This window comes from Cavia porcellus, unplaced genomic scaffold, assembly GCF_034190915.1.
Source record: "Cavia porcellus strain 051 isolate PalLab524CR breed Dunkin Hartley unplaced genomic scaffold, mCavPor4.1 scaffold_4, whole genome shotgun sequence".
Lineage (NCBI taxonomy): Eukaryota > Metazoa > Chordata > Mammalia > Rodentia > Caviidae > Cavia > Cavia porcellus.
The window spans coordinates 100,869,580-100,941,428 of NW_026947487.1; the positions used below are offsets into that span (position 1 = coordinate 100,869,580).

Consider the following 71,849-nt stretch of genomic DNA (forward strand, 5'->3'; position numbering starts at 1 on the left):
CAAGATGCTTGTTTGGATGTTGTGTGGCATAGCAACTCTACTTGCCGAAAAGAGCAGGCAAACCAAACATCAGTGGTTTGCCTTGGGCTGCTGAGAGCCCTTTCTTTACAGGTGTTCTAAACAACCCAATCCTCATATATGAGGACTGGCTCCTCCAAGGTGCTATGAGACCAAAGAAAGAGCAAACAGATCTAAGATTGCACAGAGTGCAGCTTATGGGAAGATTGATGGACAGCAGCTTATCCTTGGCCACAGCAAGACCAGCTGGATCCTCACGTTTGGGTCACAGACAGGGGTTATGGTGGTTAAACTTTTGGCGTCAACCTGATTGGCTTGGAGCCTCTAGGGTAGTAAAACACAATTTTGAGCGTGTCTAGGTGAGTCTGGGTGGATCATGGAGGTGTGACCTTGGGGTCTGTACCTGGTCCCTTTCCCCTTCTCTGTAAGGTGTCTTCCTGCTCTGCTTCCTAGCCATCAGGAACTAAGCAGTTCTGCTCCACCCTTCTACAAAGGTGTTTCCACCCTGGAGTCAGCTGATGGTGGACTGAAACTGTGAGCCAAATTAAGCCTCTCCTTTAAGTTGGGAATGTCAGGCATTGTGTCCCAGCCTAATACAGGACTATATATATGGGTTGGGACAAAAGCAAGGATCGTTGCACTTTGGCTAAACTAGATTCTCTTTCCTTGACCCTTCACTTCCCCCCATTAGCAAGGGTGTCAGTCCAACAAGCTGCTTCATCCTCCACAGTTCCCATCCAGGGAAAACCCCCATCATCTTTTTTTTTTGAAGGTAGTAAAATACAACAGAACAAGATGGAACAAAGACAATCAAGACAATGCAGTGAAACTGGCACAGAACTTCACAACAGGATACCAGGATAACAGTAATAGGTGCCATAGTATATCTCATTATCTTCCATTCAGTAGTTGCCCATTCAATCAGATATAGCAAAATCAAATCCAAAACAGAAAAATGAATAGAGCCAAATAATTAATCAGAACAAAGAAAAACAGTGAAAACAATATTTGCCTTCAAAGAGAATATGAAAAGAAATCTCTCATATTTGCTGTATTGCATACAGTCTTGCTCCCAAGAGTTGCTCAGATCTCTGGCTCCCAGTTGCTAATGAGGTGGGGGGCAGGATGAATGTTTGATTCTCAGCCCACATACCAGTTAGACTCACGGGAGAAACTGACTGGTTCTCTTCCCGAATCCCCTACCGCTCTCTCAGGCCTCGGCTGCTTACCAGGAAGGCCGGCTTAGCACCCTAAGCCCCCACCCCCCACCCCCCATCATCTTTTGCCTGGACTTTTCAGCATCTACTTATCTTGTACTATCATTCTAGCTGGGATGTACCTGGTTTATCTTAGACTTCTATAGGGTCGGACATAATCCTGGAGTCAGGGTCCAGTTATAAAGCTTCCCATGATGTTCTAATGGTTTTTATCTATTTTTAGTTTGCTGGGAAACTGTAGGAAAACCTGACTGAAGTTACTCTGGGGCAATCATGGCAGTTACAACTCAAGATGGCTGAAGTCACGTCAAGCTGAATCCATATGTCAGGGCCAGGACTTTTTCTCCCCCTGAAAATGAAGTTCTCTGCTTCCCCGTAGGGCTGACTAGAGGTTGTCCCTTTAATCTTGTCTTCTGGGAGTGGGTGCACAAAGGTGAGGAGTGATGAGGATTCATTCTCTCTCTCCCCTCTCAGTTTCCATCCTTAATGAAGGGATGATGATCTCTGTCATCATGCTGATGGCTTTAATGTCCCCAGAGAGGATCCACAGACAGGGTAAGTATCAAGTAGAAGAAGGGACATTCAGAGTTTCCCTCAGGACCTTACAGAAGCAGGAGTAGTCAACAGGCCACAGAGACAAAAAGAGCTGAAGAGGCGAGTAGCTAAGTGTTTGCTAGATGGGTGGCTGGCATCAGACTGCCTGGGGTCAAATCCCCAGAGTGAGTTCTTACTAGCCAAGTGTTTTTGGCCGGGCCCTTACCTTTGGAATGCCTCTGTTTACCCTGTCAAGTGGAAATGCTAATAATACTTACCTCCTAGGGCTATCGTGAGATACGAGAAAGTTCCTCCGTGGGCATCACTTAGCACAGAGCTTCAAGTTGTCAGCACCCAGGCAATACTGGCTTATGTGGTCAATTTTAGGGAAGTCCTTTTCAGGGAAGTTCAGAGCCTCTGCTAGTTGCTGACCAAAGCTGGCATGGGGGAAGTGGCCTCCCTGAACTGGTACATCTTGGAGCTGTTTCCTACCTCCCCAAATCTGGGACCCTAAGAAGTCACATTCCAAGGGCTTCATGAAGACCAAACATGAGTCACCGAAGCTGACTGGGGGATCCTTCCCTTCGAAAACACTTCCAGAGAAGGCAGCTTCACACGTCTGCAGGACCTTCCCCATCTCGGTGTACCCCAGCCTCCACAGGTCTTCCTGGGGCTGTGCCCAGTTTTGATCTCACAGCTAAGCACTTTTGATCTTCAGAGTAAAAGGAAGTGAGACCAGCACTGGAGCCATTGCAGTGCCACCCTGAGCTTTTAGTTAGCCCGAATGGGGGCTTGGCCCTTTCAAAAAATCTGAGGATCACCCTGGATCCTCTTCCAAGGGGGAAAAATCTTTCCCAAATAAACGCAATCCTCCCAAGCCAAATTTTGCAAGATTTCTTAACTTTTAGGAAAGTTCTCTGTTACAACTGTGGTGGTAAAGCTGGCGGACTCTGGAATTCAATTTTCTGGGTCCCAATGTTGCTTTTATTGCCTAATGGCTGTGAGACCTTAAACAAAGAATGAAAATATTTAAATTCAGTTTTCATATCATTAAAATGGAAACAGAAATAGTCTCGCTTTCACAAGGTTTCAGGAGGGATCAATGTAGGGGAAATAACTTGTTCCTGTTTGGGACTTCCCCCTTTTTTGCACTGAAAGTCTTGTGTCTAAGGAAACCCTTCAATTCTACACAAGCTAGGGTGGCTGGTCTCCCTAATAAATGAGGCAGGGACCAGAAAGCATTTAGCACAGATGATTCATCCAAGTTCCATCACCATCAACTGACACTATGGGTCTTTTCCTTAATTCCATTTTGCAGGACAATGCCTGGACATCATACTCTGTCCCCATCTGCTTAAATGGCTTCCTGGGGAACCCTTCAGCCTCTCTAGGTCTCTGGTGTTCATTCATCAAACAAAAAAGGTGAACTTGAGAGATTCTGGAAATTCTTTCTACCAAAGCCTCTGAGATTTATTCGGGGGCCTCTTCCCAGTGCCTGGCAAGGCCATCTTGAAGATGACACCACATGTGCATTCTCCTGCTGGACGTTTTTCTAGCAACACAGCCTCCCCAGGAAGAATTGGAAACTTCATTTGTACCTTGCTGATATCTAACCTGATGCTGGAACTTCTCTGGCTTGTAGGAAATCTCAACCTGTATGCCTGTGTCTGCATGCACATGTGTGTGCATGCGTGAAAACCACGCAATAGCTGATGACCTTGCATCTTTGAGGGTAGGACACAGCCCTGGTATAAATGTGCCATGGAGAACTGGTCTATAAATCCTCAAGGATTTAATCTTGTCAACCACTTCCCCTTACCTGTGTGCCATAGTGTAGCAAAGCAAGCAAAATATGCCCAAGAATGGCTCTGCTTTGTCCTGTAATTCTCCGGCCTCTGTATACATCCTTTCCATTAACAAAGAAGACTGCCTAATTTCAGCTGTCATGAGAGAGGGGTGAGACTCAAGGGTAAAGCTTTCCAGTCTTTGGGTCATGTACCCTCTCAGTCTATTACCTCAGCTTGTTCTGATTGGGGTCAGTTGCTTCTGAATATTTCCTTTAAGTGTCCCAGAAGAAATTAACCCAGAAATGAGGCTAGCCTTTATACCAGGGCAGAGAGAGACTTTTTTCTCTCTGGAGATGCTTGAGATATCTCCAGATTCTGTGGTGTGGAAACAGAGTGATGAACTACCTCAGCTTTCGCACTGAACATCAGGCCTGCACAAGGCAGGGCAGCTGGTTGCCCTATGTGGAGATGTTGGCTGGTTCCAGCACGGAGACCAAAGTCCCCACAACTGAGGCAGGAAGAAAGTGGGGACTGCATAATGGACACCCCACCAGGAGACTGCTCTTGACTGGAAGGGGAATCACAGTGGAACTCACAGCAGTGTCCAAAAGCAAGCTTGTTCCAGGGTGATGACTTTTAGAAGGCCTGACATCTGCTAATGAGATCAGGACTGCTCTCTTGGGCACAAGAAGAGAGAATCCTTTCCAGAAGCCAAAAAGGGACTTTGAGGGTGCCCAGGACAGTTAGTAGTGCTTGGCTGAGTAGCCATTCAGAGTCACTAAAGCAGAGGCAGCCTCTTAACCAAAGAAGCTGGCAGATGTGTGTGGTGTCCAGATGAGGTCCCAACAAAGTCTCAGCTGTTGCTGGATAGTTTGCTCGGGCACGGCATCGTACCCAACCAGATGCCAGCAGGAGCTCTTGCCTCTGGAATTGAGCACAGAAATGAAAGCAGTTCTGGATATTAAACTAGCTTTCAAAAATCTGCAGCAGCAGATCTTCTTTTTAAGTGAAGAAAAAAATGTATTCCTCTTACTAAAAAGAATCCCCAGGAAGAAGAACATTTTGTCCAAGGTACCGATTTCTTCCCAAGGAAAACGTGGGAGGGACTCTTCCCTCTAAGCCTCAGTGTCTAAGGTGGAAACATGCACGTTTGGATTGATTTGTCACAGATCATCTGTTTATAAAAGAACAGTGTCTGGTACACTTCACAGCTCCAGAGGACGCCGAGGGCCTGCTAAGAGAGGCTGGCAATGACCATGGGATAGTAAGGGGCTGCTCCCACTGCTGATGACAGGGTTCTGTTGTTCTTGTTCTGGTTTTGTGGTGACCTGAATCCACCAGGTGTGCCTCTGCAGGGCAGGCACTAGTTGTACCTCGTCTACTTTGCCCCATTCCATTGCCAGGCATAAATAGGTGTCCTGCTAACACTCCCAGAATTTCACAAATTGTCCCTGCAACCCTGTGCAGCGAAATATTTACATGACAGATACCCACAGTCCTATTAATAAAATTTCTCCCTCCCCTTAGTGACATCAGAAGTGAGTCCTATAGGAGGGAGCCTGTTACTCTGGTTGCTGGTCCCTCTTGTCTAACCAGCTCCATTGATCCCTTGGTTCTCAGTCTGTTGACTCATGCAGGGGCCCACAGTCACCTGTGAGCAAGCTGGCTCTCCTGCTTCACCCCCTGTTATGGTTTAGATTTAAAATGTTCTCCCAAATTCTCATGTGTGGGAGGCAATTGTATCACAGGGGTGCTATACACATAAGTGGACACACCTATCAGCAAATTCAGTAGTGGAATGTGCTTCTTCCTTCTCTCATACTGGGGGCACCTGGGTGAGTAGCCATGTTCTAGGTGCAGAGGACACAGCCAGCACATGAGACAGGAAAAGACTGAAGTGTTGGGATTATAGAAATGCATCACCAGGCCCAACGAAAATTCTTTCTTGATCATCTGGAGATGCCATCGAGGGAAAGGCCTGCTGGATCTTCTGGACGGTCAGAACATGGACCTGGATTTGGAGCAGCTTTGAGCCCTTTGCTGCTTTGAGCTTGAGCAGGCTGAAGAGGAAGCCCATGGCCAGAGGCAGGAGGAAGGGAGAATTCCAGCACGGTGGAGACAGTGTCCTACCTAAACCTTGGCTGGACCCTCAGCTCGCTCTGGACTCTTCTATTGTATGACCCAACCCAAGTCTCTCTATTGTTTGTGCTACCTTCGGCTGGGTGTTCCCTGAGCTGCAGCAAGAGCACACTAGATGGTCTCACTACAGAAGAATTTTCTTTTGGGCTACCGGGTCAGGACTGAGGCGTCTTGAGTCCGGGGAAGGATGATCAGGTAGGCGTCCAGCTGCTGGCCCATCCAGATGCCATCAGCCTTTCACCCCCACAGCAAGGGCAATGGGAAGAGGATCTGAAATGAATGTTCTCAAGGTGGCCAGAGGTGCAGCAGATCTAGTGACGGGTGGGGTGGTGGCCGGGGCCCTTCCCCCAGCCTCAGCTGGAGGCCCCCTTCATTTAATTCCTCCTGCCTGTAAGCGAGAGTGCCCTCCACTTAATTCAGAGCAGCTGCCACTTTGAAGAGGAAAGATGTGTGTAGGTGGGTGGGGAGGAGGTGGGTAATTATGCAGGAAAATTCATTTTCTTGATATTCTCCTGGAAACGTGCGTGGAGCAGAGAACAGTGGGAGAGATGATAGCAAAGGAGAATACATTAGCAGAGGGTGCGTAACGCACCTCTCACCGGTGCATGGAAGCAGAGGGACGGTGCTCTGCACGCTTGTGTGACCACAGCATTCCTTTTTGGGAGCACCTGGGACTCCATGGGACACATCGGGAAGGACTCTGTAACATGGGATTTCATCCATGGGTTGGCCCAAAGGATTTGTTGGGAATGGCTGTGTGTCCCTCATGCACATGTATGTGTGTGTATGTGTGGTGTGTGTATGTGTGTGTGTGTGTGTACCACACACCGGCTCTTCCTTTCCCATGAACAGTGGGGTGGGTGCCACTGGCATTCCATGTCTGGAATTTTCATGCTGCAGGGAAGGGAAGAGAATTTCCATGGGGGGTGGGACAGAAAGAGAGAACACTGGGGGCTCTACATGCCATCTCTTTGCCCCTGAATGACAGAGGGGCACCCTAACTCTGAGAAGCAGTTCTGGGGTTGTGAACATTTGGTGCAGCTATTACCCAGCTGTGAGTAATCTGAACAATTTTTAGGGCTATTTCTGCATAATTATAAATATTTGAGGATATTAAGCTCCCAGGTTACACACTGAGGGTATTATGTGAGCAACGGTTGGCTGCAGAGCTGGGAACACAAACATCTTTTCATTCCTCCTTCCTGGTGCACTTTGAATACTTTATGGGATTCAAAAGAAAAAAAGTTTTCAGTGGAGAAAACAACAACAACTTGAAAGCAAAGCCAGTTGCTAAATAGCTTTAAATTTAGAGAGAGAGAGACCACTAAATGTGAGCACTTTAGTTAATTATGATAGGTTTGTGATACATTTTCTCTACAGGTTAGGAAAGCAATTACCACCAAACAATCTATTTGTGCCTCCACTGTGATAAAATGTTCCCTCTAACGGGGTCCACTGGCCATGCAGATAAAGAAGGTGGGAGGGGGTCTTTACAGCGCTCAGGGCTTCCAGAAGCATCGTTACATGTGAGGCTCCCTGGAGTGCAGTGAGAACCACACTCACTTTAAACCCTCTCTTGGTGCTGGGGATTAATAGGAGATGGGTCCTTCCAAGCAAGGCGAGTATCTAGGGTGCTGTGCTGGTTCTGCCTAATGGCCCACGTGCTATCTAGGGACCTGTCCAGCTCCCTAGCTTAGGTCCCCTCGTCCTGTCTTCTCATTCACTGCAGTCTCTTTGTGTCTCCTGCACTCCCCACCTGCCATCCCTGCACCTGGAAAACAGGAACCACTTGCCACAGACCCATCCTCAGCCTCTGCTTCCTTCGCCTGCTTGCAAGCTGTCCCCTGCCGGCTACAGCTTCCCAACACACCCCAGGGGCTGTTCCTCATTTGCCAGATCCCCACCCCATATTCCTGGATATCCTGGTCCTGTGCCTCTGAAAGACATCCCCTACACACTTTAGGGGGCTCCTGCACGCCACTCTTTCCTCCCCAGCTCTCACTGTAGGTCTCTGCTCATCGGCTCTCCTGTCAGAGACCCACCTCCATCTTGGGTAAGTTGGAAGGGGTGAGCACCGGCTATCTCACTGTCCAGGCTTCTTCATTCCCTGCCACCGCCAGGCTGCCATGTCTAGCCCTGGCCCTGTACAATGGTGGCCAGTAATAGGGTGATGCTACCGCCACACTGAGCACCCTCTGGTCCCCTCATCCTCTGTGCCGCACAGCGCTGAAGATTTTGTTGTTCTCTCATTTCAAGCTGGGCCCTGTGGCCAGCCCTTGGCGTCCCACTCAGGCGCCTGACGCCTCTGCTCACCTTTCGTCCACTAGGAGGCAGGCTAAGGTCTCTGCCCATCCAGTGGGAATCTTGGCCTGGTCGCGCTCTGACCTCGGTCCCCAGTTTCACCGATGAAGATGAGTTGATACACAGAACCCAGGACTTTGCTTCCTGTTCGGTCCCCCCATCCCCACAGAGGCGAGCAGCTGGCAGGGGGCGTCCTTGGGGACCCTGAGGAACAGCAGCCGGGCTTCCTTGGGTAGGTTGACGGAGGGCGCGGCAAGCAGTGACAAGGGTCCTCCCCTAGGTCCCAAACTGGGAGTGAGGGGAGAGAACAGAGGATCCCGAACCTAGGGACAAACTGCGCGGACCAGGCAGACCTGGGGTTCTCCAGCCTGGATGCCCGCGGTCCGGGTACCGCGGACCCAGGGCGCCCCCTGGAGGCTGTGCGAGCGGCAGGCTCCTGCGTAGACCGAGGAGGGCGCTGCATTGAGAACTCCTGCCTGTCATTTAGAAAAATATCCTTCATAAAAATGGGCAAGGACCGGAACAGAAACACGTAAAATGAAACGCAAATGCCAATAAAACATCAGGCTTGTGTGGAACAGGCAGAATCTGTCTCAATCCTTTACGTGCTCCTTTAAATGTCACAACAGGGAGGAGCCGATTGTTCCCAACCTAAATAGAGACGGAGAGGCGAAGTGACTTGCGTAAGGCCAGACGCTATGTGACGGAGCCAGCATCTAATCTGGAAGCTGGGCACCTTCTACGGCCTTACTCACTACTGGAGGCTAATTCTTAACAAAAGAACCAAAGGGGAAATTAAAGCAACTCACCCAACAGGGAATTTCAGAGGAGTGCATTCTGCACCTTCCGATGGACCAGACAGGATCCTGGGTGCCCTTGCATCTGCACTTTTCCCAGGTCCCCAGGATGCTGTGGGGTTTTTTTTGTTTTTGTTTTGTTTTGTTTGGTACTGGTACTGGTACTGGTACTGGGATCGACCTCATAACCTCCTCAGGCAGGCACTTATGCCACTGAGCCAAATCCCCCGCCCCTTTTGTTTTGTTTTATTGAGACATGGGCGCTATGACTCAGGCTGGCTTTGGGCTAACTGTGTATCCTAGGTTGGCTTCCAGTTCATGGTGATCCTCTTGCCTCAGCCTCCCAAGACTGGGAGTATGGGTGTGTGCCACCACACCCAGCTTACCTTGCTACCTCTTGAAGACACTTGGACCATGCAGTAAACTGCTGTCCTCTGATTCTCTGTGTGGTAGGTCCCTGTCTAGGGCAGGTGGGCAAAGCTGGGCTGTGATCTACATGGCATCTTTTCCTCCAGAGGCAGAAGCAAGGTGAGAGCAAGGTGGGGGGGAGCCTTGGAGGAGGTGAACCTGATTCTTCCCTGGTACCTGCCTCCCTCTTTCTTGCCATAGCCAAAAAGGCCATTCCCTTCCCCATTGCTTTGGTCACCTCCCATCCCTTTGAGGACAGATAAATCACTCTAAAAACGGTTTGTGTTTCAGCCCATGGTGAAACGCCTGTTGTTTAGCACTGTCGAGCTTCTGTTGATTCTGTGTCCAGCTGGCTCTTTTTGAATGGCCCTTCTTGGGTCACTTTAAGTAGGGGTCAGATTGTTTTGCAGGTGAGCCCAAACTGGACAGAAGATAGAGCAGGAGGTGGCCAAGAGCAAGGGCCATCTGGGGCCAGCAGGTCACCCCACTGATTTCCACAAGCTCTCTCCTGTGCTTGCTCTCTTGTCCCAACCCATAGCCCATTTGTCCCTGTCCGCCCTGGGGAGCCTTTCCCTGTCGCCCAGCTTGTTTCCCTGTGGCTCCTGCTTTCTCTTTGCTGAACACGCCGCTCATCTGAGTATCTCCTGCCTTTTCTCTCTCCTCCTTTCAACGCCCACACCAGCTGCTGTCTGCCTTGTCACTGGGGCTCTTCTTACGTGTTCCCAAGTCAGCTCGTCTCCATTTGGCCGGGATACGTTATCTATCTCTCCACTGGCTAAGCTTCCCCCGCCCCCGTGATTTAACTGGTGGGGACGAAAAGGGAGGGCATTGAGGTGGCTGTCACAAGGCTGTCCCTTCAGCTGGTGCCACGAATGATACCGGCACCACTCTTAGATCCATGACAGTCCCACGTTCTTTTTCTTTTCCTGTTGGCTCATGTTTTGTTTTTATTTGTTGACCTTTGTTATTGTTACCTAATGTTTTTTTGTGCTTCTTAAAATTTTCTCCGGGGTCCAGTGGCGGCTCCAACCCAGAAGCCTGGCAGGAGAGGGTCATCCACAGTCAAACAAACAATAAGTCATTTCCTCCTTTCTCTTCAGTCTCACCTTTCATTAGAGAAAAAAGGGGGAGCCATATTTAATAAACACCATCCATTAGATTAGATCAACAGTCTCTGAATATTGCATTTCTTCCAGAGACAGTATCTCTCCTGCCTTCACCAAAGAGCATGTGGTCAAGAGGAAATTGAATAAAGTCCTTTAATCAGCTACAGTAGTATTTGAATCATTTAATTCAGGATCTGACAACCACAAATTACTTTATTTTTCAGGCCAATTTTAGCCAACCAGGAGAGCCAGCCCAGTTTCAACTCATGCTTAATAAATGCCTGATTGTGGCAAGTTTAGGAGAAAGGTTTTTCTGAGGCTTTTCACATATAATCAAAACCAGTCTGCCGTGCCGTGTGCATCTGCTGCAAGCTCCTGGATGTGATTCTGTCCTGTCTGTCTGTAGTTCAGAGTGAACCCCAGGGATGGAGAGAGCCAGGGTACCAAACAGGGAGCTGTCACCTTTGCAACCCATGCTTTTTATTCCTGGCTCTGAGTTCTCATGGCCAGAAAAACAAGTCAAATCAAATTAGACGCCAGACATAGACTCTCTTATGGCAGCTCACCCTCTGCTGCCTTGGACTTTCCAGTGCCTGCTGGAAACTCCTTCCCTGGAAGCAGTGGAAGTGAAGGCTCTAATAAAAGGACACCCCTGATGTGGCTTCTGCCAGCATCACAGGAAAGGGCAAAATGCCAGAGCCTGCCTTTAGAACCAGAGCGCTAGCAGCTTCCTCTGAGCTCCTAACCGATGCCTCGCCTAACTGCCAGGCAGATGTGACTGAGCTGAGAGCAACCCTGAGACTTCTTTTGATCCCTCATATAAATGACAGTCACGTGGCAGCATTGAAGGCTGCTTGTAGCCCAGCCCGCCCATTTCTCTCCATCTACTCAGTGTCTCTTACCTCTTCAGTGTGTTTGTCCAGAGTCAAGGGGCTGCATCTGATTAGGCCTTTTTTTGGACACAGGGTTTCCCTTTGTAGTTCAGACTGGCTTTGGACTCCCCAGGCTGGCCTCAAACTCAAGGCGAGCTTCCTGGGACTGCCTCCAGAGTCATGCACCACCATGCCTAGCCTAGACCCTTCTTACTGGTGGGAACCCTGTAGTGACATCAAATGGCAGTGGGGCAAGGCACAGAAGGGTCAGAACCAAACTGACTTTTACAGCAGACTCACTCTTGAAATAATCTGTTAATCCTTTAACCACTAGTCTTGAATAGATAAACCATGTAATCATCTCCCAAAGACCCCATCTGTCCTGACCTCTTAATACCTCACGATGGAGATTATATTTCAACATGAGTTTCAAACCAAGAAGGAGGATGCCAAAGGGCAGGAAGGAGTCTACGGGCAAAAGCCAGGGCTTCTGAGCTTCTTAGGGACACACTATATTTTTGGAAATACAGTACCCATAGGTAAGTGGCATTAAGAAAAAAAGAATCTGGTGCATGCTGAGAACTGTAAATTTTTCATGAAATCCAGCCTTTTTAGGCTTTCTGGATGTGTTGATGTGACAATAGATTGTCAACAGCCTGGTTTACAAGTGGGAAGATGTCACTGTGAGAACCCAGAGGAATCGCTTGACAGGGGAGCCAGATATGACAGCCTGAATGGGCCTCCTGGGGACTGTCCAATCACAGGAAGTGTCCTCCTGGCACTGGGTCTGGGGATGTTCACGGATCTCCAGCCCTGGACATTTCTCTGTGGGTGGGCCCTGGTTCTTGCTTCTCCTTAAAATTTTACCTCACACAATTGAGGCTCTGGGTTCATTTCACATTAGTTATGATACTTGGCCCAGTAATTCAGAGTCACTATCAACCAAACAGACTCCCTTCCGCCCTCTGGCCCCTTCAGAAAGGACTCCTAGTACAGACAGCCCCATGTACCCTCACTGCAGTCCAGGTCTAGCTATGTGGTGACTGCCCTGTATTCTTCTGTCAGAAGACCCTACCCAGAACTCTGTCAGAGAGACTTACACAACTGCCCATCATAAGAACGAGGAGGGGGCGATGGAGAATTGGGAAAAGGCCACTGAAGCCCCTCAGCCTCTCACTGGCACCCTCACTGCCTGAGCCCCCACTGAGCCTAGGCCTGACTCCCAATAAACCCTGATTCTCTTTCCTGAACCTGTGTTCCCTTGGGCCCCTTCCTTAACTTCTGATCCCCTGATCTGGAACAGGGAGAACAAAAGCCCTCCCTTCCCAGGGATGGAGTAAGAGTTTGAGAGCATGGACTGCTTGGAAAATACTAAGAATAAGAGATCCCCTGACCTCAATGCAATTAGAGTTCATAGAGAATATGGATAAGGGTAGATTGGAGATATGATCTTTTTCAGAAAGATGACTATGTTTGGAATTGACACACAAAAATAAAATTCATTCATCAAAGAAAATAATTGCATGAGATCATGTATACGTAGCTCCATAAACATGACTCATAAAATATAACTATAAAACAACATTTTGTATTTTATTATTTATTTACTTATGTATGTAGCAGGAATCAAATTTATGCCCTCACACTTACCAGGCAGGCATAGTGCCACTGAATTCTATCTTTAGCCCTGTTTTACTTTATTTTTGTGGTACTAAGGATTGAACCTAGGGCTTTCACAGTAAGCCACTTCTTCAGACCTTTTCAGTTTTGAGATAGGGTCTTGCTAAATTGCTCAATGTAGGCTCAAACTTTTTATTTTTTACTTTTTTTATTTAAGGAGAAAAAGAAAAAAACAGAAAAAGGGTACAAGTAGTACAAAATTTAAAAAATAAACAGTAAGAAATCACTAGTGCATAGATTACATATTCTCATCTTAGAAATAGTTGTTCAAGTTACAAAATTGAAGCATGTAAAGTGGACTTTCAAACAGTGAGAGTGCAAACAGTTTTGTTCAATGATCCAAAAAAACTCAGTAATATGGTTATCTATCTTATACACTTAAACATATATGCAGTTATAACCTTTAGAGCACTTTCTTCTCTTTTCTTTTGTACAATGACAACTACACATTTTGGGTTTTATTATTCCCACAGTTCTTATTACTTTTTTTGAAGAGAGTAAAACCAAATGTGATGTATCAGAACAGAGTCAGTCAAATCAAAAGGATGGACATAATAGATAATACAAATAGATAATAGATAATAGATAAAAACAAAATACAAGGTGATCAACAATGGTTACCATATTGTCTCTTGCTATTTTAAGAAGAATTTCCAGTTATAATAAAATTGAACAAAACAGTAAGGAATAAAACCAAAGCATTGGAAACATTACAGGACTTTAAAAGAAGGTAATAGTCAACTGGGATAGGTGTCATAATGAATCTTATTTTCTTCACAGTTTTGCCTATACTTTCGAACTTGGTACTGTCAAGCAAAGCAGAATAGGGGAAAATCAGTCAAAACAAGATGGTGAGGGCAATACAGGATTTCAAGTCAAGTTAATAGGAAATCAAAGTAGGTGACTATAATGTATCCTGCTATTTTTAATGTATTTTTCCCTTAATTAAAAAGATAAAAATAAAAAAGTAAATAATTTTTAAAAAGGGGATTGAGATAAAAGAGGGCATAACAACAGAACAGCGCAGGTCAAAACATAACCATTTAAGCAAAATAGTGTTTCATCACAAGATATCCTGACATAAAAATAGTTACCATATTGTCTCTTTCCTTGAAATCTTTGAGTATAACTTTGTATACTGTAGCACCAAACATATCAAGACACTACAAAACCATTCAAGAGAATGGCATTATTACAGGGTATTTAGGACCAATTAACAGAAAATGAACAATGGTTTCTGTATAATCTCCTTGTCTATAAAAGTTTTTACTTATATTATCATATATAATAAAATCTAATAAGATACAACCTTTTAAGACCGATGGAGACAGAAGAATACAAGTTTGATGGGACTTCAAAACAAGATGATATTGAATCAGCACTAGCTATTATGATGTCTTTGTTTTCTCCATAATAGCTATTCCTACCATCCGATCTTCTCTGCCTCGTTTCTGTTGAGCTCTTTTTCTGTCGTTTGTTGTCAGTTTGTCTTCTTCATTTCGCTTTCTGCTCCATTCATTGTGGCCTTTCTACCACTATTTCTGGAATCTTGGTATTTTCCTTTTTTACAATATCCTGCAGTATTCTCTGTAGAGTTGAATTGGTGGTTGCAAATTCCCCGAGTTCCTCTTTATCCTGGAAGTGCCTTGTTTTTCCATCAATTTCTAGGGACAGTTGTGCAGGATATATCAGTCTTGGCTGGTGGTTATTATCTTTCAAAGCTTGAATTATTTCCCCCCACGCTCTTCGTGATTTGATGGTTTGTGCCAAGAAGTATGCTGTAATTCTGATGGGTGTTCCCTTGTAAGTGATCTGTTTCTTGTCTCTGACGGCTTTTAATATTCTGTTCTTATATTGGATTTCTGGAATTTTGATTATTATATGCCTGGGTGTAGTTCTGTTTGGGTTGTAGGTGGCTGGGGTCCTGTATGCCTCATATATCTGAGTATTTTTACCATTTGCTAAATTAGAGAAATTCTCCTGGATTATTTCTGTGAATAGCCTTTGTAGTTCATTTGTTTGTGTCCCTCCTTCTTCTTTTATGTTCTTAATTCTTAAGTTGTAGATCCTCTTATCATCATCTAGCCTTTGTACTGTTGCTGTTTTTTTTGTTATTTTTAAGGAGTTTTTCATTTCATGCTCCCATATTACAAATCTGCCCTCCAGTTCAGATAATCTATCCTTAGTTTCTTTCAAGCTGTTATGCTAGTTTTCGATAGTTTTTAGTTTCCTGGTAATCTCTTTGAGCCTGCTTCACGTATTCTATGTTTTCTCTATTTTCTCTATCAAACAATTCTTCCCTTTTTTTCTGTTCTTCCATTCCACCATCTGTTTTTTCTTGGGTGGTGTTTAGCATTTCTTAACTATTCTACTTATATCTTGCTTCAGGTCATTAATAACTTCATTCCTGAACTCGTCTATGAGGCTCTGGAGATAGTGCTTTACATCCATTGGTGCCGTGACTGATATTGCATGTTTCTCAGGATTGGGTGCCAAGGACCCTTTCTTGTTCCTCCCTCTTCCCATATTTTTGTTCCTTTTATACAAGTGTATATAGGAGGCCCAGTTTCTTTCTTTGTCAGTTACAGTTTGTTTGAATTGCACCGGCTAGGTGTTCCCGACCACTGCAGTGTACTAGGGAGACACAGACCTGGGCAGCCTCTGCTGGGCCCGCCCCTCCAGGTCAACCTACCGAAGGCTTCACTGCTAGGGTGCACCACCAGGCGCTGGGACCTGGTTTGGGCTACCCTACTGGGTCTTAGTCAGCGGTGTCATGCAGGCCAGGCATTCCCCACCAATCCCGCTTGAGAGGGGAATATGTCACTGAAGTCACTGCAATAGCCTGTTCCAGCTAGTCTGCCTGGTCCCAATATGTCCTTTGCTGAAGCCTCCTACTCTATGGAAGGGTCTTGGATCCACTCACTCACCGCAGGTCGATGCAGGGCTCCCAGCAAGTCCCGCTCTCAACTCCATTCATGATGCAGGGCTCCCAGCAAGTCCCGCTCTCAACTCCATTCATCACTTCCCACTCTCAGAGCTTTCGCACCTCTCTCCTTGCTGTGCTGATTGGGACGCAGCAGCGGCTGCAGGGAATTCAAATTGCAGCTTCCGTGCTGAGGCCTTATCTATTCCTGTTATATCACTGGGATTGCGTTTCCAGTTGGTTTCTCTTAGTTTAGTTCATTCCTGGGTTGGCAAAGTATATCTCCCCTTGCTTAGGATTTCTCGCCCGGCACCATTCCTGGATTTTAAGTGCTGTTTCTCAGAGAGCCTCCAAAGCTGCTGCTATCTATCCACCATGTTCTCCCAGAAGCCCCGGGCTCAAACTTTTGATCTGCCTGCTCAGCCTCCCAGAGTGCTGCAATTACAGGTACTGCCATGCCCAGGTGTCCTTTAAGATTTCTCCTTAACTCTTCATGCAATTCAAGCCAAGTCCCTTTATGACTTTTCTTTACCCCCTGGTCCAACAGTAACTTACAGTTTCTTTTTGCTAATGTCTTTCTACTCCCCTAGGAGGTGTTCTGTTTATACTCTGTCTCTGTCTTTCTTGTCACTGAGATACAATACCTGACAGCCACAACTTAAAGGAGGAGAGGTTGATCTTGCCTCCGAGTTTCAGATGCTTCAGAATATGGTCAGCTGGGTCCAAGGAGCAGGTGGAAAGACCAGGTGAAGGAAAACTGCTCATGTCATGGCAGCCAGGAAGCAGAGACGAGGGAGCAGCTGAGTAGCGAGACAGATCCTTTTAGTCACACCCCGAGTGACTGCCCTCCAACTAGGTCCCACCTTCTAACAGCTCAGCTATAGCACCCCCATAGTCCAATCACCTTGCAAATGCGTGAGGCTTTGGGGCCTTTAGATCTATGCCATTACAGGCTCTAAGATCTCTCCATGCTGCACCTCTTGTGCACCTGAAATGAATTCATCCTTTGCTCTCACAACCTCAAGATGCAGGCAGAGCCCAACCTGGTTACCCTCCTTGCTGCACCACAAAGCCATCTAGTCAGCCTGCCTCCTGGCATCAAGGCTGGCTGACATGGTCATCATGGTTTACAGTGTCTCCAAAGCTTCAAAGGACACAGATTGAGTTTCCCAAGTGGTCCCACAGAAGATTCTTTCTGTAGGCTTGAGGTGAGTGGGCACCCCACACTACTGGCCTGGAGAGGGGACTGTTCGCAGCACCAACTCTCCAAATATGCCCACAAGGCCCATTACACTGCAACAGCCCACAGTTCTTCTTTCTGGGCTCAGGCAGAGGTGTTGTGGCTGCTGGGCCTTGACTGCCCTGTCCTGAACAATCCTAAGTCCTGAGCCTCAAGTGCAGTTCAAAGTCCCCAAAGGACACACTTAATGAGAGGCTGTCGAGGTCGCTCCCGGCCGGCAGGAAAGACACACGACAAAGTCTGGCGGTGTGCAATCTTGCCTTTATTTATCTCCGAGTGGGCCCCGCGAGGCCTCCTCTCTGCCACCAGCCCTTTCTCGCCGGTGGACTTTCTCTATCTCTCTCTGTGCTTCCTGTCTCGTGGCGGGAGAGGCATTCACTTTTATAGGGTGACAGTGGCCAATCAGTTCAAAGCGCGCGATGCGGGCTGATTGGCTAACATCAGTTGTTGCTAGGCAGACTATCTTACAGAGCGGGTTGTTTAAGTCGCCAGCGCAATCAGGGGGCAGGAAGCAGGCGCCAACTTGACTCACTCGATGGGAGGGGCAATCTAGCTCAGGCTCCGCTCCCACCCACAGGCCCTACGTCCGCCAAGTAAGGCGACCGGTGTCGGCGGCTCCCAACAAGAGGCCAAGTTGGGATTCTACTCATGCCATGGGGTGCATTTCTGGTCTTCTGATGGGATCCAGGAGGAGGAAAGCCCTCCTTTTGTGCTCTGAGTATCAATGAGAAAGATGATGTGTTGCAGCCAGCATGGTGGGTGTGGCAGTATTCCAAGAAAGCACCCAGCAACCACCTTATTTACTGGATGCCCTGCTTGATATTTTGAACTTTTAAAGACCTACTGAGAGAAGTTTGAGACCCAAAGAGCCTCAGTTGAATGAAAGAGGCCCCAGAAGTACCGGGTCTGGAAGCAAAATGAAAACCCCACTCCCGGAAGCAGAAGAGGAGGAGGTGGGTGAGAGGAGGGCACTCAATGTGGTGGGAAAGGGGAAACCCTGAAGCCTGAGTTGTGGGGTGGGGGGAGAAGACCCCAGGTCCAAAGATGGGGGCCTTAAGAGCACTGCCCCAGGGGAAGGTGCTGGGCTTTGTACTCAGAGTGGCCCAGGAGGAGACAGATGGTCTGAGGAGGAAAATCAGGGACCTAGGAACATCCACATCAGCCAGCTTCTCTCAGATGATTAAATGGCAGTGGATAAATTTAACTGAACGTGAGTAATGGGGACACAAAGGGGAAGTGAAGAGAAATAGAATATTTTAGCAACATAAGGAAATGAGAAGAAAATTACTTTGCAACCAAATGTCAGACTTCTGTGCCTGGAGATGTAATCTGGTCATTGTAGACTCAAGGGTGGGTGTGGGGAAGTCTGTGGTTATTTCAAGCAAATTTTAATTCACTTTAATAACATATGGTCAAATATTTGGGGGACAGTGTTGGGACGGAACTGGGAGTCTGGGAGTCAGAGAATGACAACCCAGTTCAGCGGGTGCTCCTCATTTGTTGATTTTACAAGGAGAAGCTGTCCAGCCAATCACCTATCCACTCATTCATCTATTTGGAGAGAAATGATAAAGCCTGAGGATTAAGAAAAAGCCACGGCCTGTCCTCTGCCAGCTTGTAGAAGATCCTGGCCAGCTGAGGGGACAAATAAAGGATCAGAAGGCTGGAATGCAGGGCCGTGCTGGCCTAACTCTCACTGGTTCATGGAACAGATGCATAATTAAAACAGAGGTCCGGGAAGGTGCTAGAAAGGTGAACATCAAGCCGGAGCCTGAAGGACAAACGAGTTCACCATTTGTCTCCTTGTAAGCCACTCTAACTGCAGAGCCCTGACCCCTCCCTCAGGGGCCGGGTCCTGGGCTGCCTTTGAACCCGGGTTCTCCCCCAGGCAACCCTTACTTCAAGGTTCCCCGGGGTCGTTGCCTCCTCCCAACTGCTGCCCCTTCTTCTGCTCCTTGGAGCAGAATTTACATTTTGCCTCCAGATCTGGCACTTTCAGGACCCCTTTTAAGTCACACTGGCACAGGGGCCTCAAAGTTTTTGTCTCTGTAGATCTTCAAAGGAACAAAATATGGAGGAAGGCAGACATTATGGTGATTGTCAGTAAGGCAAGTAAGTCAAGAGCTGTCCAGGTAAATGGGACCACAAGTAACAAAGGGATACTTTTTGCAATTGTAGGGCTGGAAGAGAATGGCTGGGGAAAGGGGACAAGATGAGAGGAGGAAAAGGGCAGGGAGGGGACACAGGGATCTCTTAATGAGATATCACATTCTCAGGAATGCAGCGTCTGGAGAAGACCTCCTTCAACCCACCTAACACCTCCCGTCAGGCTCAGCTCAGGCACTGTGGTGGATGGAGGGCTGATGGTTAACACCCAGCTGAACTGAATCAGCATGCTGCTGCGTGTGGATGGCCCACCTGAGGATTGCTGCCAACAATATAAAAGGGAGACCCGGAGAGGAAGAAGTGGTGGTGTTGGTTCTCCTGGAGGAGCTTGTTGAGCTGCTTTCCTGATATGAACTTGGATGTTCTCATTGTTGCTGAAGATGGCTGTGGTACTTTTCGAGGGCACCCTGGTCCTTATTTGGATCACTGCTTCCTGGCTCCAGCACAGAACCCTCAGCCTGCTGGCACAGTCCTTCACCCTGCAGGCAGAGACTTTCTAGCTTCCAACACTGACCTATGGATCTTCCCAGCACAGATCTGTGAAACAGACTTACACGAGTCATTGTCATGGGCTCTTCCGCTGGACTCATGCAGGACACTGCCATGGGATCCAGGCCCTCAGCTGGATTCTTTCGGTCTTTAGCGTGTGGACAGATCTCCTGCACTTTTTCTGTGTTTGACTTTTTGGGTCAAATTAATATAAAATAATTGTATAAAATGTGCGTCCTGTATTAAATTGTTTTCCTGAACCCTGGTGACAACAGGCATTATTTCCTCCAGGCTAAGGTGGATCCCCATCACCACGTGCTGTTTCCAGGACCCTCTGCACCCCACCTGGCACAGCCCCATGGCAGGCCGGCTGCTCTGTTTGCCTGCCCAGCTCTGGAGAGGCGCTCCCCACCCTGCACACACTGGATGCTGGTGGTGCTGCCCTGTCTAAGGGTCTCATCCCGAAGAGGAGCAGGTCATATGGAGAACAAGCTCTGAACTCAGGTTTGACTCAAGGGTTACCAGGGGCATTCAGCTGAGGGAAAAGTGCTAGTCCACAGCACTTTCGGTTTTTGTGCTGTGTAGAGGGACTCTGGAAGTGCCCTGGGTGACAACCCTTCTTAATTCCCCACAGGATGAAAGGGGTGGACGCTCAGGGCTCCTAAACCTGGGCGACAAAGCCAGAGAAACCTGGGCTCGGGAGGAGGGGCAAAACAGCGGGAAAGGTGGAGCAAAAGGAAACTGAAGCCAGGGCTCAGCTCAGTGACAAATGGTTAAAGGACCCAGATCTGGTGTGTGAATCACTTCTCTAGGCAAGGGGAGAAGAGAATTGCAGGTCCCCAAAATGTCCGCCAGGGGGCAACAGAGCCTACACCCGCCGGCAGGTCGCCATGGGAACCGCTGAGCAGCGGCGGTGTTTCCCTCGGCAGCGGCAGGGAGCTACAGAGAACGCTCCAGGTCTGGCCTCGGGGTCTCTGGAAGGACGGAGCCTGTCAGCTCCAGGCACGTTTGTTATCCCACGACAAAAGCCCACGCAGAGACAAAGGGGCCAGATGACTTTCATGTTTCCTTACCTCCACGTGGGTCACACCGAGCCCTTGGAGGAGAAAGATAAAACGGGGATTTGCATCAGCCGCGCCAGCGCGGTCCTTACACAGATGAAATGGAAGGTCAGAAAGGGAAAGACGCCTGCAGACCACACAGCAGCAGAACTGGAAACAGAGCTGAAGAGAAAGTGGGAAAGAAAAAAGGAAAGCTATGCAAATGATCAAAGGCCACTCTAGCAAAGTATGTGTGTGTGTTTTTATTTTTCTTTAAACTGTTTTAAGTACCAGCCTCTACCTGATATGGTGCTACAGTGTAACTGAGGAACCCCATTCACTGATCACATGCATCTTCTTCTTCCTGTTCCATAATCCTCTCCCATAATCCTCTCCCAACTAGTCTTCCCCTCTCTGGGCTTTTATTTCCTCTATAAAACAAAGAAGTGGGTCTAATTTCAAAACCCATTACTCTTTATAATAAAGTGAAGCCCTGATCTCAGTTAACTCAGCCCCCATTTACTGGGGACATGAGTGGGAAATACCCTTCTGGGCTCAAGCCCGTGTAGCAGGCAGACGTGTCTCTACCAAGCCTTGGGCAGATTCTGTCCCTCGGGTTTCATATGCAATTGTAACGTTGGGGAACATTGGTCATAAACAAAAACTACCTCAGAATATTTGCACAGTACTTAACTTGCAGTTTATTTTAAAACTCAAGATATAATGGCTGAGCATGGTGGCACACACTTATACTCCCAGCTACTTGGAGGTGGAGGCAGGGAGAGAATCGTTTGAAGCCATGAGTTTGAGAGCAGACTGGGAAGTATTGGGGAACCTCATTTCAAAACCAAACCCAACCCAATTAATTCAATAAATATAACATGAGAAAATAGTGTTTGTGTCTAGCCCCTCACTTTTTCTCTGCCTTCCTCTATCGTGTGTTTGGGTTATTCCCAAGCAGAGCGGTCGGCTTGGCTGCACGTTTGAGATTCCAATTAGTGTGCGGGAGGGGTAGGTGGAATCAACTGTCAGACACAACCAACCGTGTCCCAAGGTCATTGAACATCCTCATCTCAAGAGCACAGAGGACTCTGGGAAAGCCTTCCCTGAGTAGGCATCACCCCTGACTCCTAGCCCATGTGAAGAGTCTGGGATAAAGTAAGCCAGGCCATGGGGTCCAGGCCAAGAAGAGATGCTGGGGTGTTCCTGGCCCATTCCATCAATTAACCACTGCTAGCAGGGGGCTCTGTGGGACAGCTGGACTGCGGAGCCAAAACTCAAACAAAGCTTCTGCACCTTGGTCCTTTTTACCTGCAGGGACTGCTCTGCCCCCGAGGCGATCCGTTAGCTGGGCAGAGGAGCCTTAGCTGGGATGGAGTAAGTGTGTGTGGAGCCCTGGGGCTGGCCCAGGAGGGAGGGAGGAGAACACCATTGGAGGCAGCAGAGATCCAGAGAGCTTCGGCTGCTCGGCTGCTCGGCTGCTCGGAGAACTTTTGTTCAAATGCAAAACACATTCTGGGGCTTGAAAGGCTTGAGAGAATACGGTTGGTCTTAAGGGTGGCTGGCAGGGTCAAACCTTCTTGAACATTGTCATAGGAAGTCTGTGACAAGGCTCCAGACATTTATGACTCACCGTGTGTGGGACTGGATGGATAATATGTCTAGTTTTGTCAGTATCTACCCTCACACAATGAGTCAATTAGACTGAGTTAATGGCAGACAGTGGTACAGTTTCCATTTATGCAACTGTATTAAACACAACAGAACAATGGCTGGTGATATAAAGGAATCAACTATTGATACACATGACGACTTAGGTATTTCCAAAGCTTACTGTGGCAGGAGGATTGCCATGAGTTTGACGCCAGCCTGACCTATACCATGACCGCCTCAAAAAAAAAAAAAAAAAAAAAAAAAGCTCACACATGTACTGTGTGTGATTTCATTTATTTAATATTCTAGAAATGATAAAAATACAGAAGTGGAAAATAGATCATGGGGTCAGAGAAGGAAGCAGGGAATGTATGACTATAGAGTCACATGAGGAATTATCTTCATGGTGATAAGAATTTTTTTTTTTTTTGGTCTTTTTCCTTTTTATTGGTACCGGGGACCGAATTCACGACTGCCTGCTTGCAAGGCAGGCACTTATGCCGCTGAGCTAAATCCCCAGCCCCAAGAATTCTGTATCAAATGTAAAGATGAGGCTGCCAGTATAGCTCAGCAGTGGAGCATTTGCCTAGCATGTACAAGGCCTGAATTTGATCTTCACACTCATTACTGAACACCGAAAAGGAATAATGGTTTTATGAATACATACATGTGACAAGGTGTCAAGGAATTATCCATAAGGATACACAAAAGACTGGGGGAGGTGGCACACACCTGTAATTCCAGGACTCTGTTAGGCTGAGGCAGAAGACTGCAAATTTGAGCCCCAACTGGGCAACCTGGAGTATAAGTGAGGTCCTGTTTCATAAAAAATAATAAACAGGACTGGACATGTAGCTCAGTGGAAAGACCCTGAGTCCAATTCTCAATCTGAGAAAAATACATACCAAAAAAAGATTATGCACAAAAGATAAAAATCCAAGCAAGATCTGTGAACTAGTTGAGTGTGTTGTGCCGGTATCAGTTTCTTGGTCTGGATAGTATGCTAGAGTTCATGTAAAATGCTGCATTGGGGGCACCTGGATGGATACCCAGGACCACAGCATATTATTTTTGCAACTTCTTGTGAGTTTATAGTTAAACAAAAATTTAGTTATGACTGTATCAGTGAGCGAGTTTTCTTCTGTTTCAAATATTTTTGGTTTAGAGGAGTATAATGCGACTATTATCCAAGACTGCTTGGTTGCAATGGTGAGAGAGCCTATTTTAAGATAATCTAAGACAAAAAGGCGGAAGTTATTACCATCAGCAATTAAACCATGGAAATGCAGGACTAGAGCTACTCATAAGGCCAGCTAACTCAGGACCAGCACAGATGTTCTGTCTCTATCTGTCTCTGTCTGTCTGTCTGTCTCTCTCTCTCCCTGCAATTTTCCCATTTTTTCTTTTCTTTGCTGTCCTTTAGCCAGCAGCCTGGGGTCCCATGTGCTGGCCTCAAATTCTCACAGCTCTGTTACAACTCAAGGGAAAAGGCAACCACATTCTTCCAATAGCTGCATAAAACACCCAGGCGAAAGATCTATTGGCCTGGTGTGAGTCATTTGGAAGGCTGTGACTGTCACTTTAGTAGAACTGCACAGGAGAGAATATCTCCCCCCCAAAAAGGGATGTGCTATTCTGACATGAGGAATGGGATGTTTGACAAAGGGAGGAGAAAAAAGAGATACATATTATAATATATAAAATGAGTAAATGTGCATATTAATTAATGAAAACTTGGTCTGTGAATCTATTGGGAGTAAGGAAAGAATTTGCTGGTAGAGTTTAAGGTGTCCTTGTGGTAACCAGCATACAAGGTGTTGATCATCAGATTAGTCTCAGAGCCTGCTAGGTTTTTGCTGGGAGCCTGCTAGGCAAGTAGATGAGTTCCCTGGAGAATAACTGTGCTGGTCTCCAGGGTCAGAGGCAGGCCGAATGTCAGAGGCTGTGACCTCGGAGAGTGCACAGCATAGAAGCCACTTAGATCCTTAGGTATGACACTAGGTAACTAAATGGTCGTGGCAAGTTTTTTATTCTACGAAACTGATTCATCACAGGTAAGGTGGAGATGAAAATATGTCACATGTTGTTAAATTAACTTGAGATAGTGTATATTAAAAGTATAACCTGGGGCTGGGGATTTAGCTCAGCGGCATAAGCGCCTACCTTGAAAGCAGGCAGTCGTGAGTTCGATCCCTGGTACCGATAAAAAAGACAAAAAAAAAAAAAAATAACCTGATTTAGTCCTAGCAAGTAGAAACTGTCAAATTCGCATTATTGTTACGTGAACAGCATAGAAGAGTCGTGGGTAGCAGTAACCACCAGGTGGCGCTCGAGCCCAACAGCCTGGAGAACATATCCTAAAAACGGTGCAGACGAAGCAGGCGCCTGGTCTTAAGGGAGGCACAGGAACCCGGCGCTGAGACTGGCGTGCACCAACACGAAGCGGAGCGGGCTCGCAGTTTGGCGTCAGACCTCGCGGAAAAGGAGTGAAGCTGCGAGGTCCCAATCAGCGCCTTAGGTGTGTCCTGGCCCAGCTGTGCAGAAAACGCTCGGCGACCTAGGTTCCCCATTGCTCCGGAAGTCGCAGGTTTGGATCTGTGCAAGCTCAACTCTTCAGGCTGCATCTCCTCTCTCAGATTTTAGTGGAAACCAGAAGGCGGGACATTTCAAGAACGTGTCAGGTGACTGGAACTTGGATGTTCCCGTGTTATGGAGGAGGCACAGCAGGAAGTCTGGATACACCGCGGACTGAGCGTGGAACTGAAGATCCCATTGACAGGGAAAGTATTTGATTTTAAAGAGGGGCCCATCGAGCTCCCCCTGGATGGGACAAGTCTCCGCTGCGGCCTGCATCTTCCTTCCCCCGAGCAGAGGGGCGGCCTTTTGTGCACCATTATGGGTGGGAAGACGCTTTTTCAGGTACCACTTAGTAAGGCGCCACTTACTTCCGCGCCAGCCAGTTGTCCCGGGACCAGCCTGTACTGGACTGGCCTGGTTGTTTTCAGGAGCCTAGACTGTTGTCATAGAAACAACGAAATGCATGGCTTTTGATTGGCTGGGAGGCTGGTTAGCGTAGGTCCTTTGGTTTTGTACTCGTCTGTGGCGGCGCAGCAGTGAGCTTGTGGATATCAACTCCCTGAAAGCCAGGTAGAACCAAATATGGTCACTGGAATAGTTAAACTCTTTCAGGTGAAAGAGTTTTCACCTCTCTATACTTCGCCCTTCCCACATCCCGCTTCTGCTCTTTGAAAAAAAAAAAAAGACTAATAAAAAGTCAGAAAAAATTGTAACCGAGGCTTCAGTCCTAGAGACTGTAGCCCCTTGATCCCATAACTTTGTCTCTCCCTTGTTTTCTTTTCATCCATTGCATCTCATTTTGCATCTCATGAAAACCAACAAGGCATTGCAACAGGAATCTAGTGGCTGGACCTGCAGAGGCCCAATGGATAACTGAAAGCACAATAAAGCTTGGCATCACTGTATTCATTTTATATCTGTCTCCTTTATTACCTCAAAACTTTGGGTCAGAGCCCTGTTCAGCTGCGTGTAGGCATGTTCATCACTGGAGAATTGTCTATCTAAAAGATTATTTGTATAATCTTTACCAACCCCAAATTTACCTACCCTATTGCATCCTCCTTCAAGTCTTAGGGCACCAAGAATAAAGTAATTTTCAGTATGTGGAAGGATATCCAAGAGATAGCTTTTACAATGTCCAATTTTATTTATTATTAATATTATTATTGAGATAGGGTTTTATTCTGTAATTCAGTTGACCTTGAATTCACACTGTAGCCCAAGCTGGCCTTGAACTCATTGCAATCCTCCTGTTTCAGCCTCCAGAGTGCTGTGATTACAGCCATGTGCCACCACGCCTGGTTTAATGTCCAATTTTAGATTCCTTAGAGGAATGCCTCAAAGTCACCAGTCATTGTCCAAAATCTATAGTCATTTTGAATTTCAGGAAAAGCAGAGCCTTGCAAACCATTCATGGATTAGCCCTGCCCACCCACCCAAGTAGAAGCTGTCATTTCAAAGAGGTAGACCTGAGATAATCATCAACCAGGTCACAGCCTGACTAGCCAGCTATGCAACCCCCAGTCCTTGCCTTTGTTCTTCTTTTCTACAAAACCCTAAGGTTTCTGTCAGCTCCTAAAAGACAGATCTTGGTCTATTTTCCTGGCATGGCCTGCCCTTCACCACTGCTCTTGAGGGTGCTTGGGGAACTACAAAGCTAGCCTTTTTTATTTTGAGACAAGATCTTGCTGAGGTCCAGGTTGGTCTCAAATTTGCAATCTTTCTGCCTAGGCCTCTCCAGTAGGTAGGATTACAGACATGCACCACTACACACAGAAGTCATTAAAGCAATGCAATGCCAGGTACACTTAGTTACAATCATTTTCTACATTTTGAGTATGTGATACTCTAAGGGTTAAGAATTCAAGTCTAAGGACCCACATGGTGGCACATGCTTGTAATTCCAGCACTCTGAGAGGCTGAGGCAGGAAAATTACAAGTTTGAGGCCAGCTTGGACCTTAGCAAGATCTTGTCTCAAGATAAAAAAGCCTGGGCAATAAGTAACTTATCAGGTCCTTAGCTTCCTGTTTCTCCTCTTTCTCCAAGTTTAGGAAATTTAAATTGATTTTTGTGATCCAAAAATCTAATAGTTGTATTGAAAAGTTCACCTATCTTTGTTTTGAAATTATCTATTATTTATGGCTTTATTCCAAGCACTAAATCCTGAGCAATGGGACACCAAGAAATGAAATAACATGGTAGTAGCAATTTGGTTTGGTCACTTTTCAGATCTCGTATTTTTGTTTCCTTTTCTCTGCATTAATATTAAGTATTTCATAGAGTATAGTGGTTATAATAAATACAGTTCGGGACTCTCAAGGGTACCCAAACCTTTGGTAATGACCCACGAAATGTCCCATTTCGTCTCATTCTTGTAGCTGAAGTCAAGACCTACAATTATCTTTTTGCTATATTTACAGTTTTTGTCATCTGCTTTGTCCACTGGCACCTATGCCAACCCACATTTGTATCCCACCCCTAGCAGTATGATCCTGGCTCACACGAGGCACTCAGTTATTAAACAGATTCAAACCATGCTGCCAGCCTTCCTCAAACTCACCGCGGTGCCCCCGGAGGCAGCCGGTATAGGGGCTCACGCGCGATGGACTCTGGGTAGTGTAGTTCCCCCGCGCGGCGTGTTTTGGGATGTGCTGGCGTGAAGCTCCGCATGCGCAGGCGCACTTCTGGCTTTGCCCCACCACTGCGGCCATTGTCTGCCCCCCGTTGCGGCGGAGACCGCTTTGGGCACCTGGCCTCTCGACTGAAAAGAACGGAAGGGAAGAAAACGTGCAGCCGGGGCGGGAGGGGCCAACCCGAGGGCCTGGGTGGGCTCGAGGTCGCAAATCCGGAACCCCCTGGAGGCGGTGATTCTAGAGTGCGCACGGGCTGGCGCGGCACCTCGCGGGTTTGGGGGCCTCGCCCACCGCCAGCGGATGGGACTGGGCGTGGCCGGAGGGGTCGTCCCGCGCCGCGGGAGGTTCGCCTTTGGGCGAGCGGGAGCTGCGGGAAGGGGCGGGGCCCGCGCTCCTTCCCATCCTCTAGCTGCACAGTGGCGGAGGGGGCGGCTGTCGCAGCCCAGTGAGCGCCCTCTCCTTTCTCCGCAGTCCCTGCCCCGGAGCCTCCCCGCGAGGCAGGAATGGCTCCCAGGCCGCCCCCCGCCGCGCCCCAGGTGAGCCGCGCGTTTGGATCCTGCCGAAGCCCCGGGACCTGTTGGGGACAGTTACTGTGCTTCTCCTTGAGATACCCGGTCTTGACTCAGTTGCACCCTCGGAGGCTCCCTACCACGTGAAACCACAGCGTGTCCAGAGCTGGGCCGTGCAGGATTCCCAAAGTGGGTAGGGGGTTACATGGGAGTAGACCGCAACAGGGCAGTGTGATCTTAGGAGAGCAGCTAAGGTAGAATGTGTTGGAAGTGTCAGTGCGGAGTTCCGAATGCGGGGCCACTTATTTGAAGAACTCTTGACAATGGAGAGAGAGAGAGAGAGAGAGAGAGAGAGAGAGAGAGAGAGTGTATATGTGTATGTGACAAGATAGAACACTTAGAGGAGAAAGTGAATGAGAATGAGTTTGGAGGGAGGAGTTACAGCTTGGGGCCAACAGCCAGTAAAAGACCTTAGAATTCAAAAGTTGGTCAGAATATGCTTAGGAGGAGGCTGATATGGGTTTTCTTGGCCAACAATAACAAACAAACAAACAAACCAGGACTAACTTGTCCAGAGCTTTTCGTGTCCTTTTCTGCTAGGGTATTTTGTTGTTGTTTTTGTACTGGGAATTGAACCCACAGCCTTCGCACTGAGCTGCATCCTCAGCTCTTTTTGAGACAAGGTCTCATTTAAGTTGCCCAGGTGGGATTTGAACTGTGATCCTCCTGCCTCAGCCTCCTAGTCCTTTTCTGCTTTAACGAAGTTAAACAAGTGCACAGCTCCAGAAGTCCAGCCTTCGTCTTTGACTGATTTTTGAGCCTATTCATTTTTGTGGCCCTGGGGACATTTTTATACGGAAGATCTGAGATCATCCATTGATTTACATGAAGTATTTCATTGAAAATATAAAACCCATGGGTTATCCGGATCTTTTAATCCATATTCTCTTTGGTTTTTGTTGTTGTTGTTTGTTTGTTCTGTTTTTGGTACTGGAGATCAAACTCACAACCTCACGCTTGCCATGCAAGTGCTTATGCTGCTGACCTAAATTTTCGTACCCATATTCTCTTTAGAATTAAGAAAAAATTAAACGTCATAATTGCTAGGTGTATGATATAATCGAGATCAGTCCTGATAAAATAGTAATATCTAAAAGCAGTTAACAAATTTAGCATACACAACATATAGTGTACATATATATATCTATATAATTTTTAAACTACCTGTTTTATAAAAGTGAACCTAAAGGAATAAAGCAAGTAATACTAGAGGAAGATAGTTGGTTTGAGGAGAGCCAGAGCAAATTACCGTCATTTTCACCTTATACACTTTAAAATGTTCCCTCCGAAGGCTGTGAGAGTTGGGATGATTCAATACTTCATCTGGGGAAACGATCCTTTCAGAAGGATGATTGCTGTTTTTAGTGGTGAAAGTGGATATGTATTTTGAATGATGAATTTTAGGGACCACATTAAACTTCACATTTATAGCCTTGTTTTTTAAAGTACTTTGACTCAGTTACATTGCCCTGGAATCATTTGATGGTTCTCTTGACTTACCTAACACAAACTGCAGATGTCTGTCAGCGATGAAGGACAGAACAGGACATTGGCCCCTAGAGTGGGACTTTTTAGGTCAAAATTTCCCTTTGTCAGTAGTTTCCCTTCTGTAAGCATAGTCCTCAGGAGAGTGCAAAACTGAGGAGTGAGTGACATGACTGGCACCCTGGCTGACAGCAGAGGTGAACAGTCTCATGCAGAAGCATATCATTAGAGGCAGCTCTGAGGTCAAGAGAGGGGCCAAAAAATTCTACCTGTGGGAAAGAATCAGTTGTTTGAATGAGAACAGAGTCTAAACAGTAAAAAAGAAGTGCTGACTAACTGTCAGAAGAGATGAGAGACAAGATATGGGAACATATTTAGGAAGCCCTTTGTCCTCTGTGACAGCAGGTGGGGTGGGTTACTGGTAATAAGTAGAAAGGAGTTTGGATTTGTTTCATTCGTTCATTTAGGAGACAAGTCACTGAGCCCCCTTTATGTGTCAGACAGTTATCTAGGCATCTGGGGAAACTTAGTGAACAAAATCTTGAAGATTGCTCTCATAATGCTTTTATTCTAGAAACAGGAGAGAGATGAATTCAATGTTTACAGTATCCTAAAAGATGATAGTTTTAAGAGAAAAAGGTAAGGGAGATTTGAGTGGGTAAGTGAGGAGTTTGTGATGGGGTGCGGTTTTAAATAAAATGGTCAGAGCATTGACGCCTTATCCTTACTGAGATGGTGACATCTGAGCAGACCTCAAAGGAGCTGCAGGTGCACATGTGTGGGGCGGAATGTGGTGTGAAGAGCGTAGTCTCACCATGTCGGATGCATTCAGGGAGCAGCAAGGAGGCAGTTTGAGCTGATAATTTTGGGCAGGAAAATAGTGTGACTTTTTCTTACATAGAAAGATTACCATGCATGATGAATCATAGGGGAATGTTTGAAAGTTGGAGCTCCTTTGGAGAGGTGTTTTGATGAGTGGGACCTTCCAGTGTAGTTAACAAAGATCTGCAGGGGCGACAGCAATGGGTGAGGTGGGATGCGCCCTTCGAGTCATTAGCATCATTTGGATTGTTGGCGGCCACCTCTGTGTAAACACTCTGCACTAGTTCACTTTTTAAAAAATTCATTATATATGTACTTCATTTTTAGTTAGGAGGGAGAATGGTATTATCCATAATGACTAGGTTTCATGGTGTTTTATCTTTTAGGGAAGGTATGGAGAGGGAACAAAGCCTGGCATCTGTTGACTTCAGATCCTAAGAGCTCTGTGGTTAGATCGTCATAAAGAACAGATGCAGTAAAACTTGGCCCAGACATAATGCTGCTGGGTCACCAGGGGAGACCAAGCGTCTTGTTGAATCTGGTCAGGGCATTTGTGATCAAGGACATCAGAGTTCCCTCGACCAGTGCTCCTGTTTCCCAGCCTCCTGAGCTGATGCGAGCTGGTGTGTAAGCCTCACGGAAGTGCATCTTCCCTAAAGTGAGGTTACAGACCCTTCTCACTCCCAGAGAGCCTGTGCCAGTACTGTTCTCAGGTCCTGTCCCTGTCGTGTTTACCTGCCTGTTTCTGTACCAGGCTTTGAGCACCTCTAGGGCAGAGCTGTCCAGCTCCCTTTTTCCTTTGCTCCAGAGTAAACCCAAGGTGGTTGTGTGTGAGTGGACATTCAGAACCACTAAGCCCCAGCAGCAGTTTTATACTTTCTGTTCTTTGTGTAGCAGAAACTGTATTTTCTAATTATAGTGACTTTAATTTTGTGATATAATAACTGCATGAAGCAATGTCCCTTGCACCAAACAGTTTTTAAGTTTTTGTCCTAAAAACAATGTTAGGGTTATCCAAGCCTGTTCCATTGACACTGATTTCAAAAATAAGAATCTTGGCTGGGGATAAACCTCACTGACACAGTGCCTGCATGGCAAAGTCCTGAACTCAATTCCTGGTACAAAAAAAAAAAAAAAAAAAAAATTGAGACTCTTTCTTTTTTCTGCCTTGTATTGCTTTTATTTTATTGAAATATACTTTATTATGTGCATATATATGAAAATAGACTTAAAATAGTTTTTCCTTTAAATTAATTTTTTTAAAGACTTATTTTTTACAGTATAGAAAATTGAACCAGGGCCTCACACATGCTAGGTGAGGGCTCTATTACCGAGCTATATCCTCAGCCTTTTTTATTTTATTTTATTTTATTTTGTCTTTTTCCTTTTTATCAGTACCAGGGATTGAACTCATGACTGCCTGCTTGCAAGACAGGCGCTTATGCCGCTGAGCTAAATCCCCAGCCCCAGCCCTTTTTATTTTGAAATGTCTAAAGTTGCTTAGGCTAGCTTCAAAGGTGTGATCCTCCTGTCTCAGCCTCCAAGATAGCTAAGACTGTAGGCTTGGTCCATGCACCACCTTATTATAGACTTCTTTTCCAAATCCATTTTATTTCAAGAATTAAAAAAAAACTACAACAAAATTTCAAAGCACATCAGTCAAGGGGCAGCAATGGTATATACATTGCACATTGTCATACCCAAATCATTCACCCAGAGCACAAGACAAATGCGTTCAATTGTCAGAACAATATAAGCACAAATCTTTCTCCTCAATAAACTCAGAGAACTTAGTAGAATTAACTATCTTAACTATTTTTTATATACATATACATACATATGTACATGCTTTTTCTTTCAGCTTCTAAAGAAACAATACAATATTTACACGTGTGTCTTATTTATTTCACTAATGAGTATGTTCTCAAGTTGCATCCAATTACCTATACAAGTCTCCAGTTTATCCTTCTTTACAACTGAGTAGTACTTCATTGTATAAAAACACCACCTCTGTTTTATCCATTCCTCAGTTATTGGGCATTTAGGTTGTTTCTAAAATCTGGGTGTTACAAACTGTGCTGCTATAAATATAGGGGCACATATATTGTTGTGGTATGATGTTTTTGATTCTTTTGGGAAGATACCCAGAACGGATTAGCTGGGTCGAATGGGACCTCTACTTCTAGGTTTTCAAGGAATCTCCACACTCATTACCACAGTGGTTACATCAGTCTACATGCCCACCAACAGTGGAAAAGGGTTCCTTTCTCCCCACAACCCCTCCAGCGTTTGTTATTGTTTGATTTCTTAATATTAGCCATTCTTTCTGGGGTGAGGTGGAATCTCGATGATGTTTTAATTTGTATCTCTCAAATGACCAATGATGGTGAACATTTTTTCACATATTTGTTTGCTGTTTGTATTTCTTCATGTGAAAAGTGTGTATTCATCTCAGATGCCTGGTTTTGGGTTGGGTCTTTAAATCTGGGAGAACTGAATTTTTTAGTTGTTTGGATGTTTTCAATAGTAATCCTTTGTCTGAGGTACAGCTGACAAACATTTTCAGCCGTACTGTGGGTTGTCTCTACTCTGTTAGTGGTTTCTCTTGTTATACAAAAGGTTTTCAGTAGGGTGAGATTCCAGTTGTTGATGCTTTGTGATAGTTCCTATGCAATCAGGGTTTGGTTAATAAAGTCTTTATCTACACCAATATCTTCAAGAGTTTTACCTACTCTGTCTTGAGCAGATTTAATATTTATGTTTTAATATTGGGATCTTTGATCCATTTTGATTTTAACATGGTACATGCTAAAAGATATGGGTCCAGTTTTAATTTTCAGCATGTAGAGAGCCAGTTTTTCTGGCAGCATTTATTAAAGAGGCTGTCTTTCTTCCAGTGAGTATATTTGGGACTTTGTCAAAGTTAAAATGGCTTAGTGTGTCTGTGTCTTCCCTATATCATTGGACCAGGTTTTTTTTTTTCCTGATACCATACTGTTTTTATCACAGTAGCTTTACAGTATAATTCTAAGTCAGGGATTGTGATGCTCCCTACCTTATCTTTGTTGTCCAGAATTGCCTTTGCTATTCTAGGTCTTTCTGGTTTCAGATGAGTTTTAGGATTGTTTTCTCTAATTCTGTGAGATATGCTATTGGAATTGTATGGAATCTGTATACAATTTTGGAAGTATGACCATTTTCACTCTATTGGTTCTTCCTATCCAAGAGCACAGGATAGCTCTCCATTTTCTAATATCCTCTTCAATCTCCTTTTTTAGAGTACTGTAGTTTTCAATATAGAGGTCTTTTACGTTCTGTGTTAGATTGATTCCTAGATATCTGTTTTCTTTTTCTTTTGGATGCTGTTGTAAAATATATTGTTTCCCTGATTTCTCTCGTTGAGTTTGTTATTCCCATACAGGAAGGCCATTGATTTTTGAGTGTTGACTTTGTAACTAGCTATGTTACTGAATTTGCTTATTAAATCTAGAAGTTTTTTTGTGGAGATTTTGGGGTCTTTTAAGTAGAGTATCATGTCATTTGCAAATAACGATATTTTAACTTCTTTCTTCCTTATCTTTATTCCTTTTATTTCTTTCTCTTGTCTAATTGCTCCAGCTAAAGTTTCCAGGACTATGTTGAATAATAGTGGAAACAGTGGACACCATTGTCTTGTTCCTGATTTTAGAGTAGAAACTTTCAGTTTTTGTCCATGTAGCATGATGTTGGCAGTTAGTGTGTTGTAGATGGCTTATATCAGATTGAGATAAAGACTATTCCAATTTTCTGTAGGGTTTTTATCATGAATGGGTGCTGGACTTTGTCAAAAGCTTTTTGTACATCTATTGAGATGATCATATGATATTTGTCCTTGGCTCTGTTAATATGGTACATTACATTTATAGATTTACATACGTTAAACCACCCCAGGGATGAATCCCACTTGATCATGGTGTACAGTCTTCTTGATGACTACCTGCAGTCTGTTTGCCAATATCTTACTGAAGATTTTGCATCAGTGTTCATTAGGGAAATTGGCCTGTAATTCTCTTTCTTAGTTGGATCCGTCTCTGGTTTTGGTATCAGAGTAATGCTTGCTTCCAGGAATGAATTTGAAAGTATTGCTTCCTGTTCAATTTCATTCAAGAGTTTGAGAAGTAGTGGTGTTAGAGCTTCTCTAAATTTCTTGTAAAATTCAGCAGTGAATCCATCAGGGCCTTCTTTGTTGATAGGTTTTTTAATCTTCAATTTTGTTTATTGATACTGGTTTATTTAGGACTTTTATATCTTCTTGATTTAGCTTTGGTAATTCATATGTATCTAAGAATCTGTCCATTGCTTCTGTATTTTCCATTTTGTTAGAGTTTTCAAAGTAGGTATGCATAGATGATTTTCTGGATTTCTTCAGGATCTCTTGTGATTTTGCCCTTTTTATTCCTCATTGTGCAGATTTGAGTCTTTTCTTTCCTTTTTTTTTTTGATAAGGTTGGCTAAGTGCTTGTCAATTTGATTTAATCTTTCAAAGACCCAAGTCTTCAGTTCATTGATTCTTTGTGTCATTTTTTTAGCCTCCAGTGTGTTAAGTTCTGCTCTGATCTTTATAATTTGCTCCCTTGTAGGAGCTATGGTTTAGCTCTTCTTTTTCTAGAAGTTTGAGGTTCATCATTAAGTTGTTTATATGTGCTTGCTCTGTTTTCCTGATATGGGTATTTACTGGTATAAATTTTCCTCTTAAGACTGCCTTCATTGTGCCCACAAGTTCTGGTATGTTGTATTGTCATTATCATTCAACTGTAAAAACTGTCTAATTTCTTCTTTAATTTCATGTGTGGCCCAGTGGTTGTTCAATAGGGTGCTATTTAATTTCCATGTATTTATGAAGTTCTTGTGGGTTTTTTTGGCATGGATTTCCCATTTCATTGCACTGTGCTCTGATAGTCTGCATGGGCTAATTTTTATTTATTTATTTATTTAAGGAGAAAAGGAAAAAAAAAGCAGTGAAGGGGTACAAGTTATACAGATTTACAGAAGAAAAAAATGCGCAGTAGGAATTCACTAGTTAATGGATTACATATTGCCATCTTAGAAATAATTGTTCGAGTCACAAAATTAAAACTTGTAGAGTGGACATTCCAACAATGATACTGCAAACAGTTCTGTTCAATGATCCAATAAAACTCTGTGATATCATTTTCTATCTTATACACTTAAATATACATGCAGTTATATAGTTTAGAGCACTTTCTTTTCCTCTCTTTTGTACAATGACTATTACACATTTTGGGTTTCATTGCTCCCACGGTTCTTATTGCTTTTTTGGAAGAGAGTAAAACCAAATGTGACATAACAGAACAGAATCAGTCAAGTCAAAAGGGTGGACATAATAGATAATATAAAAACATAATACAAGGTGATCAACAATGGTTACCATAATGCCTCCCGCTATCTCTAATAGAATTGCCTATATCATTAGTTGTAATACAATTGAACAAAACAGTAAAGAACAAAACCAAAATATTGGAGACATTGTAGGTCTTCAAAAGTAGATAAAAGTCAACGAGAATGGGCGTTATAATGAATCTCATTATCTTCTCAGCTGATGCCTAAACTTTCGAATCTGATACTATCCAGCAAAACAGAATAGAGGAACCTCAGTCAAAAACAAGATGGTGAGAGTAATACAGGGCTTCAAATCGAGATAATAGAAAGTCAAAGTGGGTTACTATATTATATCCTGCTATTTTTTTCCCTTTAATTAAATGGATAAAAATAAAAAAGTAAACAATGGAGTGGAGATTGAGAAAAAAGAGGGCATAACAGCGAAACAGGGCAGATCAAAACATAACCATTTAAGCAGAATAGTGTTTCACCACCAGATAATTCCGACCCAAAAGTAGTTACCATATAGACTCTTTCCTTGAAGTCCTTGAGTACAACTTCGTATACTGTAGCATTAAGTATATCAAAACAATGTAAAACCATTTAAGAGAATGACAGCATTATAGAGTATTTAGAATCGACTAACAGAAAATGAACAATGGTTTCTGTATATTCTCCTTGTCTTTAAAAGGTTTTTGCTTATACTATCGTACATAATAAAATCCAATAAGATACAACCTGTTTAGACCATTGGAGACAGAAGAACAAAAGCTAGATGAGACTTCAAAACAAGATGGTACTAAATCAGTATTACCTATTAAGATGTCATTTTCTCCAAAATAGCTGTTCCTATTATCCAATCTTCTCTGTCTCATTTCTGTTGAGCTCTTTTTCTGTCAGTAGCTGTCAGTTTGTCTTCTTCATTTTGTTCTCTGCTCCATTCGTTGTGGCCTCCCCGCCACTATTTCTGCGTTCTTTGTATTTTTCTTTTTTTAGAATATCCTGCAATACTTTCTGTAGGGTTGAATTGGTGGTTGCAAATTCCCCCAGTTCCTCTTTATCCTGGAAGCACCTCGTTTTTCCATCAATTTCCAGGGACAGTTGTGCAGGATATCTCAATCTTGGCTGGAGATTGTTATCTTTCAAAGCTTGAATTATTTCCCCCCATGCTCTTCGTGATTTGATGGTTTGTGCAGAGAAATCTGCTGTAATTCTGATGGGTGTTCCCTTGTAAGTGGTCTGTTTCTTGTCTCTTACAGCTTTTAATATTCTGTTCTTGTATTGAATTTCTGGAATTTTTATTATTATATACCTGGGTGTTTCTCTGTTAGGGTTGTAGGTAGCTGGGGTCCTGTATGCCTCATACATCTGAGTACCTTTACCTTTTGCTAAATTAGGAAAATTCTCCTGGATTATTTCTGTGAGTAGCTTTTGTAGTTCACTTGTTTGTGTCCCTACTTCTTCTTTTATGTTCTTAATCCTTAAGTTATGGCTCCTCTTATCATCTTCTTGTCTTTGTATTATTGCTGTTTGTTTCTTTGTTATTTTTAAGAAGTTTTTCATTTCATTCTCCCATATTACAAGTCTGCCCTGCAGTTCAGATAGTCTGTCCTTAGTTTCTTTCAAGCTGTTATGTCAGTCTTGGATAGACTTCTTAATTTCTTGATAGTCCCTTTGAACCTGCTTCACATACTCAATGCTTTCTCTGTTTTCTCCATCTAGCAATTCTCCCCTCTTTTTCTTTTCTTCCATTCCACCATCTGTTTTTTCCTGGGTGGTGCTTAGCATTTCTCTAACTATTCTGCATACTTCTAGCTTCAGGTCATTGATAACTTCATTCCTGAATTGGTCTATGAGGCTCTCTATATGGCGCTTAATGTATATTGGTGTGGTGTCCACTATTGCCTGTTTCTCAGAATTGGGGGCCGAGGAGCCTTTCTTGTTGTTTCCCTTCCCCATATTTTCTGTTCCTTATAAAATGCAAGCTTACATAGGAGGCCCGGCTTCCCTGCCTGTCAGCCACAGCCTGATCAAATTGCGCTGGCTAGGTGTTCCCGCCCACCGCTGCGTACCAGGGAGTTACGGACTAGGCAGCCTACTCGGGAGTCACCCCTCCGGGCCACCGTCAGGCTCTGGGATCTGGGTTAGGCCAGCCTACTGAGTCCGCCCGCAGCGTCACGCAGGCCAGGCACTTTTCACCAATCCCGTCCGAGAGGGGAATGTGTGGCTGGAGTCGCCACCGTGCCCTGCTCTTACAGGACTGCCCGAGCCCAGAAAGTCCTCCGCTGGAGTCAAACTGTGGTAGGGGGTCCGTTTCTCTCACTCACCTCGCCACCAGTCAGTTTTCGTGTACGCCTCCTTGTCCGTCCTGTTTTCGACTCCGCAGACTCCCGTTCCCAGAGCTTCTGCGCGTCTCTCCTTGCTGAGCCGCTGTGGAGGCAGCCAGCCGCCGGGCGGCGGGAAACCCAAATCGCAGTTTCCAATGGCGCAAGGTCGAGCCTCCACACCGAGTCTTTTCTGTTCCTATTTTAGCGCCAGGACTGTAATCTAAGTTGGTTTCTCTCAGCCCAGTTCGTTCCTGAGTCAGCAGAGCATATCTCTACCGGTTCATGTCTCCTTAGTCCGCATCATTCCTGGCCTCTGAGCCGAGCCTTTCAGAGAGCCTCCGGTAGTTGCTGTTGTCTGTCCGCCATGTTCTCCTGGAAGTCCCCCGCATGGGCTAATTTAATTTCCTTTGCATTTACTTAAGCATGTTCTATGAGCTTGTATATGGTCTGTTTTGGAGAATGTCCCATGTACAACTAGGAAGAATATGTATTCTGATGTTGTGGGGTGGAACACTCTGTAGACATCTGCTAAGTCCATTTGTTCAAAAGTTTGATTTAGTTTTAATATTTCATTAGTGATTTTTTGTCTAGTTGATCTGTCTTTTTGTGACAGTGGGGTATTGAGATCTCCTAGTTTTATTAGGGCTCATTTGATTTTTCATGTCCATTAGTAATTGTTTTATTTAGTTGGGTACACTGATATCTGTTGCATATATATTTTGATTGTTGTCTTTTCCTCATGGATTGTTTCCTTTATGAGGATATAGTGACCTTCTTTATCTGTCTTGGCTTGAAATTCACTTTGTCTGCAAATAGAATAGCTACTCCATGGGCTGGGGATTTAGCTAAGCAGCATAAGTCCTGGCAAGTGTGAGGTTGTGAATTCAACCTCTGGTACCAAAAATAGATTGCTATTCTTGCTTTTTTTCTGGATTCCTGTCACATGGAGTATTGTTTACCATCCTTTGACTTCCAGTCTATGAATTTGTTAATTAAATGTGTTTCTTGTATATAGCATATTGTTGGATCTTGCTTCTTGATCCTTCTGGCAGTCTGTGTCTTTTGACTAGTGAATTGAGACCACTAATATGGATGGTTATAACTGATATGTTTTGAATTATCTTTGTCATGTTATTTTCCTGTTGTTGGCTTTCCCAGTTTTTTCCCTCCCTCTAATTGTTTCCTTTCCCTGGGGAATTTCTTCTGTTGGGGTTCATGGAGCTGCAGTCCATATTATCTCTTTCTAGAGTGTCCATCAAAACATTTTGGAGTGCTTTTTTGGTGGTCGTAAATTTCCTCAGATGTTCTTTGTCATGGAAGTATCTTATTTTTCCATCAATAGTCGGGGTACAGCAATCTGAGTTGAAAGTTGTTTTCCTTTAGAACTTGGACTACTTCAAGCTCTCCTTGACTTGAGAGTTTGTGCTGAGAAGTCAGCTGTAATTCTTTTTTTTTTTTTTTGTCTTTTTCCTTTTTATTGGTACCAGGGATCGAACTCATGACTGCCTGCTTGCAAAGCAGGCGCTTATGCCACTGAGCTAAATCCCTAGCCCCTCAGCTGTAATTCTAATGGACTTTCCTTTATTTGTGATTTGTTTCTTTTCTGTAACAGTTTTTGGAATTGTATTGTGTTGAATTTCTGGAATCTTGATTATGATATGCCTCGCTGTAGATTTTTTTATCATAGCTAATTAGAGTTATGCCTCATTTATCTGTATATCAAATTCTTTTTCTCTACCAAGTTTTCTGTCTTGATATCTGTGAACATTTTTAAAATGTCATTGGTGATAAACCTGCTTGTTCATTGACTCCAGTTAATCTTAATCTTAAGTTATTCTTTGTGTCATCTAGCAGCTGACAGGGTGATTTCTCATGGTCCCTTGCTGTTTTTGAGAAACCTTTCTTTTCCTGGTTGCTAACCACAAGCTTGTCTTTAATCTGTGAGATCCTGTTCTCACATTGGCCTAATCTGCTTCAGATATTTTTAATGGGGTTTTTATTTTCCTGGATATTGCTTGAATCTGCTTTATCGATTCCATTTCTTTTGTATGCTAAGCTTCCATAATTTTCTTAAGCTTGTGTTTTTTTAATTTTCCTGTATCTGCTCTAATGTTGCTAAGCATGGCATGTATTTTGGTAATCTCTGTAGTTAACAGAGAGATTTTTTCTGATTTAGTTTTTTTTCCAGATCCTCATTCAATTTTTTTGTTGTTTCCACTTGAGAGCGATCTGGGGGGTGGGGAGGCTTTTGGATTGTCCCACCTCCTTGCTCTGGATTTGCCTTCGAACTGGATGTCTGAGGTTGCATTTTGCTGAAGCATCTTCTCATTTTAGTTTGTCTATTTTTTTAGTTTACTTCCTGGGGTGATGCTTGTAAGTTGCCGATGGTGGGTTGCTTTATTGGTAGCATTTAGGCCCCTTAGATGGTGATTACTTCCTCTGAGTTATCTTCCAGGTATAGCTGGCTTTTGGGTTTTGAGTCTGTTGGAAGATCTTACCTCTTCAGGATGTTGGAGAAGTTGTTGCTTGTTAGGCTTAGTCCCTGGTTCTTTGGCACTGTGCCACTGCATTTTCTGTGATCCTTAGTTAATCTTAGTCATGGATTATCAGGACCAACAGCTGTTTAGAACAATTATGTCAATTTTGGCCATAGTATTACCAATAGCATCTAACACATCCTAGAAAACAGCTAACTTTTGAGCTAACTCTTAATTTGCAACTTTTAACCATATAAACTGGATTTATGATTATATAGCAAAATGTAAAACAAACCAGATAATTATATGCAGTATATAAGTCCATAATGTGTCAATTTTGTCCCCAGGGTTATAATTTAAAGTGGATTAAGGAGGAAATAGAGAGTGAAATGATAAAGAGATTAGAAGTGAGGTTGAAGGACAAAGGGGTACACCAGCTTGTGGGAAACGGGTGCAGAAGATGGAAGGAAAAGAGAGATGGCAGAGATAAAATGAAGAACAGAACAGAACCACATCCATAGAGAGGTTAGGAACCACTTTCACACTCATAGAAGTGAAGAGAAAGAGAGAAGAAAAGTAAACAAAAAAAAAAAAAAAAAGAAAGAAAGAAAAGGAAAAACAAATAGTCCACTTCCAGAATTCTGTCTGGTTCAGTAGTGGTCAACCTGTGGGGACAGAGTCCTGAATCGTGCCGATTTGTCCCAGCAAGCCAACAGTTGCTTTATGGCAGAGTAATGCATCACCTCAGCAGGCTGCCCTGAGACCGGACTCATTGGGCTTGCCACAGTCCAAGCCATTTCCACGGGTCTGTACCCAGCTGGGAGCTGCTATAGGAAGCCAGCAGCAGTTCTGGGTTCTGAGCTAATCCACCAGGCTCCAAAATGGTTCCTGGCTAATCTGCGTCTCCCTCACGGGAGGACTAAATCCTCCGCACTCACCACCAGCCGGTGCAGGACTGCATGTCTGCTGCTCCGCTCCACTGCCATGTCTCTCTGCAGAGACCACCCGGGTTGCCAGCAGTCATGTCACCATGACCATGCATCCCCAGTTTGAACAACTCTCGCGCAATGAGTTCCATCTGAGGGCGAAGGTGCCGCCAGATACCCGCTTCTTCATTAAAGTTTTTCTTTTTATTCTCACTGTGGGCTTCACTTCGCACGTCAGGTACTTCCTTGGTCCAGGGGACCTACGTCTTTCCTTGTCATCTTTCTCGTGATTCTAGCGTGTGGGCAGTGATTCTCAGAGAGGCTGTTTACTCTGCTGCTTACCATTCTACCATCTTCCCAGGGTCTTTCAGAGCTTTTTTTTTAATTTTAAAAAACTGGTGAAGTACAGATAACATAAAATTTACAGTCTTAACTCTCGTGTGTGTGTGTGTGTGTGTGTGTGTGTGTGTGTGTGTATTTTACTGGGAATTGAACCCAGGCCCTTGGCCTTTTTTATTTTGAGACAGGATCTCTACATTGCCCTGTCTGGGCTCAAACTTGGGATCCTCCTGAGTCAGCTTCTCAGAGTGCTGGGATTACAGATATGTGTCATCATGCCCGGCTCTAACTCATAATTTTGTTTTAGCTTTTTCAAAACCACTTGTTTCCCTTCAACAAGAACCACCCACCATTCGCTCATCAGATATTTTTGAAGTGCCTGCTGTGTGCCAGGTAGTGGCTGTTAACCAGGCTCATGCTTCAGTGAGGAAGTGGTGCCTCCTTTCTGAGGGGCAGCAGTACACTTAAGTGAAGAAATATAAAGAGGGTGTACACCATGACTGAATGTAGTACCTGGCCTGTGGTGAATGTTCAGTAAATCTTGTCTGTTGCTCTTATATTGGGAACCACCTGAGGAATTATTTTTTTGAGACAGCATCTCACTGTACAGTTCAGACTGGCCTTGAATTCACTATGTAGCTGAGGCTGGCCTCAAACTCATGCAGTCCTCCTTCCTTGGGCTCCAAATGCTGGGATTACAGTCATACACTACCACAGCTGGCCCTGAAGAAGTTTTAAAAGATGCTTTATAGGGTCTTCCACTTGTGGACAATTTAGAAAAGTTGCCCAGATGATTCTGAATAATCTCTACATGACTGGTATTGGCCATTCTGAAATTTAAAGGATTTTGAGAAATTCTTGAGTGAGAAAAACATGAGTAGATGGTTGTGGTTTTGGAGTGGAGATGTGGACCAAATGCTGAAGAGGGTCCAAGGAGGGTGGAGGATCTAGAAAAACTTCACAAGGAAAGCGAACCTTGAGCTGTTTCTACAATGATGACTAGGAATTTTTGCTGTAGAGCTAAGGGAAGAAAGTACACTATCGTCAGAATAGAATATTCTGGGGATGAAAAAATAAAGTTGCCAGGGCTAAGAGTTCATGTGGCAGGAGCCTGGACTCTGTGATGTGAAGTTTAAGAGAATGATTCAGAAGCCGGGAGAGGATGGCCTGAGGTGGAGATCTAGAACAACACTGTCCAAAAGAAATAGAATCTGCATGTGTAGTGATTTTAAATTGTCTAATAGCCACAATGCAAAAAATAACAGATAAAATTAATTTTAGTAATACATAGTTTTCAACCCAGTGTATCCAGATTATTCTAGATGTGATCAGTATCTTTAAAGTACTACTAAGGTATTTTTTTGGTACAAGTCTTTGAAATCTGGTGTATATTTGATACTTGTCCCACGAGTGTAGCGTAATCAAGATCATCATGTCCAACTAGTGGCAGGAGAGCTTGAATTTTTTCTTAGTGCAGTGAAATGCTGTTAGTTTTAGGCAGTAAGTATCTTGAAGTAAAACTGCAGTGAATGACTGTGAAACAATAAGATGAAATTACAAGATCTCCAGGATACACAGTCAAATGTGAAAGGCAAGTTGTAGAACAGTACATATGATTGTTTCATAATACAAGACTGGGGGTGTGTGTGTGTGTGTAAAATTTGGACAACAGACTCTTAACTTTATAAACCAAAATGTTAAGAGTGATTATTTCTGGCAATAGATTGTTCTGGGGACAAAGAAGAGCTATCGCTTTTAAGTTCCCACCATCCCTGATTTTGTAACAAAGGTGAATGAGTGAGTGGTAAGTGGGGTGTGGGTTTGCAAGACACATTGCCCCTGGTGAATTTTTGCGGACACATTAGACCCAACACTGCTCCCTCAATGTGGTGAGTGCGTGATACTGCTTCTGATAGGTCCTACAGTGGTATGTTCCCAGTATTGCCATGGGAACATTGATGATGTTGAGCAAGATTGTGATCCGACAGGAATCAGTGACATTCAAAGATGTGGCCGTGGACTTCACCCAGGAAGAATGGCATCACATGGACTCTGCCCAGAGGACCTTGTACAGGGATGTGATGCTGGAGAACTACAGTCACCTGGTTTCTCTTGGTAAGGTCCACTTCCCTCACTGTGCTCCTAGCCTGGGTAACTGAGCAGGGTGCCCAGGGACTAAAGCTTGCTTCTCTCTTTGGGACTCAGCTTTCCAGGGTTTTATGCATGCTGCTTTAGGTTACAGGTATTTATTTTGCAGAGCCAGACAGCCACTTTAATTGCATGACTCCCTAAGTTACATCTTGCTTTTCCTTCAGAGTTCCTGAGGACCAAGACTAGTACTGACTTGTAGGAAGATTCTTTGTCCACTTGCACAAACAATCTTGTGTATTTACCCATGAGCAGGATATCAAGTTTCCAAGCCAGAGGTGATCTTCAAATTGGAGCAAGGCGAAGAGCCATGGATATCAGAGGGAGAAATCCAAAGACCTTTCTGTCCAGGTAAATGAGTATGATCTCTCCTGTAGGAATCAGTGCAGACAGTGACACAGTTTGTAGGTGGGCACCTGGAAGGAGCTGATTGGGGAGCTCCTAGATTTGCCAAGGAAGCTGAACCCCTCCATATATATATATATATATATATATATATTTTTTTTTTTTTTTTTTTTTTTTTAAATTTTTTAAACTGGGAATTGAACTCATGAACTTACAACCTCGTGCTTGCCAGGCAGGCACTGTGCTGCTGGAGCTATGTATGTCCCCAGCCCTGCAGCCCTCTTCTGGACATGGAGTGACAGCTTTCCATGTCCCTCTTCTCCAGGAGAGTGCTCTGTTGTCAGTAGGTCTTGGGGACTAACACTGACCCCTTTTTCTTCTTTAAAAGCAACCTTTGCCTGGCTGAGAATACCATCTTTGTTTATCTTGCTGGATTCTTTTCTTGTGTTCTCAGATTCCTTTCATTATGTAGAGAGGCCTTTTCTTATTCAGATCTAAATTCAGTATTTCCTTGTTTTGCTTTGCTGATTTCACTGTTGGATGGTCCAGACTTGTAGGAAACATTGCAGCCTTGAGTTTCCCTTCCTTTGTAAACCACCTTCAGACGCCTTTTCTTGGCCTCAGTCGTGAAACACCAGTCCTGGGAGCAACACCATCTTCTTGCCATCACCTTTATGCTGGTTTGGTCCATTGCCTCCCTCCATGTCCCCATTGTATTGTCCTCTCCTAGTCTTCTGCCTTGTGAAGGGTTTTTGGACTTTTTAGGTCTATGGTAGTCAGCATTCCATCACTCTAAGGAAATGCCTGAGGTAATCAACTTATAAAGAGAAGAGGATTTTTCTGGTTGACAGTTTCAGAGGTTCCAGTTTGGATGGGTTGGCACTGTTGCTTTGGGCCTGGGGTGAGGCAACACATCAAAAGAGGATCACCTGGTAGAGGAAAGCCATTTACTTCATCAACCAGGAAGCAAAAGGGAAAGAGTCCCACTATCCCATTAAAGACATACCCCTAGTGACCTAGGCCTGATTTCCTAAAGGTTCTACCATCTCCTGGTAGCACATCTTGGGCACCACACATTTGATACGTGGGCCTTTGGAGAACATTTTACTTCCAAGCTGTGATAAAGTCTTTTCTTATTTTTCCCCTAAATGAAGCTGCCTTAAGAAATCTGCCCTCCAGTCTCTGCTGCTTTCATCTCCAGCCAGTGCATCTTGCTACCTTGCCTGTTACTCAATTCTAATCCCTAAAGCTAGACACCATAATAATTTTAGTCCTTTTTTTTTTTTTTTTTTTTTTTGGTACTGGGAATCAAACTGAACATCACACTTAGCAGGAAACCACTGAGCAGCTGAGCTAAATCCCTGGCCTGTCTTTTTATTTCTTTCAAACCAGATTATTTTCTTCCTTTGAGAAGTTTTTTAGATTTTTCCTGAATTCTAACTTCTTGTGGTAATATTTTAAATCAGGTCCTGAGCTTAGATTACTATAACTCTCAAATGGAATTATTCATTCTTTGTTTTTTATAATCTATATTGGTGTTTTTGTCTATTTTGTTTTTTGAGTTTTTTTTTAGTTGTTTGTTTTGAAATAGGATCTTACTATGTAGTTCAGACTTCAACCTCCCAAGTGCTGGGGTTACAGATGTACACCACTATGCCTAGCCTTATATTGGGTAGTTTTTAAATTAGAGTTTTATCCAGGTGTAATTCACATATTATAAGAGATAATCTGCTTCTTTCTCTTCCTCTTCCTCCTCCTCCTCCTTTGACAGAGGATTTTGCTATATATTTTATGGTGGCCTTGAAATCGCTGTGTAACCCAAGCTGGCCTTGCATTTATGATCCTCCTGGCTCACCTCCCAAGCGCTGGGGATTAGAAGTGTGTGCCACCACATCCTGCAAGAGTCACTCTTCTGAAGTGTACATGTGATTTTGTGTCTGTGTGTGTATCACAGTTGTACATACATTACCATTGTTTGTCACGTAAAGCATCAGAACCTTTTCATCATCCAAGGCAATTAGGAATCAGCCATGCATAAGGCACTGATCCCAGCTACATAGGTGGCTGAGGCAGGAGGACCACAAATTCAAAACCAGCATAAGGATTCTATCTTAAAATAAAATGGACTGGAAGTGTAGCTCAGTGATAGAGCACTTGCCTAGTATATGCATAGCCTTAAATCCAATGTGCAGTACCACAGAAACCAAACCAAACCAACAAACAAAAAAAGCAAATTATTTTTTGCCTTTTAATTTAAGTTGATTCTGTTTTCAGAGTAAGGAATTTGAGGGGTGGTAGGGACCCTTTTTTTTTTTTGAACCCCTTACAGCATTTTATAAAAAGTTTCAAATACATAGAAAAATTGGAGGGAAAAATCATACAGAGGTCACCATATATATGACACAAAGATTTTATATTTGCTGTGTTTATAATTTGCTTTATCACATATCTTTTCATCTATTCATCAAATCATTTTACTTGTTGAGGCTTCTCTAAGAAAATTGCAGACCACAGTACATTTCACTTCTACACACATCATTACTGTTTAGTATTTTTATAGTTGTTTAAGAAAATGTTGCATACAATGAAAACACACCTCTTATATGTACCATTCAGTTGGTTTTGACAAATGCCTTCTCTTTCTCACCCAAATACCTGTCAATATGGAACATTTCTATTGTTCCAGAAAGCTTTTTGCCCTTCAGTTCTGAAAGTTACCATCCTTGAATTCTACCAATTAATTAATTATCTGGTATTAATCTTCTGAGATAAAAACATACTTAGAGACCTATTTATTAAGCAGACTTAAATAAATCCTTCTGGTTAAGAGGGGTGATTAGTGAAGAGTCAGAGCTCAGACTAAAATCACAGCAAAGATGCTCCATGAAATACTTTTTCTGAGTTTGTATATAGTCCTCAATCTCCAAATAAATCAAAGAATATTTTTAGGTAGATCATTGATGGTAGATTTTCTCTGAATTGTTTAATGACCTGGAAGCTCAAAGGTTACTTTAAAGATAAGGTGGCATGGTGGTGCACAGCTGCAATCCCAGCACTCTGAGAAGCTAATGTAGGCAGATCTCAAGTTTGAGCGCAGCATGAGAAACTCAGTAACTTAATGAGACCCTCTCAAAAAATAAAAACAGCTGGGAATATAAGTCAGTGCAAAGGTCCTAGATTCAGTTCCCAGGACCATTTAAAAAAAAGAAAAAACAAAAGTAGACCTTGTAAAATGAACCGGAGACATGGAGAGCAGATAGAATCCTGCAGGTTGGCCCTTGATCCTAGTCCAGTTGTATCTCTGCCTACACTCTCATGCTCATTTCTACTCTTGTTCCCTAACAAGTCCACCTATTTGGGCTTTCCCAGTTCTCTGAACCTTCAGCATACTCTGGATCATTTAAGGAAATTTGTCAAAATGGCAAGAATGAAAAAATTCCTTCCCCAGTCACCTCTTCATGGGCTGCAGGACTAATTTCAAAACATAATCAATGCCCCATTCATTTCCTTATTGCTATTGTAGTCATTTGTTTCAACAAGAAGGAATAGGGAATTTTGTACTTTTCCTTTCTTTCAGACCAGAAGACAAGCCCAGAAGCTAAATCATTAAGGCTGTACTGCACATCTGGAGTATCCCATCACACAGATGATTTCTCACATGTCACATTAGAAGATGCCTGGAATGTTACTAGCCAGCTAGGGAGGCACCAGGAAAATTGGAGGCTATACCTGGGGTCAGAAGTGTCTACACAGAAGAAAATAACTACCCCAGAGGAGAGTTTTGAGCAAAATAAGTTTGGTGAAAACTCTAGATTGAACATAGACTTGATTCCACAACTGAGCATTCCTTCAAGAATAAGGTCTAGTGAATGTGCAACACTTGGAAACAGTTTGGGATATAATTCAGATTTACTTAATCAGAATAATACCATTGCAAAAAAGAAGCCCTATAAATGTAATAAATGTAGAAAAGCCTTTATTCACAGGTCATCACTTACTAAGCATGAGAAAACTCATAAAGGAGAAGACACTTTCCCCAATGGTACAGGTCAGGGAATTTACCCTGGCAAGAAACACCATGAATGTACTGACTGTGGGAAAACTTTCCTCTGGAAGACACAGCTTACTGAGCATCAGAGGATTCACACTGGAGAAAAACCCTTTGAGTGCAATGTGTGTGGGAAAGCCTTCAGGCATAGCTCGTCCCTAGGTCAGCATGAGAATGCTCATACAGGAGAGAAACCCTATCAGTGCAGTCTCTGTGGGAAAGCCTTCCAACGCAGTTCTTCCCTTGTCCAACACCAGAGAATTCACACTGGAGAGAAGCCCTATCGATGTAATCTGTGTGGGAGGTCCTTTAGGCATGGCACATCCCTTACTCAACATGAAGTCACACATAGTGGAGAGAAGCCCTTTCAATGTAAGGAATGTGGGAAAGCTTTTAGTAGATGTTCTTCCCTTGTCCAACATGAGAGGACTCATACTGGAGAGAAACCTTTTGAATGTAGCATATGTGGAAGGGCTTTTGGTCAGAGCCCATCCCTTTATAAACATATGAGGATTCATAAAAGAGGCAAACCTTACCAAAGCAATAACTACAGCATAGATTTTAAGCACAGCTCTTCTCTTACTCAAGATGAAAGTACACTGTCTGAAGTGAAATCCTACCATTGTAATGACTGTGGGGAAGATTTCAGTCACATTTCAGACTTCACTGACCATCAGAGAATCCATACTGGAGAGAACCCCTATGATTGTGAGCAGGCCTTTAATCAACAATCTGTTCCTCATCCAGGAGAGAAACCTTATCAATGTAATGTATGTGGAAAGGCTTTCAAAAGAAGTACAAGTTTCATAGAGCATCACAGAATTCATACGGGAGAGAAGCCCTATGAATGTAATGAATGTGGAGAGGCCTTCAGTCGACGTTCATCACTTACCCAACATGAGAGAACCCACACTGGAGAGAAACCCTATGAATGTATTGACTGTGGAAAAGCTTTCAGTCAGAGTTCATCCCTTATTCAGCATGAGAGGACTCACACTGGAGAGAAACCCTATGAATGTAATGAATGTGGGCGTGCATTCCGGAAGAAAACCAACCTACATGATCATCAAAGAATTCATACTGGAGAAAAACCTTATTCTTGTAAGGAATGTGGGAAGAATTTTAGTAGAAGCTCAGCCCTTACTAAACACCAGAGAATTCATACAAGAAATAAACTGCAGGAACCCTAAAATTAAGGAATGCATAGAAAGCTTGAGTTAAAATACTGTTCCAATTCAGTATCAGAGGATTCTTACTGGAGGAAAAGTCTGAAAATGTAATTACGTGTGTTTGTATGTTGTGGTGAAGAAAATTGTACCACTAGACAAAATTTTTAATAAGTTAAAAGCCACATTCTCATGTCTAATTATAGGCTTTTATAAAAACATACGTAGCCGTTTAGAAATGATATGCCTATATATTGGACTTTACAAAGCTTCCAAATATAGGCATATAGGACATCAGCAACTTTCCACAGCTTGATGTGTAACTCCTACTGTTTACAGCCTTTTTAAAAATAAATAAAATTTCTACTGAAATTCATTTTAAACATTGCTTGACAATTGCACTGAACTTAAGCTCTTATATGAAATTCTCTATGAAAACCAATTCCATTTCCAGGAATTATTCAGAGAATTTGACCAACTTGCCCAACCACTTTATTATGCAGACAAAGAAAATTGAAAGCCAAAGACCTGAAGTGGTTTGCACAGCCTATCATGGCAGAGTTGAGTGGAAAAAGGTTTCCTAGATCCTTGGGCCAATACATTGCTACCTAAAAGGTATTTTGGAATTCAAAGGGTTTTTAAATAAATTTTATGCAGGTCAGATATCCAGACATTTAATAAGTGCCCATGGATTGGATATGTTGGAATTCCTGAAAGCCCATGAGACAGCAAAATATATACAAATTTGTCACAAACTTATTTAAGGATGTTTATTGGAAGCTTGTAAACCAAAATGTTAATAGAAACTAGGTGATTAATCTGATGACTTCTTTTCTTTTTGCAGTTATAATTTCACTTTCTGCTAACATATATCAGTTTTGTAGAACTATGAAGTTTTTTAAAAATTGCACTTTTAAAGGCACACTCATGAAAAAGTACTGCCCCAAGGTTCCTATATCAGATCAATGGAGAAAGCACAAAAAACTAAGGAAGTTGTTTCCTAAATTAGTTTTGTTGTAGAGAAGTATAAACTCAATTACCCATTTCTGTGTTTGACTCATTAGAGAAACAACATAGTTAGGCTTATATTATGTGCAAAGGAAATACATCTCTGCTAAAAAACAAAACTTGTTTTACCTCGGTGTTTCTTTTCCATCAGAAAAGCATGAACTAAGTTTCACTGGCCCACTTCAATTCTTAATGTCTCCTAGTGCCTCGTATCAGCTATCCTAAAGGATTTTCTAGAACCTTTGTTGGTTCATCAATACCAGCAGTACAGAAAAACTTGGAAACAATGGTAGAATTGATCCTTTGCACACAAGAGCCACTCCCCACACTGAGTTTTCCTAGCCATGATGATCCTCAGGGAGAGATGATATAAGTGATGACAGTTGGCCTTTCCTACTGACTTCTTTGCACACCATGTAGTGGAATCTACTGCCCCTCTCTAATCTTGGATGGCATGAGGTAGCTCTCAAATACTCTTTGTCATTTTGAAGAGAACAGGTAAATACACATGGGAGCTGATGTGGTATATATGTATAGCCTAATACATCTTTCACCTGTGAAACAAGATGGATGGCATGTTCCATAGCAGATCTGTCCAAAACATTAGCCATTTTTTAAAAAGACTGTTTATGATGCTCTGTGCTTAGCACACATATCACGGCCATGTTCATGTGATCTTACACATAGTTTGACAGCTTAATTCTAGTGAGGTGCTCCCCTACTGAGCAGCTGGAGTACCTGTCAGGAACTGGTTTCTGGTTGCTTGGGAAATCCCATAGTAGACTACTTGGTGGGGATGGCATGAATTGTGACCAATTGAGTGCTGATCCACAATGTTATTGAAACTTACCAAATTTGGTTCCACAAAACCCAAAAGAGACTCCTGGTATGTGTGTGGAGCCTGGCCTAACCATCACTCAGATCCCAACACCCCTTCATGGACAGGGAGGGAGCCAGGACAAATGTGTGGCTCACTGAACAGAGGGTTTCCCAGTACCAGCAGTCCTGCAACCGGGTGCTTAGGAAGGCAGCCTTTTAGTGCTGCATGAAAGGTATCCTTGCAACAGCATTGTATCCTTTTAATAAACAGCCTCCGAGTTGAACAGAAGTCAGTTTGTCTTTTTGAATTTTCAGAATTTGGCTAAGATTAAAGGATGGCACATCAAGCAGGTCACATTAACTGGTAAGTTCTTCACAACTAGGTAAGTTAATAATAGTTGTCATTTCTTTGTCCCTTATGTGAATGACATTGATCTAAGTGTTGCACTTCCGTCATTTAGTTTTTGTGACCCCCTACTTAGAGGGGCTATGGTAGCTCTTGTTTTGGGCCAGTGTTTTCTCCTTTCTCATGTAATAATCCCTGGTGTACCGACCACAGGAGCAGAAGTCAGAGTGTTCCTAGGACTCTAGAGTAGGACTCTTAAGGGTAGTCATGTGACCTGGTTCAGATAGTCAGGTCCTTTGCAAGAATTTTTTCAAAGTTAAGTACAACTATTACTAAGTTATCTTGCATGGTCTTCAATTTGAAATCCTCTGCCTCAACCTTAAGCTAATTTTTTATTTCTCTTGCTTGCATTAAGTACACCCATTACATGTATTATATCCTTGTTAAGGAAGTAAATAACTTGCCTATAGTCTTAATACTGATGGCAGATTCAGGTGTTATATCTGTGACTTTCTGGTTGCAAAGCCATTGTTCTTATCCTCTTAACCTCTATCATCTCCAGACCCATGTTAGGTTTGAGGAACTGTGTATAGCTGTCATTTGAAGATATGTGGATGAAGACATATGATGGCAGGTTAGGTTAGAAGCTAAGCAGAGAGGAAATTCAGTAAATTTAATTTCATCCGCACCTTTCCATCTTGATAAGTCAGTTATTGTACATAACTCATATAATAAACGGTTATATCTAAAATATGTATCATAAATATGTTGCTACAAATTCTTGAGCTCTTTAAGTCCCTTATTAGGATAGGTTTTGGTACTGGTTTTAATGATGACTTTGAAGACTTATCTTTTTAAGCACCCTCTTTTTTTATTGATTTTTTCCCCTTAAAACATCAGAAATAGATAAAAGTATCCAAAATTGTTTTATGGAATCAGCATATATTGGTAGTATAACCAGGTGGTACAAGACTGATGTAACAGTAAGCTTGGTGGTGCATGCCTGTAATCTCAGCTACTTGGGAGGCTGAGGCAGAAGGACTGCAAATTCAAGACCACCCTAGGTAACTCAGCAAAATCCTGAATCAAAATAAAAAGGACAATGGATGTGGCTCAGAGGCATCCTGCCTGCCAAGCATTGACAAGGCATTGGTATGACTTCGTATGCAAAAAACTTGATTGTACAATATCTAGTTATCTAGCCCAGGATTAACATCCAAAGTTGTAAAAGGTAGCCAGAATAAAACCAGTGTCTTCCTGTGTGTTTGGGAAAGAGCCCAGGGCGAGTACTGTATCTACTAGGTATTTTGGAATCTAGTACACTTTAGTGAAAAAAGTCTTCCTGTTAGGCACATAGATGATGGTGTTGGGTTTCTCAAGAGTTTCAGTGGGCTTTTAGAAAGATAGTTAAATCCTACTCATCTGTTAAAGCACAAATACCACTCAAAAATTTTTCTTCAACTAAATTGTCCTCCTTTTAAGTTTTCATAAATATTAATATCCCTTTTATTACCACATTTGTGATTATTTGAGTTTCTTTTTTCCCATACCAAATTGTAGTTTCCAGGAAGACAGGGCCCACGTCAATTTTGCTAACTCTGTCCCCATGCTTGTCACAGTGCCAGGCTCATAGTATGTAATTGAAGATAGCACTTAGTATAGTCTTGCTAAGTGGCCAGTTGAGTGGGGATTGACAAATTCTGGCTCAGATGTGAAAAGGTGCTCAAACTTGAAAATACTGCAGAGTAAAACAGTGATACCATTTTATGTCAATTAGACTGGCAAAAATATGAATCTTGGGAGAATAGAGAATTTTATACAGTGTTGGTAAAAGGATAAGTTGGTAGTCATTTTGGGGAATAATTTGGCAATGCCAAGTAAAATTGAAATTAAGCATTCCTCAAAACCTAGCAGATCTACTTGTTGGTGCATTACCCTACACTAGAAACGCTCCCATGGAAGCACAACATAAAAAGAGTAAGGGCACAACAGAAGTACCAGTGTTCATAAATTGTGGCATATTCTTATATTTCTGTACAATTTTTAAATGAAAGAACCAAAATGTATGACAAAAAGAATTTAGCTCCACTGATTCTACTCATATCCATTTGGTTAAATGTAGCTAGAGGGAGAGGTATCATGGTGCTTAGTCCCATTTTAACTTCCTCTCCGCTAACTTTCAGCATTTGTTTCCCTAGGCCAGTAATCATCCTTCTTTCGGGTACCATTTCGTACCTTCTGTCTTCTCAAACCTCCAGCACATCTCCCCCCTCAGCTGGTGACCTTGTTGCCTAATTAACAGAAAAAGTAAAAGTAATGAGAAGAGAACTAACATCTGTGGATCTGGTCCTTGCCCTCTTCTTGATGCTCTTGTTCATTTTATTCTTTCACTGAAGACCAGATCCTTTTCTGATGTATTAGATCCTGTCCTTAAACTGGGACCTCATTCCTACAATTGCCCATTTTCCTGAATCTCTAGAAAAAAAAAATTTACACTAAATCTTTGCCACTAGCGTAATGTTAATTTTTCTTATGTAAAATATACACAGTCTATTATTCCCCTCCATCTACCAACCACTCCATTTCCTAGCAAAATTCCTCAGTTATTGGAGACCACTACAAAGCGACTCTGAGCAGAATTTAAATTTTATTAATTGGCTTTCTATGTTTATCTGTGAGTCTGGCCTAGGCCTCGGCCCTTGCCTGGTGGTGGGAGCTGATTCATAGTAAGTGAACCTCTATGAATCACTTGTCCTGGCTGAGGCCTGCAGTGCCTGTGAGGCCAAAGATACCTCAAAGGGCAAGATAAGGCCACAGCTGCAGATACTTGGCTCCAACCCCAATTAGCAAGATAGAGACTGCAGCTGCAGAAATCGCTCCTACAGTCTCTATCCTACCATAAATGTCATCTTGGAGATAGGACAGTTCTCCTAAATTGGCATAATTTACTACTTGGAGAAGTCTTTGAAGCAACTCCCAAGGTCCTGCTCATTTCCTGTGCTTTCCTCAGTTTCCCTGCCTTTTGTCCTTGGCCCTAATAAAAGTGGGCTGATCCAGAAAAGTCTTTTTCTTAGCCCTTGGATTCTCAAGCTCAATTAAAGGGTTTTGACCCTCCTGGAACCCTAAAAAATCATACAATTTGTCTCCTTTTATTTAACCTCTGCCATACACTCATTTGGGAGATCGGGGATCTAGGTCAGGACCTGATAACTGGTGCCTGGACCAAGGACTTAAAAATCTTTGGACTAGAAATTTTAGCCTGAATGAGTAAGTCTGCCCAGAGTGGAAAGGTTTGGATATGGAGGAGGCCTTCACAGAACAAAAACTTTGCCAGGGATGCCTGGAGAGAAGAGAGGAAAGAAAAGGGTGAATCTTCCTGCTGTGAAAAGCCATTTTATCTGGGAGCACAATATGGGGCAGAAGGTTTCAACTGAGGAGCAAAGGTATTTACAACTGCTGCAAAGCCTGCCAAAGAAAGACAACAAAAATGTTAAAAGAGGTAACCAAATATAATCCATCATTTCCTCAAAAAAAAAAAAAAATCTTAAAAAGGCAAACAGGGCAGGACATATCATTTCACCCTGAGAGGTTCTCAACTTGAATCTGGTTCGTTCAGTTTTAAGTCTGTTAAAGAACTCACAGTTAATAGTCTGATTCTGATACAGAAGGAAGAGAGCTCCCTGCTGAGACGCCTGCCACCAAAACAAAATTCTTAGAGGGATTACCTCAGCAGGAGCTGGAGCCTTTACAAAAAATATCTCATACGGATTATCCAGAAACTTACAGGTTGTGGGAGAAGAGGCAGCTACTTGGAGGGGGGGATAATATCTTTCCCTGCTTGCTTCCCAGTTGGAATTAAAAGATAGTAATAATCGGGAGTATTTTATTCATATGCCTTTTGAGATACAACTGCTAAAAAATCTTAAAGTGTGGTTAACAATGGAGTCCAAAGTCCATTTACTGTAGGGCTCTTACAAAATGTTTTGGCACAAACATGCCTGTCTCCTGCTCAACTCCTTTATTTTGTTTAAAGCTAAAAACTTGTTTTGGAGCAGGCTCATAAAAACAGGACAGGTCCCCATACACATCCAGCAATAAATGAGGAAATGCTTTCTGGGACAGGGATATATGCACCACTTGAGGAACAGATTCGATGTTCTGAAGAGCTATTTCCACAATTGGAAGAATTAGTAAAAAAAAAAAAAAAAAAAAAAAGCACTATTCCAGAGGATGGAGCTCCAGTGATATCCTTCTTACGTATGCTGCAAGGACCCCAAGAACCCTTTACTCAGTTTGTGGCAAAATTACAAGAAGCCATTTGCAGATAGGTATCAAATACAAAAGCTGAGAACATTTTAACTTTAAAATTAGCATATGAAAATGCTAATCAGGATTGTAAACAGGCTTTAAATCCTGTAAAGTCAACTAATGATTTAACAACCTATATTTGAGCATGTCAGTACATTGGAATTGAGTCTTACAACTATGATGGCTCAGGTTATGGCTGGTCTTGTGAATGCAAAGAGGACTAATGTGAAATGTTTTAATTGTGGAAAAATGGGACATACTAGAAAAAAAATTGCAGAGTTCTTGGTAGATCTGAAAGAACAGATGCTGCAGCTGCAGCATGTCAAAAGAAAAGCACCTCTGGCAAAGGAAGACTCAGGTTCCATGCCTGGACTCTGAGATGCCAAAAAGGGAAGCATTGGGCCAAATATTGTCATTTTAAATTCCATAAGGATGGTACACCAAAAAATAAGATGAGGGCCTTTCCTTAGGCCAGCAAAACAAGAGAAGAGGCACAGCCTGTGTGTCAAAGTGCCAGTCAACTTTACCCAATGCAAACTCGCCAGCAAATTCAAGAGCAATACCAAAAGTAACTCCCCAAAGAGATACTAACTCACCAGGGAAACAAGCCAGAGCATGGGATTAGATCTTCCTGTAGCTTGTAGAGTCACTCTCATTGGAGGTGACAAGCCCACCCCAATTCCCACAGGAATTTGGGATCCCCCACCTGAAGGGACAGTTGGTCTTGTGCTGGGAAAAGCTGATCTAAATTTAAAAGAAATAACTATTGTGCCTAGTGTGATTGATAGTGATTGTGGAGATGAGATACAAGTTCTTGCATGTGCTATGAACCTCTGGGTTTTTGAACAGGGAGACTATGTGGTGCAGTTGATATTGTTACCTATAGAGAAGCCTTCTTTTGTTAAGTATAGACAGCTCAAGAGGGAAGAAAGTCATCAGAGTAAGACTACAAAAAGAGAAGTTTACACAGGAATTGACTAAAAACAGGCCTATGTGTTTTATAAAAATTAATGGGAAATACTTTGAAGGTCTAATAGACACCAAGGCAGATGTTTCTGTAATTGCATTAGAACAATGGCCTGCCATGTGGCCAACACAAAGGGCCCCTTCATCCCTTATCCCTTATCAGACTGGGAACCTCTCAACACGTGTTACAGAGTGCTTCACCTTTGCCTTAGGAGGGACCAGACCAACAAAATGGTTTCTTTTTACCTAAATGGTTACCAAAATGGTTTCTTATGTGGCACCTATTCCAGTTAACTTGTGGGAAGAGATTTGTTACAAAAGTAGAAATTAGTGCTGACTAGCGATTCTGATTTTAAAGCTGAACAAACAAGTTCCAATTTGGAAACTGAACAAATAGACTCAGATCCTAAGATTAAGAAAATGATGATGAAAATGCGATATCAGAAAGACAAAGGAGAGACTTCTGGGAGAACATGGGAGATAGATAATAGCAGCTATGGAGGCTCTCTGAGATAGCCAGCTTAGAATCCAGGAATGGTGTGGTGTGAGGAGTCCTAAGAAAGGGGAGATATACCCTGCCGACCCAGGAATGAACTAAGCTGAGAGAAGCCAACTGGAAATGCAATCCCAGTGCTGTAACCAGAACAGATAAAATCTCAGCACCGAAACTGGAAGCCACCCCTCTGGAAACCATGATTTGAATTTCCTGCCACCACTGCTGCATCTGATCGGCACAGCAAGGACAGAGACGCAAAAGGTCTGAGAGCAGGAATCGGCGAACAGAATTGAGAATGGGACTGGTGGGGAGCCCTGCATCAACCTGCAGTGAGAGGAATGGGGACCCTTCCATAAACCAGGAGGCTCCAATAGAGGACATTCTGGGACCCGGCAGACTAGCCAGAACAGGACGCTGCAGTGACTTTAGTGGCATATTCCCCTCTCAAGCAGGATTGGTGGGGAGAACTTGACCTGGGTGATGCCACAGACTAAGACCCAGTAGGCTAGCCCAAACCAGGTCCCAGCCCCTGTAGGTGAACCCTAGCAGTGAAGCCTTCAGTAGGTTGACCTGGAGGGGCGGGCCCAGCAGAGGCTGCCCAGGTCATGTCTCCCTAGTACACTGCAGTGGGCAGGAACACCTAGCCGGCACAATTCAAACAAACTGTAACCGACAAAGAAAGAAACTGGGCCTCCTATATATGCTTGTATGGAAGGAACAAAAAGTATGGGAAGAGGGAGCAACAAGAAAGGGTCCTCGGCCCCCAATCCTGAGAACACTGATCCATGAAAGGTAAATGCAAAGGAGCATGAGGACAGAAAACATGCAATATCAGACACGGCACGAATAGACATAAAGCAATATCTCCAGGGCCTCGTAGATGAGTTCAAAAGTGAAGTATTTAATGAAGTAAAGCAAGATATAAGTAGAATAGTTAGAGAAATGCTAAGAACCGCCCAAGAAAAACCAGATGGTGGAATGGAAGAACAGAAAAAAGGGGAGAATTTTTTGATGGAGAAAATAGAGAAAACATAGAATACGTGAAGCAGGTTCAAAGAGATTACCAGAAAACTAAAAACTACTGAAAGCTGGCATAACAGCCTGAAAGAAACTAAGGATAGATTATCTGAACTGGAGGGCAGATTTGTAATGCAGGAGCATGAAATGAAAAACTTCTTAAAAATAACAAGGAAACAAACAGCAATAATACAAAGGCTAGAAGATGGTAAGAGGATTTATAACTTAAGAATTAAGAACATAAAAGAAGAAGTAGGGACACAAACAAATGAACTACAAAGCCTATTCACAGAAATAATCCAGGAGAATTTTCCTAATTTAGCAAAAGGTAAAGATACTCAGATATATGAGGCATACAGGACCCCAGCCACCTACAACCCAAACAGAACTACACCCAGGCATATAATAATCAAAATTCCAGAAATCCAATATAAGAACAGAATATTAAAAGCCGTCAGAGACAAGAAACAGATCACTTACACGGGAACACCCATCAGAATTACAGCAGACTTCTTGGCACAAACCATCAAATCATGAAGAGCATGGGGGGAAATAATTCAAGCTTTGAAAGATAATAACCTCCACCCAAGATTGATACATCCTGCACAACTGTCCCTAGAAATTGATGGGAAAACAAGGTGCTTCCAGGATAAAGAGGAACTAGGAGAATTTGCAACCACCAATTCAATTCTACAGAGAATACTGCAGGACATTATAAAAAAGAAAAATACCAAATTTCCAGAAACAGTGGCAGAGATGCCACAATGAATGGAGCAGAAAGCAAAATGAAGAAGACAAACTGACAACTAATGACAGAAAAAGAGCTCAACAGAAATGAGGCAGAGAAGGTTGGATGGTATGAACAGCTATTTTGGAGAAAACAAGACATCATAATAGCTAGTGCTGATTTAATATTATCTTGTTTTGAAGTCCCATCAAGCTTTTGTTCTTCTGTCTGCATCAGTCTTAACATGTTGTATCTTATTGGATTTTATTATATGTGATAATATAAATAAAAACTTCTATAGATAAGGAGATTATACAGAAACCATTGTTCATTTTCTGTTAGTTGATTCTAAATACCCTGTAATATTGTCATTCTCTTGAATGGTTTTATATTGTCTTGATATGTTTGGTGCTATAGTATATGAAGTTATACTCAAAGATTTCAAGGAAAGAGACACTACGGTGACTACTTTTATGTTGGGATATCTTGTGATAAAACACTATTTTGCTTAAATGGTTATGTTTTGACCTGTGCTGTTTTGTTGTTATGTCCTCCTTTATCTCAATCTCCTTTTTTTATTTTTATCTTTTTAATTAAGGGAAAAATAAATAAAAATAGCAGGATATATTATAGTAACCCACTTTGATTTCCTATTAACTTGATTTGAAACCCTGTATTGCTCTCACCATCTTGTTTTGACTGATATTCCTCTATTCTGTTTTGCTTGATAGTACCAAGTTCGAGAGTATAGGCAACAACTGTGAAGACAATAAGATTCATTATGATGCCCATTCTGGTTTGACTATTATCTTCTTTTGAAGTCCTATAATGTCTCCAATGTTTTGGTTTTATTGGTTTTGTTCCTTACCATTTTGTTCAATTTTATTATAACTGATGATATAGGCAATTCTTTTTAAGATAGCAAGAGGCATTATGGTAACCATTGTTGATCACCTTATGTTTTGTTTTTAATTATGTATTATGTCCATCTGTTTGATTTGACTGACTCTGTTTTGTTATGTCACATTTGGTTTTATTCTCTTCAAAAAAGTAATAAGCACTGTGGGAGTAATAAAACCCAAAATGTGTAATTGTCATTGTACAAAAGAGAGCAAAAGAAAGTGCTCTAAAGGATATAACTGCATGTATATTTAAGTGTATAAGATAGATAACTGTATTACTGAGTTTTGTTGGATCATTGAACAGAACTGTTTGCAGTCTCACTGTTTGAATGTCCACTTTATATGCTTTAACTTTGTAACTTGAACAACTATTTCTAAGATGACAATATGTAATCTATTAACTAGTGATTTCCTACTGTTTATTTTTTCTGAAATTCCGTATAACTTGTACCCTTTTTCTGTTTTTTTTTTCTTTTTCCTTAAATAAAATTAAAAGAAAAAAAGAAAGACAAAGGACTAGGAAAAAACTTACAAGGAGTCAAAGAGCCTGTTAAGATTACACCTAAGGATGACAGGCAAGGTATTGGGTATCAGCAGGTTTTTTGACAAGGGCCATTGATGCTTCTCCTCACAAAACAGCTCTGCCTTTACAATGGCAAACTAAGGAGCCGTTTGGGTAGATCAATGGCCCCTTTAAAAGGAGAAGCTAACTCAATTACACAAATTAGTCGAGGAGCAATTGCAGCTAGGACATTTGGAAAGCTCAGTTATCCCTTGGAATACTCCTATCTTTGTTATTCTAAAGAAATCAGGCAAATGGACATTGTTACAGGATTTATGAGCTGTAAATGCCTGATTACTTCCTATGGGGGAACTGCAGCCAGAACTGCCAAATCCAACTGCAGTTCCTAGAGACTGGCCTCATAAAAATTGCTCTAAAAGATTGCTTTTTAAACATCTCTCTTTTTCCTACAGATAGGCCACATTTTGCTATTTCTGTTCCCAGCCTAAACTTTAAAGAGCCAATGCAGTGCTATCAATGGGTCACGATACCTCAAGGAATGAGAAATAGTCTAACCTATGCCAGCTTTTTGTACAGCAGTCCTTAAAAAAGGTTAGACAAACTTATCCTTTCTCATATGTGGTCCATTATATGGATGACACCCTATTGTAAGCTCCAATTTAAAAACAGTTATATGATTTACAACAACAAAATGAGATTTAATATCTTTTGGCCTCTGCATTGCTCCAAAGTACAGTTATCAGCCTTACTGCTACCTGGAAGCACTTGTAACTGACAGAACGGTAAAGCTGCAAAAGTTACAGATCCGTCTAAATCATTTAAAAACTCTTAATAACTTCCAAAAATTATTAGGGGATATAAATTGGATAAGGCCAAAGTTGAGTATTGCTACTTATCAATTGAAACACTTGTATCGTACCTTACAGGGAGATCCGGCTATTGATTCCCCTCGTAATTTGTCTACTGAGGCACAAAAAGAGCTAGCTTTGATTGAAAAGGTGTTACAACAGCATCAAGTTTTTAGAGTAAATACAAATTATCCTCTTGTTCTTTATATTCTACAGGTCTCATAGGACAATATTATGATAAACAGATTGAGAGGCTTTACCTATCTAATCAGTTAGTCAAAACCTTACAGTTATATTTAGAACAAATTGCCAAAGTTGTCACCATGGGAAGAATAAAATTTAAACAACTTTTGGGGATTGATCCCTGCTATGATTGTATTGCCTATTGATTTAAATCAATATTTGATACTGTTACAACAAGCTCTATATTGAAAAGTAGCCTTTGCAGATTTCATAGGACTAATTGATAATCATTTTCCTAGTGATCCTATCTTTCAATTTTTTCTCAAGCATTCATGTATTATTCCAAAGAGTACTAAATTTTAACCTATTCCTGATGCAACAGTTTATTTTACTGATGGCTCCTCCAAGGGCAAGGCTGCAATCTAGAGTAAAGACTATCAACAGGTGATAAAAAACTCCAGGACTTTCTGTACAAAGATCTGAGATCACTGCTATTTTATTTGTGATACAACAGTTTAATTATAAAACTATTAATATAATCAGTGACTCAGCATATGCAGTTTACCTTACTCAGTGGCTCAAGAGTGCCACCCTACAGTCGAGCTTAGACCCACCTTTATTTAACTTGTTTCTTAGATTACAACAGGCATTCATAATTGAACAGCGCCCTTTTATATTGGTCACATAAGGTCTGGATTTTTTAACATATGGTAATCAATTTGCCTGGATTTTTAACATATGATAATCAATAGGCTGATTTGCTAATTGCTTTTATTACACTATTTGACACAGCTAGACAATCACATTCTTACCACCATCAGAATAGTAAGGCTGTAGTCAAAGAATTTCAGTTACCCAGATCTCAAGCAAGACAAATTGTTATGTCTTGTCCTACCTGTCAAAAGATTCCTAGGCCTGTGCCACCAGAAGGCAATAACCCCAGAGGCTTAAAATGTTATGAGATTTGCAAATGGATGTTACATGTTTTCCTTTATTTGGTAGATTGTAAAATGTTCATGTGTCTATTGACACATACTCCCACCTAATTCATGCAACTTGTCACACAGGAGAAAAAATTGGTTATGTTCAACAACATTGTTTATCAGCATTTGCCTCCATGGGTCTTCCACACACAATAAAAACTGATAATGGGCCTTCATACATAAGTAAACCATTACAATCATTCTTTCAGCTATGGCATATTAAACGTGTTACAGGTATTCCTTATAACCCTCAAAGACAAGCAATTGTGGAAAGAGCACATCTATCTATTAAAATGCAGTTAACTAAACACAAGGGAGGATTGCAGTTACTTCCCCAAACACAATTGGATTTTGCTACTTTTACATTAAACTTTTAAAATCCAGCTACAGACAGCAAGTTGACCCCTGTAGAACTTAATTGGTCAATATTCAAGGGTAACTTTTAACATAGAGCTCAAGTGCTTTGGAAAGATATCAGTACAGGAAAATGGGAAAGACCAGTACAGCTAACAATGTGGGGACAAGGTTATGCTTGTGTCTTAACAGGTGATGGATCAACGGGGTGGCTGCCATCAATGAATATGTGACCCTGGCAGGAGACGCAGCCGATCCTGGAGACAGTCTCAAGTGATGGCTCCATGCATCTGGGCCCTCCAGAGGATGAGTCTAATAGATGAGACCTGCCAATTATCCAGAAAATCGATTTCCAGCTCTCCTAACAGACCAAGAGAGAGGATGAGTGATCCAGTGGAATGATGTCCAAGCAACAATCTGTGAGGCTAGAGATATTGTCACCAGAAGGGGAATTTCATCAACCCTTGAAAATCCTTTGGTTACCTTAATGGCTCTGCTGGCAGTATCTGTATGTGTAACACCTATATCAGGAGTTAAGTATTGGATTTATGTCCCTAATCCACTATTACTCAGACCCATTACTTGGCAGATTCTCCACCTGAGATTTATCATGAGCCGGACATGACTTGCCCTAAGTTAGATGCCGTTCCAAGTCCAGTCATCCCTGTTGATATGCTAGACAAGGCAACTATTAATTACACTTCACATGTTGTCTTTCCACCACTATGTGTAGAAGATGCTATGGTTCAATTAAACCACTGCCATATTGTTCACCCACAAATATGGGTGGGATACACCATAGAGCAATTGGTAGTTATCACCCTGGGATCTACACCTATTCCAGGAGATGCAACAGATTTATGGAAGCCAAAGTCTGCTCTGTAATTAGTCCCTTACAGATTCATGAAGAGGCTGTTTGGCCTTGGGCTGCTTATCAGGCAAAGGCAGGAATTAAAGGAAAAATAGGACAATATGAGTTTATTTATTGGATCCCCTGGGGAGAACTTGTTGGAAGGATAAAAAATACAGACCTATGGCAGGCCCTAAGTTGGACATATTCAGACAATGTTACTAAACAATCTCTACCTGTGCAATGTGTAAATTGGACTGGTTTAGAACTTAGTACCCCCATGCCTCACTTAATCTATGGTACACAAGTAAGAGCCATACAACAGTCTTTCTGGAAATTGGCTTTACCTTTTATAAAAGGGAACATACAGGCTGGTAGAGAAATTAAATCTTATGATAAAGAAATTTATAAATTTATAAAACATTATAAGACTGTCCAACCATCTATTTGCATTTATAATCCTTATATATTTTTATATGGTACTTTTATCTTGGAAAGTAAATTCTTTCAAGTGCTCAAATTGTACCTTGAGCCACTGTATAAGACCAGGTGCTGTTTATGGACAGACATTATTGATAATGGGTCACATGCCAGGAGTTTGGATCCCCATAAATCTTACTAAAACATGGTCCTATTCTCCAGCATCACATTTGCTACATATACTAGTAAAACGTCTGACACACAGGACAAAAAGAATACTTGGTTTAATTATTGCAGGAATTGTCTCTCTTGTTCTCCTGATTTCCAGTGTGGCAGTTTCTTCAGTAACCATTATGCATTCTGTACAGACAGCACATTTCATAGATAATTGGACAAAAACTGCTGATAAAGCATGGAAAATACAACATAATATAAATGCCAAATTACAGACACAGCTTAGCATGCTGGAAACTTCTGTGTTGTGGATGGAAGATCAAATAGAGAGTTTACAACTATTACAAGGATTAAAATATCATTACAAGGCCACTCATTTCTGCATAACTCCCTTGCCTTGTAACAAATCTTTGCATCCTTGGGAGGATATAAAGAAACATGTACAAGGAGCTATCCATCAAAATAGATACTGATGCTCTCCAGAAGGAGGTGTTACCAATGTCCCAACAAACCTAAAAATTTGATGAACAAATTTAAGATTGGGACAAGTTTTCTGATGCTATAAATCAATTAAATCCATTCAGCAATCTGAAGGCACACTTACGGCTTTATATTGGTACACTTAGAGTAATCTGTGTGTTTCTCATTCTATTCATAGCCTGTTGAAGAGGAGCCAAGACAGGCTGGATTCCTAGACAACATTCAACCACGCCTTACCCTGATCCAGCTATTGTTACAAAAACAAAAGGGAGGAATGTTGTAGATCACTAGAAGTGGCTCTGAGCAGGATTTAAATTTTACTAATTGGCTTTCTATGTTTATCTGTGAGTCTCCTAGGCCTCAGGCCCTTGCCTGGCAATGAGCGCTGATTCATAGTAAGTGAACCTCTATGAATCACTGGTCCTGGCTGAGGCCTGTAGTGCCTGTGAAACCAGATACCTCAAAGGGCAAGGAAAGGCCACAGCTGCAGATACTTGGCTCCAACCCCAATTAGCAAGATAGAGACTGCAGCTGCAGAAATCGCTCCTACAGTCTCTATCCTACCATAAATGTCATCTTGGAGATAGGACAGTTCTCCTAAATTGGCATAATTTTACTACTTGGAGAAGTCTTTGAAGCTACTCCCAAGGTCCTGCTCATTTCCTGTGCTTTCCTCAGTTTCCCTGCCTTTTGTCCTTGACCCTAATAAAAGTGGGCTGATCCAGAGAAGTCTTTGTTTTAGCCCTCAGAGTCTCAAGTTCAATTAAAGAGTTTTGACCCTCCTGGGGCCCTAAAAAATCATACAATTTGTTTCTTTTTATTTAACCTCTGCGGTACACTCATTTGGGAGATTGGGGATCTAGGTCAGGACCCGGTAAGTAGTGATATGGAATACTTGTTCCCTGTTCCTCTTTCTTTTGTTTTTTGCACTCATTACAACCAGGTTTTGTTTCTGTTCTTGTCACAGGTCACTGAAGGACTCTCAAAATGTAGTAGCATTTGTTTAATCTTCTTGAGTTTTCAGTGTTTTTGCCTAACTCTTGACACATATTTTTCCCTTGGCTTCCAGATTATACTTATCATGATTTCTGTATACTTTGACAACTGCTTCTCCCAAGTTATCTTTCCTAGCTCTAGATACAGACATCCACCGTAGGACTCAGTCTTTTTTCTACAATCGCCCCCCTAGATCTCACATCCCATTTTATGGTTTAAATATTTGTTGACAACTTCAAAATTTATATCTCCAGGTTTATTCTCCAGGGTCACATAACCACCTGCCTACTCCACATTTCCACTGGGACGTCTGACGGATGCTTCAGCTTTCACATCCAGAAATGTACTCAGTAACCTCCTCCCGTCCCATAAGCATGCTCCTTCCTCGGTCTTCTCATTTGCTGAAAGAAAACTTGTCTTTTCAGTCACTAGGCCCCCAACCCAGGAAACCTGTCTTGATTTTTTCTTTTACACCCACACCCACACTTCAGTGGGTCCCATCTGCTGAGTTTTAGGTTATAAGAGAATGGCTATTTCTCTTCGCTTCTAGTCCTGTCACTGTAACTTAAATTGCCATTGTCATATCCCTGGCCCAGATTTTTGCAACTGCTTTCTAGGTAGTCTCGCTGCTTCTATCCTTATTTCTCCATGGTCATAATTTAGCAGCCAGAATAATATCATCAAAATGTAAGGTCAGGTCACTCATCTGCTTTAAACCCTCTACCAGATTCTTTTCACACCATAGACTTAAGGTAAAAGCCTCGCTTGGTACTGGCATTTTCTGATGCCTGGCATTCTCTGACTCTCTGCTCCCCTTCCTTCGTGATCACTCTGCCCCGGGACTGCTGGCTCCCTGCAGTCACTTACATAGGTCCAGCCAGCGTTCATTGGCTCTTCCTTCTTCCCTTATATCTTTGCTCAACTGTTTTCTCAGGAAAGAACACTTCCTTGACTATCCTACCAAAATAGCAGACCCCCTCTATGGCAGGCCCCAGCCTGTCTCCTAGCTTATTTTTTTCTGTGGCACCTGCCATCTCCTGACAAACTGTATAGTTTCCCTATTTATTCTGTGTTCTTCCCTAGACAGAAAGCTCCATAAGAGTGGAGGGAGATTTGGGGAGGAGCTAAATATTATTGAGCATAACAATACAGAAAACTGCACAAATAGGAAACAACTTGATTAAGAGCAGCAACTTTTGTGTCTTTTGTTTATTGCTGTGCTCCCAATACAGGAAATACTCAACTATTTAATGAATGGTTGAACTGGATATACATATATATCCTTGTTATATATATGTTTTAATTGACAGAAAAGTTTTTTTTAAAATCAGTACTGGGGATCGAACTCACGACTGCCTGCTTGCAAGGCAGGTGCTTATGCCGCTGAGCTAAATCCCCGTCCCGACAGAAAAGTTTTAAAGTGCCAACTTCAGGGGAGTGGTTTCTTCTGCAGGGTGAGAGGAGGGGAGTAGAAAGGAATAAAAGCAGACTTAAATTTTCACAGTTTGTTTCTTAAAAAACCGAATGGCAATTAGTAATATTTGCAAGAAGAAGGTGGTGCCTAGATACTCATTGTGTGTGCCTCTCCAAATGTTTGAACTCTTTCACAGTTGAAAAGAGTCTCCTTGCACTTAGCTGTTCCTTCATCCTGCAGAGCCACTTGCTTGGTTCCCCTCAGGTGATTAGTCAGATAACTCATGCCTCCAGCACCCCTGAAGGATTTAGGAAGAGAAATGATAAGCATCTGTGTTCCCAAGGGTGAGAGACAGGATCCAAACTCAAAGAAAAAAAATGTTGGCAGTGACGGTATCAAGCATTCCTGCTCCTAAAGAGAAGGAGGGCAGGGAGCAGAGGGACTGCTCTAGCTAAAGAACACCAGTGACTGCCAGAGTCGACAGAAAAACATTACCAACTTTCTGTTAAATTTCAGTGAACACAAGCCAACATTAGTCTCTCCTGCTTTACCAGTGTTAGTGAAAGTCCTGTAATTTGGGGAGGAAAAAAAACCTTTTTAACTCATTTTGATGGAGAAGGAACAAAATTTGAACCTGAACTTATAAGTAATACTTGATTTGTGTGAACAGATATTGATTTGTAATTGCTTTGTTTTACTATATGTACTAAGAAACTAGCAATGAGCTAATATTCTTCAATTTTAATGTCCAATTTCCAAAGTTAGAGTTGTCACAGAATTTTGACAGCAACTTCTATGTTGGCTTAGAGTTGCTGATAAAGCCTCCAAGGGAGAAAGAAGCTATGATGTTCCCCTGCATTCTAAAGGATGCATGAGGACCTGGGACTGCTCACAGGGCCTAGTACGAGGTGTGAGATTCGCATACCTACTCAATCCTCAGCCCCTGTAGACCTGGTCAGGAGAAGAGGTGCCTCATGCTCCTGGGTGAGGTCTCTGTCCTTCCCCATGGGGGCTACAGGACTCAGGTACCAAGAATGACAGAGAAACTGGAGCTTGCAAAAACACTGGATACTTGGCATCTACATCTCCAATCACAGATCTATTTTAGGGCTACCATCTGGAGTTCTTTGGAAAGCTTGTGTGTATTCCTTATGGTGCATGTTGAGGTAAAGGGTGATAAGCAATTGAACAGAAACAGGTGCTTGAAACTGGAGATTTTGGAAGAGAGAGACAGAAGGGGTCCTGAGTGGGCTGCCAAGGATCCCGCCTTCTCTAGGTATTTCTATACAGAAAAACCACACATGCAGGTGGGTCCAAGGTAGGGAAAATGGGAAATCACAAGATGGGCATGAGGTGGGACAAAAGTATGGTCAAGCAATAAGATTATAATTGCTCAGGTGAAACTGATTAAGTTGGGATCAAATGGGGAAGTGAGTCATGTAGCAAGCAGGCATGAATACAGAACAGGGGCTCTTCCTGTAGGGATTTGGGTTAGTGGCTCCTTCTGGCTTCCACAAGGTCATACCTATTTAGAATATCAATCTCTGATGTTTGCCCTTAGGAAGTATGTGGTTGCATTTGTTGCATCTTGAGGTCTGGCCCATAGCCGAGGTGTCTGTCTCCCCCACAGTTGTAAGATGCCTGGTCTTCTGCATTGGCTCCTTCAGGGACCTGGCCTTATCTGACTGCCCATGTCTCTATCTAACTCAGCTGCTAACACTAGCTACATCATGATAAAACAAATGAAAATCAAACTGATAGTCTTAAAACATATTTTCTTAGTGCCTATTGGTTTTACAAAACGCCAGATTTCAGTATTCCCAAGATTTGTATTTCTTTGTTTTTTAAAAAATTTTATTTAAAGAAAGACTAAACAAAACAGAAAATAGGTAGAAATAATACATACGTTCAGAGAAAAAACTGAACAGTAAGAAACCACTAGTTGATGTTTACATGTTGTCATTTTACAAATAGCTGTTCAAGATACAAAAATGGAGCATGTGAAGTGGTAATTCAAACAGTGAGACTGCAAACAGTTCTGTTCAACTATCCAACAAAAACTTAGTAACATGGTTGTCGATACTATACACTTAAACATACATGCAGTTATCCATATCTTCATTTATGTTTAGATTAAACAAACCAAAGCAAGTTAAAATCATTCTGAACAAAGAATAATAGTATTGCTGGATTTCACATCATGACACTCCATGATCAGCACTGGGTACTGTAGTGTTTTTTTTTAAATTTAATTTAAAGAAAGACTAACCAAAACAGAAAATGGGTAGAAATAATACATAATTTCAAAGAAAAAAACAGTAAGAAATCACTAGTTGATGATTACAGATTGTCTTCTTACAAATAGTTATTCAAGAACTAAAGTGGAACATATAAAGTGGGGATTCAAACAGTGTGACTGCAACCAGTTCTGTTCAACTATCCAACAAAAACTTAGAAATATGGTTATCAATCCTATACACTTAAACATACATGCAGTATCCCTATCTTCAATTATGTTGAGATTGAATAAACCTAAGCAGGCTAATACCACTCTGAACAAAGAATAATACTATTGCTGGGTTTTACATTATGGCACTCTAGGATCAGCACTGGGTACTTTAGTGTCTCTTTTTCTTCAAAGTATCTGTTCATCATGTGTCATAAGATCAGTTCTCACAAACTGTTTACAGATTCTACACATGCATGAGTCTTAACATGTTTTTCTATCCTTTCTATATTAGAGAGAGAAGCAAAACAAAGCAAGGCAAAACAAAACATATTCCTATAAACACATGAAATGAAATAAACATATAAGACCATTGTACAAAGAGTTCTACCATGGTTCCTGTGTTGTCTCTTGTTATCTCCAATAGAATTGGCTATATCATCAGACATAGTATAATTGAATATTCAGTACATAACAGTATTAATAAAAACACAACTTTGTATATAGTATAGAACTTCAGAAACTGGCAGTTATCAAACCAGAATTTTGGGGGCTGGGCATTTAGCTCAGCAGAATAAGTCCCTGCCTTGCAAGCAGGCAGTCGTGAGTTCAATCCCCAGTACCGATAAAAAGGAAAAAGACAAAAAAAAAAAAAAAAAAAAAAAAACCAGAATGTGTATCATAGAGTCTTGTCATCTTCATTATAGTTGCCTATATTCTCAGACTTGATACTATCAGTCATATCAGTTTTGAATAAAATCTTCTCTGCCTCATTTCTGTCATGCTCTTTTTTGTCATCAGTTGTCTGCTTATTTTCTTCATTCTGTTTTCTGCTCCATTCATTGAGGCCTCTCTGCCACTGTCCCTGGAATCCTGGTACTTTTCTCTCTCTCTAGAATGCCCTGCAGTATTCTTTGTAGAGTTGGATTGGTGGTTGTGAATTTCTCAAGTTCCTTTTTGTCTTGGAAGCATCTTGTTTCTCCATTAATTTCTAGAGACAGTTTATCAGGGTATATCAATCTGGGATGGAGGTTATTTTCTTTCAGGGCTTGGAATATTTCGCTCCAGGCTTTTCTTGACTTGATGGTTTGTGTCAAGAAGTCTGCCATTATTTTTGATAGGCCTTCCTTTATAGGTGATCTGTTTCTTGTCTCTAACAGCTTTTAATATTTTGTTCTTATATTGAGTTTCTGGGATCTTGATTATTATAAGCCTGGGTGTAGCTCTGTTTTGGTTGTAGGTGACTGGAGTTCTGTATGCCTCATACATCAGAATATCATTTCCTTTCCCTATGCTTGAAAAGTTTTCCTTAATTATTTCTCTGAATAGCCTTTGTAGTTCCTTTGTTTGTACTCCAGCTTCTTTTTTGTCTTTTTTTTTGGAAAGTAGTAAAATACAACAGAACAAGACAGCTAAGATCGTACAGAGAAATTGGTACAGAACTTCACAGCAGGTTACCAGGATAGCAGTAATAGGTATCACAGTATATTTTGTTATCTTTATAATAGTTGTTTTTTCAATCATGTATATCAAAATGAGATGAAACATAGAACATATCAAAACAGAATATTGAATAGAGCAGTACCATTAATCAAAATAGAGCAAAACAGTAATAAAAATATTTGCCTTCAAAGAGATGGTGGAAGGAAGTCCCCCTTATTTGCTATGGTCAATCTCCCAGGAGACGCTCAGATTTCTGGTTCTCATTTGCTAACGGGGTGGGGGGGGACAGGAGAAGGGCTGTAGAGGAATTGGGATGTTTGACTCTAAGCTGTGCATCAGTAGGTTCACTATCGCTTAGCAGGGAGGCAGGCTGGTTGTTTGGTTTCACAGCATCCTAAGTTCCAACATGGCGTGGATCTCAGGAGCTGCTGCTGGTTCTCCCCCTGGAAGGGCAACAGGCTGCCACACTGCCACCACTTACCAGGGAAGGGAGGTGCTTGCTTGGCTTCCCAGTGTCCTCAGTTCCAACATGGC

At 42.5% G+C, this 71,849-nt stretch overlaps 1 protein-coding gene and 1 long non-coding RNA gene across 4 annotated transcripts; both read left to right on the plus strand.

Moving 5' to 3' along the window:
• Window positions 1-18,438: 18,438 nt before the first annotated feature.
• LOC134475626 (uncharacterized) lies at window positions 18,439-21,607 on the plus strand. The gene is made up of 2 exons (XR_010046802.1): window positions 18,439-18,827; window positions 19,299-21,607. It is a non-coding gene; the product is annotated as an uncharacterized LOC134475626 (long non-coding RNA).
• Window positions 21,608-27,677: 6,070 nt separating this feature from the next.
• On the plus strand, window positions 27,678-49,995 carry Zfp90 (ZFP90 zinc finger protein). 3 transcript variants are annotated; one of them, XM_013154972.2, is made up of 5 exons: window positions 27,678-27,823; window positions 28,053-28,117; window positions 43,822-44,020; window positions 44,309-44,404; window positions 47,976-49,995. In XM_013154972.2, the coding sequence occupies exons 2-5, from the start codon at window positions 28,085-28,087 to the stop codon at window positions 49,634-49,636; spliced, it is 1,989 nt and encodes a 662-aa protein (XP_013010426.1). In that variant the 5' UTR covers window positions 27,678-27,823; window positions 28,053-28,084; the 3' UTR covers window positions 49,637-49,995. The 3 variants fall into 3 exon arrangements, with proteins under 3 accessions (XP_013010426.1, XP_013010427.1, XP_063103632.1); XM_013154973.2 differs by having other exon boundaries at window positions 43,894-44,020; XM_063247562.1 differs by lacking the exons at window positions 27,678-27,823; window positions 28,053-28,117 and adding an exon at window positions 28,144-28,279 and having other exon boundaries at window positions 43,894-44,020.
• Window positions 49,996-71,849: the final 21,854 nt, after the last annotated feature.

What these genes read in the sequence shown, in the direction of transcription:
- Zfp90 (XM_013154972.2), top strand. Translation starts at nt 28,085, where the DNA reads ATGGCTCCCAGGCCGCCCCCCGCCGCGCCCCAG. An exon ending in CAGTCACCTGGTTTCTCTTG is followed by an intron (nt 44,021 to 44,308) that starts GTAAGGTCCACT and finishes ACCCATGAGCAG; the next exon opens with GATATCAAGTTTCCAAGCCA. An exon ending in CCAAAGACCTTTCTGTCCAG is followed by an intron (nt 44,405 to 47,975) that starts GTAAATGAGTAT and finishes CCTTTCTTTCAG; the next exon opens with ACCAGAAGACAAGCCCAGAA.